Here is a 72,089-nt window from a genome sequence, read left to right as displayed (position 1 = left end):
AGTCCGGTTCCTTGTAGTCGGCGGGAACCTCTATCTTCTCGAATGGTGCAACTTTGTCGAACCTCGAGAGTTCATAACCCCGACTCGCCAGGCATTCTTCGATTTTCGCCAGCCTTTTGACCTCCTCTTCTATTTTGAGGACCTGTTTCTCCTTCTTTTCCAAATCTATCACGACAGGAGGATCCTTAGGCGGTCTCTCCGCATTCAAAGTGGGATTAGTGGCGGGTGCCGAGTTAGCGTTCACTCCATCGGATGAGCCCGCAGGGGCCTGAGAATTAGGATCGACGGGGTATTTCCCCTGACTTGCGATCATCATTGCTTTCATCTCCGCCACCATTGTGGCGATCACATTCATTTGGTTCTCCGGATTACCCACACGAGGTGCGAGTTCTTCTTGTTCCATTCTCAATTTGCGCGTTTTGCTACGAGTCCTCGTATTTGTCACTCACCTGTTTTCAGAATATCAAATCGGTATGGGAAATATTAAGGATTGGAGACATTGATCCATGGTAATTGACTTTTCTATATGTATGCATGAAATGCTCATAAAAGAAATAGTACGTATTTATTACAAACCAAATTGTTCAAAAGTATCTAAAAGATAACAAATATGTAAAATCTAAATGGGGGAATGGATCTATCCAAGTCGGGGACGCTTCCACTCTTCTTGCTCTTCTGATCCCTCGGAATCCCACAAGTATGGGTCTTCTCCTTCTTCTGACATCCACTGCTCTGGATCTTCGGGAATGTACGGCTCTACTCCCGGTGCGTAGGGTACTATATACTCTGGCTCATATGACTCTACTTCTTCAATCCGAGGAGATGCGCACTCGGGTACATATGGCTCTACCATTGATTGGCGATACTCCTTAAACTTCTTGATATACTCCTTGGAGGCTCTATGAATGTTCATCTCATCATCCAAATAATCCGGCCACTCAACTTGTTGCAGCGGAGAGTTCTTCAAAGCATGAAGAATAAGCTTGATCCGGGCCCGATGCAACTCCTTTGTTTCCTTAGTGAGCTTTCCTCGTGTCATATCAAATGAGAAGATCCCGGGACAAACATCCGGTGGTATCTCTTGTAGAACTCCAAATTGCCTCATCACTCGAATGGGGTAATACGCCACAGCGCCGGTACATCCCAATAAGGGAATAGGGTTATCTTCAATACCCGAAATGCGAGCCTCCACAATCTTGGGCCAAGTCAGACGCCACCTAATATGTTCGGGTTTCAAATTGTCTAATAGCTCAACCCACTTTTTAAATGAATATTTAGGTACAAGGGATTGACACTTAAGGAAGGATCTAAGAGGGTGAACGTGCTCATTGATTTCATAGCACCCCACTCGGAGTTGAAAAGTCTTTATATGAGAGGTGAATCACATGTGAAGTAGCCCACTAGACGCTTGAAAAACAGCCTTCCTTGAGGTTTTGGAACGATTTAGGGAAAGGAAGGTCTCGGCTAAGATCATGTACGAATAATCCCAGCGACAACATGCTTGTCTGGCTATATGGGTTATGGAAGGATCAAAAGTAGTTCTAGAAGTTGGGAATAGGACAAATGCAAAGAAAGCCAAGATGAACACCTTTCCCGATTTATGACCGGTTTCGGTGGGTAGAGAGGAATAATTGTCGAAAAGGAACGAGAAGGTGAATTTGTTGGAATTGGATTTGTAAACTTTTTCAATCTCGGAAGTTTTAAGACGGAGAAAACTTGATAACGAACGAGTGGAGTCCATGTCCAAAGGGGGTTGAGCTATACGTTCTTCAAATTTGGCCCCGATAATAGCGGTATACTCCTCAAGCGTAGGGGTTAATTCCAATCCTCGAAAGTTGAATGTCATTGTACGCGCGTCCCATGCCTTGGCTAGTGCTTGAATGAGCGCCGGATGGTATTCCACTTTGATCAAATCTACAAGTCGTCCCAAACGTCCTTCCACATAGGCTTTATTGACGATGTCGAGGCGATCCCACCATATAGCGAGTTCCTTGCGCGGTATTGGGATGACTTTGATGTCTCCATTCCCCATGATCTAAAAATGCAAAAAAAAAAAAAATGATGATCCTAAAGTCAATTACCACAGTTTAATATGCATATGCATGTAATGTGATGCAAATGTGCTAACCAAATTCCATGTCATCTTTTGGTAACATGAGGGTCAACTACTCCCACTTGACCCAAATAAGCCAAATAGGGTAATTATGGACCTAATCTCACCCAAAGATGGCATGTAATTTGATTAGAATCATTTAAGCGTAATCGGGGTAGAAAGTCGCTCACAAATTGACAACTCAAGAAATTTACAAGTCTAACACAATAAAGTCGAAAGAAATAGGACATGATAGCATCTAAAGATGTTCGGACAATAAATGTCGATGAAAGTACATAATCGACTCAAAATATAATGAAACCTAGAAAATGCCCCAAAGTCGTACTAATCTAGACAATCGGAACGGTGTCCTCATCCGATGAAATCTCTACTATCTCGGGAAGCTTGATATCTTCTTCATCATCGGAGGATATGGTGATGACTTCCCCCTTCTTGATCGGGGAGTGTTTTGGGGCCGTCTTGGTAGCACGAGGCTTCCTCGCCAATTTCATGTACAACTCCCAAATTCTTTCTTTCTCGCGCTCGAGCTCCAAATATCGTCCACATCGGGTATAATCGCAACTCTCGCTACGAATGCGGTTCCATCCATTGAGCTCTCGTCCGTAAACAAATCCGAAAACTCGGAATGTAGCGGGTACTCGGTCCTCGCGTCGAATGGTCCTCCGCTCCCATGTGAATACGTCGGGTATATCAACACGACCTCGGGGCACCATCTATCTAAAAAAGAAAATTTGACCTTCAACCCCGATCACTTAAACGATCTTACAAATTGTAATGATATGTCGTGAAAATGCATGACATGCAAAATCTAAATTTACAAGTTCAAAATAATAAGGGTAGAAAGCCTTACCAACCGATGTTACTCTTTTTTTTGGTTTTTGGTTTTAGGTATACCAACCATCCATTTCACATGCGCATGAGACAAGTGAGGTTCAACTCTAAAGAAATCAAAAGGGCTCGGGTATGGACCTAAAAAGGCTCCCGCTATACAAATCGATGGGCCGCCCACAAGCGCAATCAAACAACAAGTGGGTAGGACCATCAATCTTGCATAGCGAGCGGGATCAAATATGGTCAACCCAAGTGCAATCAAACACAAGAGTTTCGCATACCGATCCCTATCTATGGCGACCTATAAGGGTGATTCGCGGCTCGGGTTTAGGCGCTTGTGTGTGCAGTGTCATGATCCTCAAAATATGCAAGACATGCAAAACAATTTATATTCAAAACACCGCCTCAAAATTTGCATAAATAAACAAACAATCCAAAACTCCATATCTGCATAAAAAATGGTTAGCACAGACGCCACCCCTTATAACTCCCATCTACATCAACATTTAACACCTTTTGTTAGTGAACGTACCTCATCTTCAAGAGCATCTGCGGAAAACGAGGTTAGAAAGCAATCAACATTTTTATCGGCTTAAATCCTCGAAACAATTCCCCGGTGGAGTCGCCGGTCTATCGCGACCCTCCGTCGGTCGGTCCCGGCGGGGGCGAGGGTTAACGAGCCGATCCCCTTTTTATATATATATTTTTTTTTATGGGATCGCGGGTCTCTCCCAAGACCCATTACTCGAATCGCGATGTCGGGTAAAATTTTTCAAATATCGAAATTGACCTTGTGTGGTCGGGTGGCATGTGCGATGTGTACATGCAATTTTGGAGTCGCCACCGATCGATTTATTGGAAGGTACGATCGGAAAACCTTACCGAGCGGTCGGGAGAAACCGTTCGGTTCCGCGAAAACCGTAGATTTTGGGTCCGGGGACTTGGTTACGCCAAATTTCATATTTGACGCCCTTTCGGTTACCGATGTTGATTGTTTTTCTAACCTAAGAATTCATACAGATGTAATATCGGATGAGGTAGGCCCTAACAATTCTAAGTTTTCATGCGGATGGGAATTTTCTATCCTAATCAATCACAATCGGAAAAATTAATGCGCAATCAAAATCATTACAATCGATCAAATCAATCAATCAAGGTTCGATATGTCTAAAATGGCCATATCGGCCCATACAAAAATCAAATTTGGGTGTCGGGGTGATTTGGTAAAAATTTGGGGGAAGGCCCGAAAGGGTAGAATGGTCATTTTTTTGGGTTTTGGGACCCGAAAATCACAAAATTTCGATTTGGCCAGTTGAATGTGACCATTTCTCATTTTTTGTGATTTTCTTGAATTTTTCTAATTTTTTTTCTATTTTTTGGAATTTTTATTTATTTTTCAAAAATATTGGAAATTTTCCGGATCGAAATTAACCGACCCTCGAAGTCTCAAAAATTTTCGATCCAGACTTTATGAGTCCCGAATCGATCTAGGAATTTTTAGAAATTTTTTATGAAAATCTGGGAATTTTTATGAATTTTCTAAGTATTTTTACAATTTTTTGGATTTTTTAGAAATTTCTTTTTATTTTTTTTATTATTTTTTTTATTAACAAACCGGACCGGGTCAACCCGGTCAACGGCCGGTCAACCCGGTCCGACCGCCCTCAGAACACTTACGACGCAAAAACGACGTCACATGCTATTTATTACCTATTTATTTTCGATTTTCTTAACTATTTTCCTAATATCTAAGAATAAAAGAAAATAATGGACGGCCGAGATCAATCTCAGATTTGATCTCGACCGTCGACTCACACTCGAGCAAAACGACGACACTTCAGCCTCTTACACAAAAACAACGTCGCTTATCACTAAACAAATGAACGGTCAAGATCTATCCTAGATCTAATCTAAGCCGTTCGTCCTATTTCTGCTAAAACGACACCGGATCAACTATGAGCACGGACGGCCGGGATCTAAACTGGACTTAATCTCGGCCATCCATTCCATATGAAGGACAAAACGACGATGCATTTGGGCCTTTACTCCGAACGACGTCGCCTTCTTAATGACCTAAACGATGGCGTTTCTTCATTTTTTATTTTCTAAATCTAATATATCTAATATCTAAAAAAAAAAACAAAATATCAGATCCGACGGCCTACAATTAAAAGACTCGATTTACTATGGTCGTCCGATCTGCCGAGTCGCCTAAACCGATCTAACGGCCAGGTGACTCGGCGTCAAAGTGGACCAATGATCGCCCGACACCTGGACCTTTGACCGTTTGACCGCGCCACGTCTGCGTCATCTTCTTCGTTGCGACGGTACAGAACGGACGGCCGAGGCTTCCCGGCGAGATCCGACGGTGAAACCTCGGCCGATCGACCCCAAATCAAAACCAATCGACTCGACTAAAACTCCAGATCAACATATCTTAAGATCAAACAATTCCAACGGCTAAATCGCGCGAATCAAGATATGCACAATCACGGCATCTCATACTTCAACCAAGCATTATCGAGCATAACTATCTAATTAAAGCTTCAGGCACACTCAGAGTGAGTTCGGAAGACTTACCTCGGGTTCGGATTGAACCCGCAGTCATTGGATTCGTCTGGTCAAAGTCCGACCCGGTCGCGGAATGTTGAAGGCTCGACTCGGGGTTTTCACGTGTAATCAATGCGAAATGAAGGTGCGATCGTGATTAGTGATGCTCAAGCATGAAAACGCCCACAATAATTGAAAGAATCATGCTCGGGAAGTCGAGATGCCATAGTCGCACAGTGAGAGGAATCGAGAGCTCACCTTGCAGTTTTTGGACGTTATAGACCGAGTGAGCTGGTCCGATCGTCTTCTCCAAGCTCGGGCGAACTTCCGGTGGCAATCCGGTGGTTCGATTTGGCCTGAATCGCTTGGGCCGAAGTTGCACGATCTCGGTTAAAGCTCCGGCGAAGGTATCGCTCAGAGTCTCTCTCTCTACTTCTCTCTCTTTCTCTCTCTATTACGGTAGTCGAGCGAACAGGATGAGCCTCCCTCCTATTCTCGAATCATCCCAGCCTTTTATATTCGTTTTCAAAATTTGCGTGCGCCTTGGAGGTTGAGTCGGCGACGTCCTCACGTGTTGATCACGTGGCTTTTAGTCACCGGACGGTGACGGAATCGATTATGATTCCGTCAACGTCCGTTTGACACTCGGGCGAGCGCAGATGAGCAAGAATTTAACTCTAATCCGAAGATGTTGACTTCTCGGACTGTCGCGCCTTTGACCGGCGATTTCGCCGTACTCCGGCGACGACTCATCACGCCGAAGGTGGTGATCGACGGAACTCGACCTGAACATCAAAAACCCCAAGTCAATTGGTTTAATTAGTATCGAATTGGACGTCAATTTGATCGTTGAAGTTCGCCGCTCAAATCTGCATATTCGCGCGATTACGTGAGGAAGACGACCCTGTGCTGGACCGGTTCGACCGGTCCAACCCGGCTCAGACAGTGAAATTCCCCAATTTTCAAAATTAAGCAAAATCAGTGGGGAATTTTCGAAATTAAACTTCAAAATTGGACTTAGGGGCCTGGATATTATCTAAAAATGTAATTTTGCCCAAAAGTTCTTATTAATTTGCACAAAAGCCCCAAAATTTTCAATTTGTCCAAATTAGGGAAATGTTCAATTAGATGTCAATTTGACCAAATTGGACCATGATACCTATGCCAATTGATTCAGAATGTATGAAAACATAAGGTGACATTCCAATTTTACCATGATAGTCCCTCAATTAAAAGTAATTTCAAAAATTGGCAAATTGAGGGACTAAATTGCAAATAATTTGGGGATTTTTGTCTAATTCGCGCAATTCGTGCAATTGAGGGTGCAATTAATCAAATTGAAGCTCAAAGGGACTGCAATTGAATATCTAGACTTAAAATGTGCAAAAATTGCAAATAAAAAGACTCAATTGGTATTTTTTGTGAAAATTCAACCTTAAGCGTTATAAAGGAACACCTAAAATTGAACTTAATTTTTGATTTTTCTTGAGGTCAATATTAAAAGTGAATTAAAAGAAAAATATTGAACATTTTTCTGTATTTTTGTGACCTCGAAAAGCATTTTTTATGATTTTTTCAAAGATTTTTCTATATTTCGAAAATATGAAAAATATGAAAAATTATTTTTTTGTTCCAAATTGGTTCCTTATGCTTGGCCAAGGCTTCCAATGTTGATTTTTTAATTTTTTGATTTTTTGTGAATTTTTAATGAATTTTGGAAAATAAAACTAAAGGAAAACCGACTAAAAATTCAGGTGTCGACAAATATTTGAAGAAGACAGGTTTGAGATTCTCCTCCTTTACAAAGGATTTTCATACACCGTCGTGCTTGAAATTAAGAAAAATTTGGATTTGCAAAGCAACAGAGCTTTTTCAAAGAAACATTCCTTTCAAATTTCAGAAACGTCTTTTGAATATCCTTTCAATGAAGATTTTTGCGAATGATGAATTTTTGATGAAATACCCCGAGTTTCTATAAAAGGGCATGCTTTGAAAGCTTTTCAAAAGAATGATCCTTCAAATGAGAAGAGGCAAGCATTGTCCTCAAACACGTCCCCGATACACTTGAGTGATGAGTGAGAGTGATGGAGCGAAAGAGCTTAATTTTGGGACGTAGGGATCATTCGCGGTGATTACATGGATTGAAATGATGAAAGGCATTTCCATTTCAAAATTATCCATACACATTTATATCCCTTGATAACCAATCGGAGCGAAAAGGGGGAATTTTATGAATATAACCCTGTCAAGAACCACCCCACACCGGGGCATGTTTGGGGGTTCATTGGATGATTCCTTGGAGAAAAGATCGGGTAAGACTTTATTGTGCTAACCTTGCATCAATCTTTTTGTGATAGCTTCAGGGGATTTCTAGCAAAGACTCGGGACACCTCAAAGTGAAGAAAAGTACTGCATTTCTATATCCCCAAACACTTACCCTTTGAAGAGCCAATTTGAACCTTTGAATATTCGCTTCTAAACCCTTATTGGTGATCACCCTCCCCACACCTGGGGCAAGCAAAGGAATTACCGGCAATAAGTCAAAATGCATAATTTGGAAAAATTCTTGATACTTGGTCTCAAAAGAGCCGATCGGTGCAAAAATGATGAAGAATGAAAGGGCTAGAAAAAGCAAAGTGCCTGGTAAAAGCAAGGCCAAAGCCCATGAAAAGAGCATCCCGAAAAGGGGCAAATTCTAAAAAAATCATCAAGATGAAAAGAGGAAAATCCTCAAAATCATTGAAGAAAGAACGATTATGAATCTATTGCAAAAGCAAATACATGCTGGAAGAATGTTAAGGTGATCACCAAAGTTCACCCCTCTTTTGAAAATATGGCCATTCTTAAAGAGCCCACCTTAAGCCAAGATACAACCTGTTACCAAGACTTTTCCGATCTAAGAGGTGTTTCAAGGGTTGATGCGAGAGATCACACAGGAAGCTACCGCTTAAAGAGGTAAGTACAATCCTGTCTTATCGGGTCTTCGGGGTTCTTGACTTGTAGACCCGAAGAAGCTATTTCGATCAAAATTCATTTCTAAACCTCAAAATGAATATCCATTGATAAGCCTTTGACCTGGCCTGAATTACGGTCCCTTTTAAAATGCCTTCTCGATTAGTCGGATTGTAAGCATCTCGAATGATCCCGAAACCTCAAGGTTAGGTTTTACGTGAGCAGATTCGAATTTTAAGAAAAGCCTTTCCAAAATGGTGAGAAGCCCTCTTGGATGAAGGAAAACCCTTTTGGAAAAATTTTAAGACAACCTTTTTGTAGAACACTCGGGATGTGTCATTCGGAATCCATCCTCGGTAAAAATTTGAAATTGTGATTGGATACATTTCTTTCGCAAATACACTTTGAAAACTTGTCTGGAATTCTTAAGTTTCTCCCCAGAATTTAAAATTGTCATTCTAATGATATTTGACTCAACTTTCTGCGGGTTCCCCGGTGAACCCAAATTCTCGGAAAAGTTGCATTTTAAAATTTGATTAACTTGGATTCTCTGCGGGTCTTTTGGCATCCCCGTGTCCTCGAATTCTCAACTTTGAAAATTTGAAATAGGGTTTGAGCTCGTAGGTACACTAGTCAACCTAGGTCCTCGGATGGCACCCTCTCGGACGGTTAGTAGCTGGAGAGACGAAAACCGATCTGCTTATTTGAAAATTTGAAATAGGGTTTGAGCTCCGTAGGTACACTAGTCAACCTAGGTCCTCATATGGCACCCTCTCGGACGGTTAGTAGCTGAAGAGACGAAAACCGATCTGTTTATTTGAAAATTTGAAATAGGGTTTGAGCTCCGTAGGTACACTAGTCAACCTAGGTCCTCGAGATGGCACCCTCTCGGACGGTTAGTAGCTGGAGAGACGAAAACCGATCTGCTTATTTGAAAATTTGAAATAGGGTTTGAGCTCAGTAGGTACACTAGTCAACCTAGGTCCTCGGATGGCACCCTCTCGGACGGTTAGTAGGCTGGAGAGACGAAAACCGATCCGCTTTTTCGATGGTGAGTCCCCGCATGGAGGATAGCCAATCGCTTTTAAATAGGTGAAACCCCTTTGTTACAAGGGTGAACCTCCCCCTCGACGGTTAGTAGGCTGGAGAGACGAAAGCCGATCTCGCTTTTTAGATGGTGAGTCCCCGCATGGAGGATAGCCAATCTCTTTTAAATAGGTGAAACCCCTTTGTTACAAGGGTGAACCTCCCCCCTCGAACGGTTAGTAGGCTGGAGAGACGAAAGCCGATCCGCTTTTTCGATGGTGAGTCCCCGCATGGAGGATAGCCAATCGCTTTTAAATAGGTGAAACCCCTTTGTTACAAGGGTGAACCTCCCCCTCGGACGGTTAGTAGCTGGAGAGACGAAAGCCGATCCGCTTTTTCGATGGTGAGTCCCCGCATGGAGGATAGCCAATCGCTTTTAAATAGGTGAAACCCCTTTGTTACAAGGGTGAACCTCCCCCTCGAACGGTTAGTAGGCTGGAGAGACGAAAGCCGATCCGCTTTTTCGATGGTGAGTCCCCGCATGGAGGATAGCCAATCGCTTTTAAATAGGTGAAACCCCTTTGTTACAAGGGTGAACCTCCCCCTCAGACGGTTAGTAGCTGGAGAGACGAAAACCGATCTGCTTTTTAGATGGTGAGTCCCCGCATGGAGGATAGCCAATCTCTTTTAAATAGGTGAAACCCCTTTGTTACAAGGGTGAACCTCCCTTTCGAACGGTGAGTAGCTTGGAGAGACGAAAGCCGATCTGCCCCCCTTTTTAAAATGATGAATCCCTAGTGGATAGTCAAACCCATTTTAAATAGGTGAAACCCCTTTGTTACAAGGGTGAACCTTCCCCACAAATCTTCAAACCACCACTCGACATCATACGGATGCTGACCATTGCAAATCTCGTCGCGCCATTCACGGGTAATTCCATGCACTGAATTTTTCAACCTCGGATCAACAAATCTCAAACCATAGACAGGTGAGCTACGGGTAAGTCTCTCTCTCTTCTCATCTCTCTTTCACATGAAATGAGCATAAATTGGAAATAATTCCCCACGGAGTTAGAGCTTAAACTACAAAGGTAAAGCAATTTGATGTCAAGACTTATTTTCTTTAGATTTTTCCCCAGCAGAGTCGACAAAAGATCCAGGTGTCACCTTGTCTTTGAAAGCAACCTCTAACCGAGATTACTTTCAAAGAGGGGCAACTGCTGACACCCGAATTTTTAGTCAGTTTTCTTTAGTTTTATTTTCCAAAATTCATTAAAAATTCACAAAAAAATAAAAATTGAAAAATCAACATTGGAAGCCTTGGCCAAGCATAAGGAACCAATTTGGAACAAAAAAATAATTTTTCATATTTTTCACATTTTTTTAATATTTTCGAAAATAGGAAAAATCTTTGAAAAATCATAAAAAATACTTTTCGAAGTCACCAAAAATACACAAAAATATCCAATATTTTTCTTTTAATTCCATTTTCATATTGACCTCAAGAAAAATTGAAAATTAAGTTCAATTTTAGGTGTTTCTTCACAATGCCTAAGGTTGGATTTGCATAAAAAAATACCAATTGAGTCTTTTTATTTGCAATTTTTGCACATTTGGAGTCTAGACATTCAATTGTGGTCCCTTTGAACTTCAATTTGATCAATTGCACCCTAAATTGCGCGAATTGCACAGATTGCACAAAATTTCCAAATTATTTGCAATTTAGTCCCTCAATTGGCCAATTTTTGAAATTACTTTCAATTGAGGAACTTTCTATACACAATTGGGCTACCCATAAGGTTTTTGAACATTCTGAATCGATTGGGATAGGTCTCATGATCCAATTTGGTCAAATTGACATCCAATTGAACTATTCCCCAATTAGGGCGAAATCAAAAATTTGGGGTTTTCATAGAAATTGATGAGAAATTTTGGGCAAAAACACATTTCTAGATAATATCTAGGCCCCTAAGTCCAATTTTGAGGTTTAATTGCAAAAATTCCCACTCAATTTTGATTAATTTTGAAAATTCTATGAATTTTCTTGTGCGAACCCGGTTCGGACCGGTCGACAGCCGGTCGGACCGGGCCGAACCGGTCCCGAATGATGTCGTCTCCTTCACGGGTTTGCGCGAATTGCAGGTCCGAACGATGAGATTCAACAGCCAAATTGGGGATTAATTCGTGCTTAATTAATTTAATTGACGTGGGGTTTTTATTTTGCAGGTCAAGCTGTATCTTTTGCCTCCCGCGGCGCGATCAATCGTCGCCGGAGCACGGCGGGACGGCCGGTCAAATGTCCAAAGCCCAAAAAGTCAAACTTTCACAAAATTGGTTGAATACTTGTTCATTTGCGATCGCCGGAGCACCAAACGGAGTCCAACGGAATGGCATTCCGTTCTCGACGCCGTTTGGACCTTTTGGCACGCCCGGACACGTGCGAAAGAAGTTCAACCAAGCTCGTCCGACGCGCCATTTTTTCAAAAACTTAGTATAAATAGTGGGGAACATTCGCGAAGCGGGGAGAGGCTCATTCGGTTCATCACACACTAGAATAGAGAGAGAAAGTGAGAGAGGAAGAGAGAGAATCTCCCGTGCGAAGTCCGAGCTCAAGTTGCGGACCGAGTTTCTGCTACTTCGGTCCGGCCAGTCTAGGCCAAATCGGCGCGGCGGATCGTCACCGGAACTTCCTCCAAGCTCGGACGAGTTGATCGGCACGGCTCAATCGAAGTACAATCACCAGAAGCGGTAAGTCGAGCTTTCAATTTCTTCACTGTGCAATCATGGCATGTCAAGCTCACGAGCATAATCCTTTCGATTATTGTGTGCCTTTTCATCCTTAAACCTTACCGACCATCGTCGCATCATTTCCTTGCATCGATTTTGTACAAATACCTCGAATCGAGTCCGCAAACCTCAACCTCCATTGCCGATTCTTGTCGAAGCTCGTCTAGGTAATCCTAGACCAAACCAGGTCAATCCGACCTGCGGGTAAGGTTTCTGAACCTCGTTAGAATGTATTCTGTGAACGAATTGAACTGTCATGCTCTATATTACGTGATTGAGTTCCGCAACTTTGGTTCCGTGCAAGCTAGAATAGTGTTGATTCAATGGATGAAACCGCCTGATTTTCATATATGTTAATCTGGATGTCGAGTCGAGTCGATCGGCGGTGGTTTCACGCCGATCCGGCGAGATCCGACCGTTGGATCTCGCCGGAGGTTTCTCGGCCGTCCGTTCGGCGTTGTCGCAACGAAGAAGATGAAGGCGACGTGGCGAGTCGGCGGGTCAAACGAGTTGAGTTGTCGACGTGCGATAGGGCCAGCTCGGATCCGAGTCGGCTCGGCCGTTGGTGCGAGCGGGCTGACTCAGATCTGATCCAACGGCTGAGAAAATTAGGTAGGTTTGATTCTCAGCCGTTGGATCTTCGTTTAGTATTTTCGAAAATTTGATATATTAGATAGAAAATAAGAAATGGTGAAACGGCGCCGTTTTAGTTAGTATTAGGCGACGTCGTTTAGGGCATGTAGGGATTGAACGGCTCAGATTGAGCTTAGGTTAGATCGTGACCGTCCAAGATCTTGATGGATGCGGCGTCGTTTTGTCCACGGAACCTAGTGCGTCGTCGTTTAGGTGTGTATAGGTTGAACGGCCCGGATTAGATCCAAGTTCAAATCGCAGCCATCCGTTTGAGTAATAGATGCGACGCCGTTTTTGAGCACGTAGGCCAGAACGTCGCCGTTTCGTCTAGAGAGGAGTCGACGGCTGAGATTGATCCAAGAGTTGATCTCGGCCGTCCATTTCTTTTATATATTTTTGAATAATAGGAAATTAGTTTAGAAAATCAAAAAGAAAATCAAATAAATAGGATACGGCACCGTTTTAGTTGAGTGAGTATTCTCAGAGCGGTCGGACCGGGTTGACCGGTCGTTGACCGGGTTGACCCGGTCCGGTTTATTAATAAAAAAAATAATAAAAAAATAAAAAATTTTCAAAAATTCAAAAAAATTGTAAAAATACTTAGAAAATTCATAAAAATTCCCAGATTTTCATAAAAAATTTCTAAAAATTCCTAGATCGATTCGGGACTCATAAAGTCTGGATCGAAAATTTTTGAGACTTCAAGGGTCGATTAATTTCGATCCGGAAAATTCCCAATATTTTTGAAAAATAAATAAAAATTCCAAAAAATAGAAAAATTAGAAAAAATTCAAGAAAATCACAAAAAATGAGAAATGGCCACATTCAACTGGCCAAATCGAAATTTTGTGATTTTCGGGTCCCAAACCCCAAAAATGACCATTCTACCCTTACGGGCCATTCGCCCCAAATTTTTACCCAAATCACCTCGCACATGCCACCCGACCACACAAGGTCAATTTCGATATTTGAAAAATTTTACCCGACATCGCGATTCGAGTAATGGGTCTTGGGAGAGACCTGCGATCCCATATAAAATATATATAAAAGGGGGGATCGGCTCGTTAACCCTACTCGCCCCCGCCGGAACCTAAACGATCCGGACCGACGGAGAGGGTCGCGACAGCCGCCCACAAGCGCAATCAAACAACAAGTGGGTAGGACCATCAATCTTGCATAGCGAGCGGGATCAAATATGGTCAACCCAAGTGCAATCAAACACAAGAGCTTCGCATACCGATCCCTATCTATGGCGACCTAAAAGGTGATTTCGCGGCTCGGGTTTAGGCGCTTGTGTGTGCAGTGTCGTGATCCTCAAAATATGCAAGACATGCACCACAATTTATATTCAAAACACCGCTTCAAAATTTGCATAAATAAACAAACAATCCAAAACTCCATATCTGCATAAAAAATGGTTAGCACAGACGCCACCCCTTATAACTCCCATCTGCATCAACATTTAACACTTTTTGTTATTAGACATACCTCACCTTCAAGAGCATCCGCAAAAAAACGGGGTTAGAAAACACTCAACATTTTTATCGGCTTAAGTCCTCTGATTTTTCCCCAGTGGAGTCGCCGGTCTGTCGCGACCCTCCGTCGGTCGGTCCCGGCGAGGGCGAGGGTTAACGAGTCGATCCCCCTTTTATATATATTTTTTATGAGATCGCGGGTCTCTCCCAAGACCCATTACTCGAATCGCGATGTCGGGTAAAATTTTTCAAATATCGAAATTGACCTTGTGTGGTCGGGTGGCATGTGCGATGTGTACATGCAATTTTGGAGTCGCCACCAATCGATGTATCGGAAGGTACGATCGGAAAACCTTACCGAGCGGTGCGGAGAAACCGTTCGGTTCCGCGAAAACCAGAGATTTTGGGTCCGGGGACTTGGTTACGCCAAATTTCATATTTGACGCCCTTTCGGTTACCGATGTTGATTGTTTTTCTAACCTAGGAATTCATGCAGATGCAATATCGGGTGAGGTAGGTCCTAACAATTCTAAGTTTTCATGCAGATGGAAATTTTCTATCCTAATCAATCACAATCAGAAAAATTAATGCGCAATCAAAATCATTACAATCGATCAAATCAATCAATCAAGGTTCGGTATGTCTAAAATGGCCCTATCGGCCCATACAAACATCAATTTTGGGTGTCGGGGTGATTCGGTAAAAATTTGGGGCGGAAGGCCCGGAAGGGTAGAATGGTCATTTTTGGGAGTTCGGGACCTGAAAATCGCAAAATTGGGGTCGGGCTAGTTGAATGTGGCCGTTTCCCATTTTTTGTAATTTTATGGAATTTTTCTAATTTTTCCTATTTTTTTTGGAATTTTTATTTATTTTTCAAAAGTATTGGGAATTTTCCGGATCGATGTGAATCAACCCTCGAAGTCTCAAAAATTTTCTATCCAGACTTTATGAGTCCCGAATCGATCTACAAATTTTTAGAAATTTTTTGCGAAAATCAGGGAATTTTTGTGAATTTTCTAAGTATTTTTGCAATTTTTTTGGATTTTTTGGAAATTTCTTTTATTTTTTATTATTTTTTATTAAAGAACCGGACCGAGTCAACCCGGTCAACGACCTGTCAACCCGGTCTGACCGCCTATGACCCGCTCGGACCCTAAAAAAAAACGACACCGTACTCTATTTTCTATTTATTTTTTATTTTCTTGAATTTTCTAAATCTAATTCCTAATATCCGAATATGTCAAAAAGGATGGACGGGCGAGATCAATCTGCGAATCAATCTCAACCGTCGGCCCTCTACTAAACAAAACGACGTCGCATCTATCTAAAACACGAACGGCCCGGATTAAAACTATTGACACGATCCGAGCCGTCGACTCCTTACTAAGCTAAACGACGACGTATTAGACTTATTGAATGAGCGGCCGAGATCTAACCTAGATTCAATCTGGACCGTCCGTCCCTAATCTACCAAAAACAGCGACGTATGCTTCCTAACTAAACGGCACCGTTTTACATTTTCTGTATTATTAACTAATAAACGAAAAATTTAAGAATATAAAAAAAAGATCCGACGGCCGAGAATCAAACTTCTTGATTTATCTCAGCTGTCCGATCGAGTCCGAGTCGGCTCGCTCGCGCCAACGGCCGAGCCGACTCGGGCGTGAGCTGGCCCAATCAGGCTTCGACACATCGGACCTTTGACCACGCTGACCGGCCACGTCATCATCTTCTTCCTCTCGACGACGCCTATATGAACGGGCGACATTTCTCCGGCGAGATCCAACGGTGAGATCTCACCGGAATGACATGAAACCTACGGCGTTCGACTACTTTGAACCTCTAGATCAACATATCTAAGAATCAGATAATTTCATCCACAAAATCAACAATAATCGAACTTGCACAGAGCTTAACTATGAACGATCAATCAAGCAACAGAGAGCATATCAATCCAATTCCACTACACAGAAGCATCCTGAAGTGTTGAGAAGACTTACCTCCAGCTCAAATCGAGCTCGCAGAGGCTGGCGAGGTCTGGCGAGTGTTCGGCCGGACCGAGTTGTGATGGAGGTTCGACTCGAGCGATTAGGGAGGAATCGATGCAAAAACGTAGTGCGATCGTGATTAGTGAAGTTCGGGGAGTAAAAGGCACATGGCAATTTCAAGAATCACGCATGAGGAAGTAGTATGCCATGATCGCGCCGAGAGATAATCGAAGAAGTGACTCACCGATCTAGGAGGTTTCGGGTCAATCCGGGTGGCGCGGTCGCTTCTCCTCAGCTCGGGCAAACTTCCCGCGGTGGTCCGACGCTCCGGTTTGATCTGGATTCGCCGATCGAGCAACTTGCAGTCCAAGTTTGAAACTACGGCGAGGGCGTTGCGTCAGAGCTCGTCTCTCTCTCTAACTCTCTCTCTCTCTAATCTGTTGGTGGACGAGCAACAATGAGCCTTTTGCGTCGAGAACCTTCCTCGCTATTTATATCCAATTTTCGAATTTGCGCGCGTCGGGTGCGAAATGGCTGAGCTCCCTCACGTGCTAATCACATGCGTTTTGGTCGCCGGACGGTGACGGAGTTGGTTGAAACTCCGTCCACGTCCGTTGGGCTTGCCGTCGAACCAAAACGCGCACGAATTGAGTTCTGGTTCGCACATGTTGACTTTTGGGCATGCCGTGCCTTTGACCTTCGATTCCGCCGTGCGCCGGCGGCCATTGGCCGTGCCGCCGATGGCAATCGACGGACATTGACTTGACGAACAAAAGCCCCACCTCTATTGATCCAATTAAGCACGAATTGAACTCCAATTTGATCGTCAAAGTCCATCGTTGAACCTGCAAATGGCACGGGTGAATTTGGGGAAGATGATACTTGTCTTTGGACCGGTTCGGCCGGTCCGACCGTGGTCCGACCGGTCCGAACCAGGTTCGGAACAGTAATTCTTGCATAATTTTCAAAATTAATCCAAATTTACTGGGAATTTTTGCAATTAAACCTCAAAATTGGATTCTAGGGCCTAGATATTATCTAGAAATGTGTTTTTGCCGAAAATTTCCTATCAATTTATATGAAAACCCCAAATTTTTCAATTTGCCCAAATTGGGGAAAAGTTCAATTGAGTGTCAATTCGACCAAATTGGACTACGAGACCTATGCCAATTGATTTAGAATGTGTCAAAACCTTAGGGGTAGCCCAATTTTGCAAAGAAAGTCTCCCAATTGAAAGTAATTTCAAAAATTGGCAAGTTGAGGGACTTAATTGCAAATAATTTGGGGATTTTGCCTAATTAGTGCAATTCATGCAATTGAGGGTGCAATTGATCAAATTGAAGTTCAAAGGGGTTGCAATTGAATGTCTAGACCTAAAATGCGCAAAAAATTGCAAATAAAAAGACTCAATTGGTATTTTTTATAAAAATTCAACCTTAGGCGTTGTGAAGGAACACCCAAAATTGAATTCAATTTTCAATTTTCCTTGAGGTCAATATTAAAAGGGAATTAAAAGAAAAATATTGGATATTTTTGTGTATTTTTGTGACCTCGAAAGGTATTTTTTATGCATTTTCTAATATTTTCCGAAAATATTAAAAAAATGTGAAAAATATGAAAAATTATTTTTTTGTTCCAAATTGGTTCCTTATGCTTGGCCAAGGCTTCCAATGTTGATTTTTCAATTTTTATTTTTTTGTGAATTTTTGGGAATTTTGGAAAATAAGACTAAAGGAAAACCGATTAAAAATTCGGGTGTCAACGGCTATCCACCGAGAGAGGCGGATTACGAAAAGAAAGTCCCGACTGCAGAAGAGGTCGAGAAGTTGCAATCGGTCGTGAGGACCGGTGAATATGAGGTCGTTGACCAACTGCGGAAAATGCCGGCACTGATTTCCTTATTAGATCTCTTCAAGAATTCAGAAAAGCACAAGAATGCCCTCTTGAAAGTGTTGGATGAGGTGCATGTTCCGGAAACAATTAATGAAGTTCAACTTGGGGACTTCGTAGGTGCTATTTTTTTGAAAGATCGGATATCCTTCTCGGATGAGGATTTCCCAAAAGAGGGGCGTGTACATAATAGAGCTCTCTACATCGCCATGAGGTGCCATGGAAAGGAGGTTCCTCACATTCTGATTGATAATGGCTCTACTTTTAACCTATGTCCTCTGAGCACTTTGAGAAGCTTGGGGATCAATGAAGATTTCGTGAAGACATCTAAGGCCACCATCCGGTCGTTTGACGGAGTCTCTAAAAATGTTGTAGGAGAGATTGAGCTGGACATTGACATTGGACCGGTGACTTTCTCTTTACCGTTCCAAATCTTGGACATTCCTAGCGCCTTCACCTTGCTCCCGGGAAGACCATGGATTCATGTGTCCGGAGCGGTACCTTCCTCCCTGTATCAAAAGTTAAAATTTGTGGTTAAGGGTCAGTTGATCACCGTCCATGGCGAGACGGGACATCGAGCCGCTTTAAAAGGGATGGTCCCATACATTAAACCCGCAAAGGAGGAAGAGCTGAGTTATCATACTTTTGACATCGTGTCTGTCATGCACATGTCGCGAGATGCAAAAATAGCTACACCGAAGCTTTCGAAGCCTGCGACCATGGCGGGAAAAGTGCTACTTTCGAACGGTTTTATACCGGGCGACGGATTAGGGAAGTACGGTCGGGGAATCCGTAACCCTTTGAATTTGAGCTCAAATGACTACAAGGTTGGTCTAGGTTATAATGGAATAATGAAGAATGACACAGGTCGAGGCCGAGGTCGAAACAAGTGTTATGGAGACCGTGGACGTCATGGACACCAAGGTGGCCGTTTTATAGGCACCCGTGCATGGAAGGCTAGAGGGAAGATGTTCTTAAATCACCTATCCGAGGTATTTTCTAGAGGTGGCAAATGGCTGGAAGATGAGGACATCTCCGAGGATGCAGAGCCGGACTTATTCAACCCGTTCCTGGATAATCGGGTGAACGTGATAATTGAGTGGCTGGACGATGATTTCCCCACCCCCGAGCATGTCATCCCACCCATACATAACAGGTTAATATGTAACTCAGATTAGCTCGATGACTATGCATGCGAAGTTGATATAGAAGAGGTTGATATGAGCGATATCAAGAAAGAATGGGATTGTTTTGAAGAATCTAAGCCTCCTATCTCTGAAGAACCTATTACTATTAATTTGGGAGATTCTGACTGCGTCAAGGAAGTGAAAATAGGAGGACACTTGTCTGTGGTGGATGTTTTAAGAATGACGGCATTGCTCAAAGAATATCAAGATATTTTCGCCTGGTCATATGTTGACATGCTGGGTTTAGATCGTGAAATTGTGGAGCATGCTCTGCCCACAAATCCTTCTTGCACACCAGTAAATCAATCACCCGGAAGAATGAATCTCGAACTAGCAGATAAGATCAAGGAAGAGGTGATAAAGCTCCTTAAAGTTGGATTTATCGAGGCTGTCCCATATGTTGATTGGGTCACCAACATTGTACCGATTAAGAAGAAGGATGGGAGAATTAGAATATGCGTGGATTATCGGGACTTAAACAAAGCCGATCCGAAAGACGATTTTCCTCTACCGCACATTGATGTACTCGTTGACGATACCGCGGGCTTTGAATTGTTCTCCTTTATGGACGGATTCTCGGGATATAATCAGATCATGTTGAAGGAAGAAGATAAGATCAAGACCTCATTCACTACACAATGGGGAACTTTCTGTTACAAGGTAATGCCATTTGGATTGAAAAATGCAGGGGCAACATATCAGAGGGCTATGGTGACCCTTTTTCATGACATGATACATAAGGAGATTGAGGTCTATGTGAACGATATGATTGCCAAGTCCAAGCCTGGAGAAGACCATGTTAGAGTGCTGAAGAAGTTATTTGATCGATTGAGAAAGTATAAGCTCAAGTTGAACCCTGCGAAATGCGTATTCGGCGCAAGATGCGGAAAGCTGCTAGGATTTGTGGTGAGCAGCCGTTCTATTGAGATTGACCCTTCTAAGATCAAGGCTATATGGGAAATAGGGACTCCTTCTACTGTTAAGGAAGTAAGAGGTCTACTTGGAAGATTGAATTATATATCCAGATTCATATCCCAACCGTCAGGAACGGCAAAACCCTTCTTCAAGCTGCTAAAGAAAGGCGCGAAAGTGAAATGAGATTCAAAATGCCAACAAGCATTTGAGAAGATCAAGGAATATTTGGTACAACCCCCAAGACGGGTACCTCCTATCCCTAACGTTCCTTTAACTCTATATCTGACGGTTAATGATGAATCATTGGGAGCTTTACTTGCCCAAACTAACCCCAAGGATCGTAAAGAGCGGGCCATATATTATTTGAGAAAAAATTTCACAACATCTGAAGCCAAATACCCAACAGTAGAAAGGACTTGCGTAGCCTTGGTTTGGGTCCTCTACTGATTGAGGCAGTATACGTTGCATTATCATATAGAACTGGTCATTGAAAATGACCCTATCAAGTACCTTTTGGAGAAGCCAACATTGATAGGAAAGATGGCTAAATGGCAAATACTGCTTTCAGAGTTCGATATCAAAACCTCTCCCCAAAAGTCTGTCAAGGGAAGAGCAATTGCTGACATGCTAGCTGAGAATCCTCTTAAAGACGTTTCAGAGCAAAACAAAGGAGGTCAAATCCAGAACATATCCGAAGACGGATGGACAATGTACTTTGACGGCGCAGTGAACCTCACTAGATCGAGTCATGGGGCGCTTCTGATATCCCCCGAAGATCAACATTATCTAGTTTCAGCCAAGTTGGTATTCCCCTGCACCAATAATATTTCTGAATATGAAGCCTGCATATTAGGATTACAATTGGCCATCTCATTAAAGGTGAAGAAGCTACTGGTATATGGAGATTCCATGTTGATTATTTTGCAAACTCAAGGAGAGTGGAAGACAAAGGATCCCAAGCTCATCCCTTATCATAAGTATCTTGAAGAGCTGATCCAACATTTTGAGGAGATCACTTTTGAATATCCGCCAAGAACTCAAAATCATTTTGCTGATGCTCTGGCCACACTATCAGCCATGTTACAAGTGCAAGATGGCCTTGAGATAGAGCTGTTAAGGATTGACATCCTGGAGCAACCTGCATATTGTATGGTCATTGAAGAAGAACTCGATGAAGAACCGTGGTATCATGACATCAAGAATTACCTACTGAAGGGCGAATTCCCATAGGACGATCAACCGGAAGATAAGAAATACATAAGTAAGATGGCATCTAAATTTTTCCTCGGCGGACGGATCCTATACAAGAGATCCTTTGACTCAATCTTATTGAGGTGCGTAAACTCGAAAGAAGCCAACCTCATTATGAAAGAGATTCATGAAGGGGAATGCGGGCCGCATATGAATGGTCACCTCCTCGCCAAGAAGATCATGAGACTCGGGTATTCTTGGATGACTATCGAGTCGGATTGCAACCAGCATGTTAGATCCCGTCATCAATGTCGGGTATACGGCAACAGGATAAATGCGCCGCCAACCGAGCTACATCAAATGTCAGAACCCTGGCCATTCTACATGTAGGGGATTGATATGATTGGCCCTATCAACCCAAAGGCCTCAAACGGGCATCGTTTCATTCTGGTGGCTATTGATTATTTCACCAAATGGATTGAAGCCAGCTCATATGCCAATGTCACTGCGAACAACGTGGCTAAATTCATCAAGAGAGATATTATTTCAAGATACGGAGTGCCAAGAGCCATCATTACAAACAATGGCTCTAATCTGAACAATAAGGTTGTCGATCAACTATTGGAACAATTTAGGGTACGACACCTTAATTCTTCACCTTACCGCCCGCAAATGAATGGAGCTGTGGAAGCGGCAAACAAGAACATCAAGAACATATTGGCTAAAACTGCTGAGAAATATAAATATTGGCATGAGAGATTGCCCTATGCTCTCATGGCCTACCGAACTTCGATTCGTACTTCAACCGGGGCAACTCCCTACTCCTTGGTATACGGTGTGGAAGCAGTCCTACCAGTAGAGGTGGAAATCCCCTCTTTAAGGATCCTGTCTCAAGTTGAACTCTCGGGAGATGAGTGGAACCGGCAGAGACATGAACAATTGAATTTGATTGATGAAAAGCGATTGAAGGCTATCTGCCATGGTCAAAGCTACCAGAAGAAGATAGCCAGAGCTTTTAACAAGAAGGTTAAGCCTTGAAATTTTGAAGCGGGGATGCTGATTGTGAAGAAAATGCTCCCAAATGCTCAACACCCGGGAGGCAAATTCATGCCAAATTATGAAGGCCCCTACGTGACTCGGAAAGTCTTATCCGGGGGAGCTCTTATACTTGTAAACATGGATGGAGAAGAGTTGGCGAGTCCAAGAAATGCAGACGCCGTGAAGAGATATTATCCTTGAAATAAAATTGAACTTCGGAGCGATTGATGAGCAGATCCGAGTCACATAAAGATTTTGCATTCGCATGACATTTGCATACATGCATTCGCATACATTTGTATTTTGTAGGTGGACTGGGAGTCATGAGGAATCCTACTGAGCCATGGATCAAACAGGAAACGGGAGTCAACACATCCGAAGAAGACAGGAGGAATTCGCTTCGGGATTTAAAACTTTGAACATCTTTGAACTGATTGATTCCTTTTGTTTTTACGGGAAACGGGAGTCAACACATCCGAAGAAGACAGGAGGAAGTCGCTTCGGGATTTGAAATTTTGAACATTTTTAACCGATCGTTTCCTTTTGTTTTTACAGGAGACGGGAGTCAACGTCCGAAGGAGACGAGAAGAAATCGCTTCGAAATTTAAAATTTTGAATATTTTGAACTGATTGATTCCTTTTGTTTTTTACGGGAGACGGGAGTCAACGTCCGAAGGAGACGAGAAGAAATCGCTTCGGAATTTAAAATTTTGAATATTTTGAACTGATCGTTTCCTTTTGTTTTTACGGGAGACGGGAGTCAAAGTCCGAAGGAGACGAGAAGAAATCGCTTTGGAATTTAAAATTTTGAATATTTTGAACTGATTGTTTCCTTTTGAATATTTTGAACCGATTGTTTCCTTTTGTTTTTTACAGGGGACAGAAGTCGGTATTTGAAGAAGACAGGTTTGAGGTTCTCCTCCTTTACAAAGTATTTTCATACACCGTCGTGCTTGAAATTAAAAAAACTTGGATTTATAGAGCCACAAGGCCCTTTCAAAGAAACGTTCCTTTCAAATTACAGAAACATCTTTTGAATAAACCTTTTGATGAAAATTTTTGCAAATGATGAATTTTGATGAAAACGCCCTGGCTTTCTATAAAAGGGCAAGTTTTGAAAGCTTTTCAAAAGAATGATCCTTCAGATGAAAAGAGGCAAACTTTGTCTTTAAACACGTCCCCGATACACCCGAGTGATGAGTGAGAGTGGCAGAGAGATAAAAGCTTAATTTTGGGACGTAGGGGTCATTCGCGGTGATTACATGGATTGAAATGATGAAAGGCATTTCCATTTCAAAATTATCCATACACATTTGTATCCCTTGATAACCAATCCGAGCCAAAAAGGGAGAATTTTATGAATATAACCCTGTCAAGAACCACCCCACACTGGGGCATATTTGGAGGTTTATTGGATGATTCCTTGGAGAAAAGATCGGGTAAGACTTTGTTGTACTAACTTGCATCAATCTTTTTGTGATAGCTTCAGGTGATTTCCGGTAGAGACTTGGAACACCTTAAAGTGAAGAAAAGCATTTCACTTCTATATCCCCAAACACTTACCATTTGAAAAGCCAATTTGAGCCTTTGAATATTAATTTCTAAACCCTTGTTGGTGATCACCTCCCTACACTGGGGCAAACAAAGGAATAACCAGCAATGAGTCAAAAAGCATGATTGGAAGAATTTCGATCTTAGGTCTCGAAAAGAGTCAGTCAATGCAAAAAATGATAAAGATTGAAAGGGCTGAAAAAAGCAAAGTGCCTGGTAAAAGCAAGGCCAAAGCCCATGAAGAGCACCCCGAAAAGGGGCAAATTCTGAAGAAAAATCATCAAGATGAAAAGAGGAAAATCCTCAAAGTCGATTGAAGAAAGAATGATCATGAATCTATTGCAAAAGCAAATGAATGCTGGAAAAATGTCAAGGGGATCACCCAAGTTCACCCCTCCTTTGGAAAATATGGCCTGTTCTTAAAGAGCCCACCTTAAGCCAAAATACAACCTGTCACCAAAACTTTTCCGATCTAAAAGGTGTTTCGAGTTGATGCAAGAAATCATACGGGAAGCTACCGCTAAAAGAGGTAAGTACAATCCTGTTTTATCATGTCTTTAGGGTTCTTGACTTGTAAACCCGAAGAAGCTATTGTTGAATAAGGTTCATTTCTAAACCTCAAAATGAATATCCTTTGATAAGCCTTTGACCTGGCTCGAATTGCGGTCTCTTTTAAAATGCCTTCTACGATTAGTCGGATTGTATACATTTCGAATGATCCCAAAACCTCGAGGTTAGGCTTTACGTGAGCAGATTTGAATTTCAAGAAAAGCCTTCCCAAATGGTGAGAAGCCCTCTTGGATGAAGGAAAACCCTTTTGAGAAACTTTTAAAACAACCTTTTTGTAGAACACTCGGGATGTGTCATTTAAAATCCATCCCCGGTGAAAATTTGAACTTCTGATTGGACACATTTCCTTAGCAAGTACACTTTGAAAATTTGTTTGGAATTCTTGAGTTTCCCTTCAGGACTTGAGATTGTCATTTTAATGATGTTTGATTGAACTTTCTGCGGGTTCCTTGGTGACCCCAAATCCTCGGAAAAGTTACATTGTAAAGACTTGATTAACTTGGATTTTCTGCGGGTCTTACGGCGTCCCCGGGTCCTTAGATCCTCAACTTTGAAAATTTGAAATAGGGTTTGAGCTTACGTAGGAACACTAGTCAACCTAGGTCCTCAGATGGCACCCTCTCGGACGGTGAGTAGCTTCCTAGATGAAAGCCGATCTGCTTTTTAGAAAATTTGAAATATGGTTTGAGCTTCTGTAGGTACACTAGTCAACCTAGGTCCTCGGATGGCACCCTTTCGGACGGTGAGTAGCTTCCTAGATGAAAGCCAATCTGCTTTTTAGAAAATTTGAAATAGGGTTTGAGCTTATGTAGGTACACTAGTCAACCTAGGTCCTCAGATGGCACCCTCTCGGACGGTGAGTAGCTTCCTAGATGAAAGCCGATCTGCATTTTAGAAAATTTGAAATAGGGTTTGAGTTTCTGTAGGTACACTAGTCAACCTAGGTCCTCGGATGGCACCCTCTCGGACGGTGAGTAGCTTCCTAGATGAAAGCCAATCTGCTTTTTAGAAAATTTGAAATATGGTTTGAGCTTCTGTAGGTACACTAGTCAACCTAGGTCCTCAGATGGCACCCTCTCGGACGGTGAGTAGCTTCCTAGATGAAAGTCGATCCGCTTTTTTAGAAAATTTGAAATAGGGTTTGAGCTTACGTAGGTACACTAGTCAACCTAGATCCTCAGATGGCACCCTTCCAGACGGTGAGTACCTGCATAGAGGAAAACCGATCTGCTTTTTAGATGGTGAGTCCCTGCATAGAGGATAGCCAATCTCTTTTAAATAGGTGAAACCCCTTTGTTACAAGGGTGAACCTCCCTTCCGGACGGTGAGTACCTGCATAGAGGAAAACCAATCTGCTTTTTAGATGGTGAGTCCCTGCATAGAGGATAACCAATCTCTTTTAAATAGGTGAAACCCCTTTGTTACAAGGGTGAACCTCCCTTCAAGACGGTGAGTACCTGCATAGAGGAAAACCGATCTGCTTTTTAGATGGTGAGTCCCCGCATAGAGGATAGCCAATCTCTTTTAAATAGGTGAAACCCCTTTGTTACAAGGGTGAACCTCTCTTCCAGACGGTGAGTACTCGCATAGAGGAAAACCGATCTGCTTTTTAGATGGTGAGTCCCCGCATAGAGGATAGCTAATCTCTTTTAAAATAGGTGAAACCCCTTTGTTACAAGGGTGAACCTCCCTTTCAGACGGTGAGTAGCTTCCTAAATGAAAGCCGATCTGCGTTTTAGATGGTGAGTCCCCGCATAGAGGATAGCCAATCTCTTTTAAATAGGTGAAACCCCTTTGTTACAAGGGTGAACCTCCCTTCCAGACGGTGAGTAGCTTCCTAGATGAAAGCCGATCTGCGTTTTAGATGGTGAGTCCCCGCATAGAGGATAGCCAATCTCTTTTAAATAGGTGAAACCCCTTTATTACAAGGGTGAACCTCCCTTCCAGACGGTGAGTAGCTTCCTAGATGAATGCCGATCTGCCCCTTTTTAAATGATGAATCCCCGGTGGATAGTCAAACCCATTTTAAATAGGTGAAACCCCTTTGTTACAAGGGTGAACCTTCCTTCCAAATCTTCAAACCACCGCTCGACACCGGACGGACGCCGACCATTGCAAATCTCGTCACACCATTCATTCGAAGGTAATTCCATACACTGAATCTTTCAACCTCGGATCGACAAATCTCAAACCATAGACAGGTGAGCTACGGGTAAGTCTCTCTCTCTCTTCTTATCTCTCTTTCATATAAATGAGCATGAACTGAAACAATTCCCCACGGAGTTAGAACTTTAACAACAAAGGTAAAGCAAACGAATGTCAAGACTTATTTTCTTTAGATTTTCCCCAGCAGAGTCGATTAAGAATCCAGGTGTCACATTGTCTTTGAAAGCAACCTCTAACCGAGATTACTTTCAAAGAGGGGCAAATTTTGACACACGAATTTTTAGTCGATTTTCCTTTAGTTTTATTTTCCAAAATTCACCAAAAATTCACAAAAAATCAAAAATTAAAAAATCAACATTGGAAGCCCTGGCCAAGCATAAGGAACCAATTTGGAACAAAAAAATAATTTTTCATATTTTTCACATTTTTTTAATATTTTCGGTAAATAGGAAAATACTTCAAAATTCATGAAAAATACCTTTGGAGGTCACAAAAATACACAAAAATGTCCAATGTTTTTCTTTTAATCCCCTTTTAATATTGACCTCAAGAAAAATTGAAAATTGAGTTCAATTTTAAGAGTTCCTTCACAACACCTAGGGTTGAGTTTCCATAAAAAAATACCAATTGAGTCTTTTTATTTGCAATTCTTGCACATTTTAGGTCTTGACATTCAATTACAGTCCCTTTGACTGTCAATTTGATCAATTGCACCCTTAATTGCACGAATTGCGCGAATTAGACAAAAATCCCCAAAATGTTTGCAATTTAGTCTCTAAGATTTCAAATTCTTAAAATTACTTTTAACCTAGGGACTATAATTGCAAAATTGGATTGTCCCCCTATGTTTTCATACATTTCAAATCAATTGGCATAGGTCTCATAGTCCAATTTGGTCGAATTGACATCCAATTGAGGTTTTCCCCAAATTGGCAATTTTGAAAGATTTGGGGCTTTTGTGCAAATTGATGAGAACTTTTGGGCAAAACCACTTTTTTAGATAATATTCAAGGCCCCTGAGTTCAATTTTGAAGTTTAATTACAAAAATTCCCAGCCAATTTTGTTTAATTTTGAAAATGGTGAGGAATTTATTGTTTGAACCGGTCCAAACAGTATCGTCTTCTTCCTCAAGGTATTTGCGCGCATGAACAGTGTTTGGCCGAGATTCAAAGATCAAATTGACAAGCCAATTGATGGTAATCGGAGCAATTAACTTAGGCGTTTTGTTCCCCAGGTTAATATGCATCGATTGAGCACGATATCAAGATCAATGGCCACCGGAGAAGCTTCGGCGAGCCGGTCAAAGTCGCGGCTGCGTGGGAAAGTCAACGTATGCAAGCCAGAACTCAATTCGCGCGTATTTTGGTTCGACGGAAGGCCAAACGGACGTGGACGGAGTTCTAACCAACTCCGTCACCGTCCGGTGACCAAAAGGCACGTGCTAACGCACGTGAACAGGCCCGGCGAAGCTCGCCCGCTCGCGCGAAATTTCAAAAATGTGGGTATAAAAGGAGGAGAACATTCTGGATCAAAAAGGGGTTCATTCGTGCTCGCCAAGTACCAGAATAGAGAGAGAAAGAGAGAAAGCCAGAGAGAGACGCTCTCGGGCGACGCCCTCGCCGGAGTTCAGACTAGAACTGCGCGACTTCGGCCCGGCCAACTCAGGCCAAATCAACGCGGCGGATCGTCACCGGAACTTCCCCCGAGCTAAGACGAAGCGATCTGCATAGCTCAATCGGCTTCAAACGTCCAAATCGGGTGAGTCGACTTCTCACACCTCGCATTGTTCGATCATGGCACCTCATTATCCCGAGCATGATTATTGAAATTGATGTGTGTCTTTTGCCTGCGGAACCTCACTAATCACCATCGCAACCTATTCTTGCATTGATTCTGTCCAAATCTCCCGAGTCGAGCCTCCAACATTATGCGGTGCGGCCGAGCACCGGCCGGGCCATTCTAACCCTCGCGAGCTCGATCCGAGCTCGAGGTAAGTTTCCTTACCTCCTCTTCTAGCTTCTCCGTGATAGAATTGAATTATTGTGCTCTGTGCTTTGTGATTGAACTCTACAACTACGAGACTGTGTGTGTTTGATTAGTTGTGATTTCGTGGATAGAATTGTCTGATTTTCAATTATGTTGATCTGAGGGGTGAGAGGAGTTGATCGGCGGTGATTTCGCGGCGATCCGGCGAGATCTAGCCGTTAGATCTCGCCGGAAGAGTCTCGGCCGTCCGTTTAGGTGTCGTCGCAGTGAAGAAGACGAAGATGACGTGGCGATCAACATGGTCGGCGAGCTTAGGTGTCGTGCGGGGATAGGTCCAGGTGGTGCCGAGTCGGCATGGCCGTTAGTGCGAGCGAGGCGACTCGGCCATCGATCCAACGGCTGAGAAAATTTGACAGATTTGATTCTCAGCCGTTGGATTGCTTTTTATATATTCATTATTAGGTAGAAAATAATAAAATTCAGAAACGTTGCCGTTTTACTTGCATAATGCGGCGTCGTTTTTGTCTAGAGAGAGAATCAACGGTCTAGATCGATCCGAGAGTCAATCGCAGCCGTCCGGGGTACTAAAGCATACGGTGTCGTTTTGTTCAGAGAAGAGTCTACCGCTAGGATTAAGTCGAGGCATAATCGTGGCCGTTCAAGGTATTAACCGAAGCGGCGTCGTTTTGTTCATAAGTGAATGGACGGTTTAGATCGGATTTTAGGTTTAATCGTGGCCGTCAGCTTAATTCAAGTGACACGGTGTCGTTTTGAGAGTATAAACCGAAGCGACGCCGTTTTGTTTGTAGGCGTTCGGACGGCTGAGATCGATTCGAAGATTAATCTCGGCCGTCCATCTTTTTTGTATAATTTCGAATATTAGGAAAATAGATTAGAAAATAGAAAATAAATACAAAAAAATACGAGCGACGTCGTTTTTGTGTCTGGCGGTTCGTGAGTGGGTGCGTGGGCGGTCGGATCGGGTTGACCGGCTGTTGACCGGTTTGACCCGGTCCGGTTTATTAATAAAAAATTAATAAAAAATAGATAAAAATTCCAAAAATTCCAAAAAAAATTGTAAAAATACTTAGAAAATTCATAAAAATTCCCAGATTTTCACAAAAAATTTCTAAAAATTTCTAGATCGATTCTCGACTCATAAAGTCTGGATCGAAAATTTTCGAGGCTTTGAGGGTCGAACCGTGTCGATCCGGAAAATTCCTAATATTTTTAGAAAAATAAATAAAAATTCCAAAAAAATAGAAAAAATTAGAAAAATTCTGAAAAATCACAAAAAAATAGGAAATGGCCACATTCAACTGGCCAATCCGAAATTTTGTGATTTTCGGGTCCCGAACCCCTAAAATTGACCATTCTACCCCTCCGGGCCTTCCGCCCCAAACTTTCCCGAATCATCCCCGAAACCCAAATTTGACTTTTACGTGGGCCGATAGGGCCATTTTAGGTATGTCTATATGATTAGTTGATTTGATTGATTTTGACTGTCTTGATTGCATTTTTAATTTTTTCTGATTGTGATTGTTAGGATAGAAAATTCCCATCTGCATGAATACCCTAGAATTGTTAGAGCTTACCTCACCCGATATCGCATCTGCATGAATTCCTAGGTTAGAAAAACACTCGACATCGGTAACCGAAAGGGCGTCAATATGAAATTTGGCGTAACCAAGTCCCCGAACCCAAAAATCTCTGGTTTTCGCGGAACCGAATGGTTTCTCCCGACCGCTCGGTAAGGTTTTTCGATCGTACCTTCCAATAAATCGATCGGTGGCGACTCCAAATTGCATGTACACCTCGCAAATGCCACCCGACCACACAAGGTCAATTTCGATATCTGATAAATTTTACCCAACATCGCGATTCGAGTAATGGGTCTTGGGAGAGACCCGCGATTCCTAAAAAATTACCCCGCCGACAACCGGGGTTATAAAAAGGGATCTGCTCGTTAACCCTCTCACCACCGGAAACCTTATGACGATGTTTTCCGGAGGGTCGCGACACATACGGCTTGACCAATGATCTGCGGTATTCCTTAAACTTATGAATGTACTCCTTGGAAGCCCAGTGGATATTCATCTCATCATCCAAATGATCAGGCCATTCAACTTGTTGCATCGGGGAATTCTTCAAAGCATGTAGGATAAGCTTGATTCGGGCCCGATAAAGCTTCTTCGCTTCTTTTGTGAGCTTTCCATGTGATATATTAAATGAGAAGATCCCAGGACAAACATCTGGTGCCACTTGTTGTAAAATGCCAAACTGTCTCACCACGCGATTAAGATAGTAGGCCACTGCACTGGTACATCCAAATAAAGGAATAGGGCTATCATCAACGCCCGTAATGCGAGCCTCCGGGATCTTAGGCCAAGTCGGACGCCATCGGATATGCTCGGGCTCCAAATCTCTCAAAAGCTCGACCCATTTCTTGAAAGAAAGCTTAGGCACGAGGGATTAGCACTTGAGGAAGGATTTAAGAGGATGTACATGCTCATTGATCTCATAACATCCTACCCAGAGTTGGAAATTCTTTATGTGAGAAACGAACCACATATGAAGTAGTCCATTGGATGCTTGGAAAGTGGCTTTTTTGGAGGTTTTAAAATGGTTTAGAGAAATGAAGGTTTCAGCCAGGATCATGTAAGAGTAGTTCCATCGGCAACAAGCTTATCGAGCTATGTGAACTATGGAGGGGTAGAAAGTAGTCCTAGAAGTAGGAAATATGACGAATGCAAAGAAAGCTAGAATGAACACCTTTCCCGATTTATGACCGGTGTCGATGGGTAGGGAAGAGTAATTGTTGAAGAGAAATGAGAAAGTAAATCTGCCAGAGTTGGATTTATAGACCTTTTCTATCTCGGAGGTCTTGAGGCGATGGAAACTCGATAGAGAAAGGGTATGGTCCATATCTAGAGGAGGTTGAGCTATATGGTCATCAAAGATGGCCCTAATGATAGCAAAATATTCTTCAAGTGTAGGGGTCATCTCGAGGCCTCGGAAGTTGAAAGTTATTATGTGCGCATCCCATGTCCTGGCCAAAGCTTGAATAAGGGCCGGTTGATATTCCACTCTACGATCGGATCCACTAATCGGGGTAGTCATGAACCAAATTCCACCTAAAGATGGCATGTAATTGATTAGGATTGTTTAAGCGCGATTGGAGGAGAAAGTCATCATTACGGCTTCGAGTTTGACAGCTCATAAAAACTCACAATTCTAATACGATCGAATCCAAAGAAACAGGATATAAAGATACCCAAAGATGTTCGACTAATACATGTTAAAAGGAGATACGAAAACAACCCGGAAAAAATGGAATAAACCCTAGAAACGCCCCAAAGTCCGATTAAAATTAACTAGTCGAATCGATGTCTTCATCCAACGATATTTCTACCAACTCGGGAGGAACAACGTCTTCTTCGTCATTGGAGCATATGACGACAACCTCCATATTTTTGATTGGAGAGTGATCCAGGGCCGTCTTAATTGCGCGAGGTCACCTCATCAATTTCCTGTATAGCTCTCGGATCCTTTCTTTTCCCCGTTTGAGTTGCAAATGGCGTGCGCAACTTGTATAGTAATAGTCTTCGCCATGGATGCGGTTGCGTCTGTTGAGTTCCCTCCCGTGAACAAATCCAAAGACTTGGAATGGATCGGGCTCTTAATCCTTGCGTCGAATGATCTTTCGCTCCCATGTGAACACATTAGGGATGTTGGTCTGACCTTGAGGCGCCATTTAATCCTAAAAAGAGTAACCTTCAACCCAAATCACTTAAACGACTTTACAATTTTCCATGATATGTTCGTGATGATGCATGCTATGCATAATTTAAATTTACAAGTTCAAATTAAAAGGAAAAAGCCTTACCAACCGATGTTGCTCTCTTTTTTTGGTTTTTGATTTTAGGTATACCAACCTTTTATTCACATACGCATGAGACAAGTGAGGTTTAACTCTAAAGAAATCAAAAAGACTTGGGTAATGGACCTAAAAAGGCTCCCCCTATACGAATTGATGAGCCGTCCACAAGCGCAATCAAAAAATAAGTGGGTAGGATCATCAACCTCGCATAGCGAGCGAGATTAAATATAGTCAACCCTAGTGCAATCGAACATAGGAGCTTTACATACCAATCCCTATATAAGGCGACCTATAAGAGTGATTCGCGGCTCGGGTTTAGGCGCTTGTATGTGCAGTGTCGTGATCTTCAGAATATGTAAAGCATGCACAGCAGTTTATATCAAACACCGCTTCAATGTGTGCATAAATAAACACACAAAATCTGAAACACCATATCTGCACAAAACGGGTTAACATAGACGCCACCCCTTATAACTCCCAACTACATCAACATTTAACACATTTCATTAGTATGCATACCTTATCTTCAAGAGCATATGCAGAAAATGAGGTTAGAGAAAGAAAAAAAAAACACTCAACTTTTTCATCGGCTTAAGTCCTCTTAATGATTTTGCAACCATCGTCCCCGGCAGAGTCGCCGATCAGTAGCGCGAGGACCCTTTCCTTCACCTCGTCGGGGATCGGCATGTTGGGGAATGGCAAGCGGGTCTAACAATCCGCACTTCGACCCGGTTGGCGGTGGATCTCGTGCACGGGTCCCTCCCAAGACCCATTACTCGAATCACGATGGGAAGAAAATATAGAAATCGAGATCGACCTTAGTGTAGTCGGGTGGCATGTGCACAATGTACATATACATAGAGTTGCCACCGATCAATTTTTGGAGGGTATGATCGGGAACCCTATCGAGTGGTCGGGAAAAACCGTTCGATTCCACGAAAACCAGAGAAGTGGGTTCGGGGACTTGGCTATGCCGAGATTCATATCGATGCCCTTTCGGTTACCGAAGTTGAGTGATTTTCTAACCTAGGAATTCATGCATATGAAATTCAAGGCAAGGTAGGCTCTAGTGATCTAGGGTTGTCATGCAAATGGGAATTTTTAACCTATCAATCACAATCAAGAAATGAAATACGCAATCAAAATAATCACAATCAAATCAAGCAATTAGTCAAACATGGCATGTCTAATATGGCTCTATTGGCCTAGAGAAAGATCCACTCGAGTTCCGGGATGGTTCAGGAAATCTTTGGAGGCAAAGGCCCAAAAGGGTAAAATGGTCATTTTTTAGGGTTCGGGACCCAAAAACCACAAAATAGGGTCGGGCCAGCTGAATGTGGCCATTTCCCTTTTTTGTGATTTTTATAATTTTTTTTAAATTTTCTAATCTTTTTGGAATTTTTCATTGATTTTCTAAAATTTATTAATTTTTCGAATCGATGCAAACCGGCCCTCAGAACTTCAAAATTTTTCGATCCAGAATTGACCTAAACATTTTTGAAAAGTTTTTGGAAAAATCCGGGATTTTTTTTTTATGAATTTTATTAAATTTTTTGGATTTTTAGAAAAAATTTTATGAATTTTTTATTAATTTTCCAGGCCGAGTCGACCCGGTCAACGCCCGGTCAACCCAACCCCGACTCGGACTCGGACCCGCTCGACCAAAATGACACCGTTTCTATTTTTTGGGTATTTTTTTATTTTTAAAACTATATTTTTTTTATTTATCCTAAATTCGAAAATACAAAAAAGGAACGGACGGTCACGATTAATCCTAGCTTTGATCTCTACTGTCCATCCACTTAAACCGCAAAACGACGCTACATTAGCCCTACCCGGAACGACGTCGCACACTCAATTACCCAAACGACACCGTTTACGCATTTTTTTATTTTCCATCAATTAAACTAAATTCAGAAAACACTAAAAATCTAATCTAACGGCCTACAATCAAACCTCTGGAATTATCACGACCGTCGGATCTAATCTGACTCGGCTATTTCGCGGGGTCGAGCCAGCTGACTCACACTCGAGCCGGACCAACCAGGATATGACACCTCGGACTTTGACTCGTTGACCCCGCCACCTCGGCGTCGTCTTCAACCTCTCGACGAACCTAAACGAACGGTCGACATCTCTCCGGCGAGATCCAACGGTGAAACCTTCATGAAATCCCGTGAAACTAACTCCGATCAACTCGACTCGACGTGCAAATCAACATATTTCAGAATCGAGCAATTTCATCGACGAAATCACTAGCTACACACTACGTGCGATCGGCTATTGCCGAGTTCGAACATATAGATTCAAGCCAAATCAGAGCAATTCCTTCATACACAAGTATCATAAGAAGTTAAGAACACTTACCTCGAGCTCTGATTGAGCTCGCAATGGCTAGAAATACCCGGCCGGTGTTCGACCAGGCCGAGACCAGTAGGAGGTTCAACTCGAGGTATTCGAGCAAAATCGATGCAAAAGTGAGATGCGATCATGGTCAATGATGTTCAAGGATCAAAACGCACACACTAATTCTCAAAATAATGATCATCCGAGCAAGTCACCATCGATGCATAGTGAGGTGGTTCAGAGCTCAACTTACCGATTTACGGCACGAGGAGCTACGAGACCTATCGAGATCGCTTCCTCTCGGCTCGGGCGAGCTTTCGGTGATGATCTATGTCGCGACACTCCTCCGTCCGGGTCGGATAAAAGATATCCCGGCGGGGCGAGTAGGGTTAACGAGCCGATCCCCTTCTTTAAATTTCATGTATTCAGAAATGTATGGGATCGCGGATCTCTCCCAAGACCCATTACTCGAATCGCGATGTCGTGTAGAATTTATAAAATATCGAAATTGACCTTGTGTGGTCGGGTGGCATGTGCGAGGTGTACATGCAATTTGGAGTCGCCACCGATCGATTTATTGGAAGGTACGATCGGAAAACCTTACCGAGCGGTCGGGAGAAACCGTTCGGTTCCGCGAAAACCAGATTATTGGGTCCGGGGACTTGGTTACGCCAAATTTCATATTGACGCCCTTTCGGTTACCGATGTCGAATGTTTTCTAACCTAAGAATTCATGCAGATGTAATATCGGGTGAGGTAGGCCCTAACAATTCTAAGTTTTCATGCGGATGGGGATTTTCTATCATAATCAATCACAATCAAAAAATTTAATGCGCAATCAAAATCATTACAAGCAATCAAATCAATCAATCAAGGTTTGATATGTCTAAAATGGCCCTATCGGCCCACACAAAAATCAAATTTGGGTGTCGGGGTGATTTGGTAAAAAATTGGGGCGGAAGGCCTAGAAAGGTAGAATGGTCATTTTTGGGAGTTCGGGACCCGAAAATCCCAAAATTGGGGTCGGGCCAGTTGAATGTGGCCATTTCCCATTTTTTGTGATTTTATGGAATTTTTCTAATTTTTTCTATTTTTTGAATTTTTATTTATTTTCTAAAAAATATTGGAAATTTTCCGGATCGAAATTAATCGACCCTCGAAGTCCCAAAATTTTCGATCCAGACTTTATGAGTCCCGAATCGATCTATGAAATTTTAGAAATTTTTTTGTGAAAATCTGGGAATTTTTATGAATTTTCTAAGTATTTTTACAATTTTTTTGGATTTTTGGAAATTTCTTTTTATTATTTTATTATTTTTTTTATTAATGAACCGGACCGGGTCAACCCGGTCAACGACCGGTCAACCCGGTCCGACCGCTCGCAGACCCACTCACGAACCACCGGACACAAAAACGACGTCGCATGCTATTTAATACCTATTTAATTTTGATTTTCTTCACTATTTTCCTAATATCTAAGAATAAAAGAAAATAATGGACGGTCGAGATCAATCTCAGATTTGATCTCGGCCGTCGACTCACGCTCCGGCAAAACGACGACACTTCGGCCTCTATTCCCTAAACGACGCCGCATAGCTAAACTAACGGACGGTCACGATCTAACCCGGACTCGATCTCACCCGTTTATTCCATCTAATACGAAAACGGCGCCGCATCAAATATATACATGGACGGTCACGATCTAACCTGAGACTCGATCCAATCCGTCTATTCTCCCTTGAGACCAAACGACGACGTTCCCACGTTACTAATCTAAACGATGTCGCTCTATCAAACCAAGGAACGGTTATGATTGAATCCTAAATCTAATCCAGACCGTTCATCCTTCTCGACTTCAAAACGGCGACATATTTCCTTCAGTCATAAAAACGACGCCGCTCAACCACTACCCTAAACGACACGGTTTTGCATTTTCTATATTTTCTATCTAATATACACGAATTTTCAAAAATACAAAATAAAGATCCGACGGTCCAGAATCAAATCTACCTATTTTCCTGGACCGTTGGATCGATGCCGAGTCAGCTCACTCGCGCCAACGGCCGAGCCGACTCGGCATGACCTGGACCAATCACGGACTGCCACCTAAGGCGCCGACTCGTTGACCGCGCCACGTCACCTTCTTCTTTTTCCTCGCGACAACACTAAACGGACGGCCGAGAGCCTCCGGCGACGATCCGACGGCGAAACCTCGACCAAAACCCATGAAACCAACTCATATCGACTCGCCTCAACCTCTACTTTAACATATCTAAAGATCTAAGTATTTTATCCACTAAATCGCGAGAATCGGACCAATCACGGTCGCGACATCCGGAACTTCAAACACACAGCATATAGCATAACAATCAAATCATATCACACGAAGCCGAAAATAAGAGGTAAGTGAACTTACCTCGAGCTCGAATCGAGCTCGCAAGGTCCAAAACAGCTTGGCCGGTGTTCGGCCAAACCGAGCAAGGTTGGGGGTTCGACTCGCGTGATTCGAGGGAAATCGATGCAAAAACGAAGTACGATTGTGGTCAGAGGTGTATGAGGATCAAAAGACACAAAACAATTTCAAAAATCGAACACGAGAACACGAGATGCCATGATCGTACAGCAATGAAGTTCGAAGTTGGACTTACCGATTCAGGCAGTTTCGGGCGGCGATATTGGCGGCGATCGCTTCCTTGAACTTCGGACGAGCTTCTGGAAGTGATTTCGAGGCTTGTGGTGGTCTGGATTGGCCGGCCGGACGATGCACAGTTCAGACTCTGACGAGCGACGATGACGATCTCTGGACCTTCTCGCTCTACTCTCTCTCTTTTTCTCTCTCTATTCTCGTGCGTGATGAACTGAATGAGCCTCTCTTTTACTCTCGAATCTTCCTCGCTTTTTATACTCCATTTTCAAAAAATGCGCGCGTCGGGTATGAGCTGGCCGGGGGTGATTCACGTGCCACCCACGTGATTTATGGTCGCCGGACGGTGACGGAGTTGGTTAGAATCCCGTCCAAGACCGTCCGGCGTCTTGTCGAGCTAAAACGAGCACAAATTTACACGTTTTGATAAAATGTTGACTTTCGGACGCCGAGAGCCTTGACCGTTGATTCCGCCGTGTTCCGGCAGCCATTGGCCGTGCCGCCGGTGGCGATCGACACCTCTTGGCCTGCACAACAAAACCCCCACCATAATTAGTCTAATTGGTGTCGAATTGGACATCAATTTGATCGTTGAAGTTCGCTGCTCAAATCTGCAAATGGCGCGGGTAAATTGGGGAAGATGACACTGTTTGGACCGGTTCGACCGGTCCGACCGGCGGTCAGACCGGTCCGAATCGGTTCGGACAGTGAACTTCGTGGAATTTTCAAAATTAATTGAAATTGAGTGGGAATTTTTGCAATTAAACCTCAAAATTGAACTCGGGGGCCTGGATATTGTCTAGAAATACAATTTTGTCCAAAATTTCCCATCAATTTATATGAAATCCCCAAAATTTTCTAAATCGGCAAATTGGGGAAAAACTCAATTGGACGTCTAATTGATAAAATCGGACTATGAGACCTATGCCAATCGATTCAAAATGTGTCAAAACCTTAGGGGTAGTCCAATTGTGTATAGAAAGTTCCTCAATTGAAAGTAATTTCAAAAATTGCAAATTGAGGGACTAAATCGCAAATATTTTGGGGATTTTGTGCAATCTGTGCAATTCGCGTAATTTAGGGTGCAATTGATCAAATTGAAGTTCAAAGGGGCTGCAATTGAATGTCTAAACCTTAAATGTGCAAAAATTGCAAATAAAAAGACTCAATTGGTATTTTTTGTGCAAATTCAACTCTAGGTATTGTGAAGAAACACCTAAAATTGAACTCAATTTTCAATTTTTCTTGAGGTCAATATTAAAAGGGAATTAAAAGAGAAATATTGGACATTTTTCTGTATTTTTGTGACCTCGAAAAATATTTTTTATGAATTTTCAAGTATTTTCCTATTTTCCTAAAATATTAAAAAAAATGCGAAAAACATGAAAAATTATTTTTTGTGCCAAATTGGTTCCTTAAGCTTGGCCAAGGCTTCCAATGTTGATTTTTTTTAATTTTTTAATTTTTTGTGAAATTTTAGTGAATTTTGGAAAATAAAACTAAAAGAAAATTGATTAAAAATCAGGTGTCAACAGGTGCCCCTCTTTGAAAGTAATCTCGGTTAGAGGTTGCTTTCAAAGACAAGGTGACACCTGGATCCTTAATCGACTCTATTGGGGAAAAATCTAAAGAAAACTAATCTTGACATCCAATTGCCTTACCTTTCTTGTTAAAGCTCTGACTCCGTGGGGAATTATTTCAATTCATGCTCATTTATATGAAAGGGAGATGAAAAGAGAGAGAGACTTACCCGTAGCTCACCCGTCTATGGTTTGAGATTTGTCGATCCGAGGTTGAAAGATTCAGTGTATGGAATTACCTGTGAATGGCGCGACGAGATTTGCAATGGTCATCGTCCGTATGATGTCGAGTGGTGGTTTGAAGATTTGGAAGGAAGGTTCACCCTTGTAACAAAGGGGTTTCACCTTATTTAAAATGGGTTTGACTATCTACTAGGGATTCATCATTTAAAAAGGGGGGCAGATCGGTTTTCGTCTCTCCGGCTACTCACCGTCGGAGGGAGAGGTTCACCCTTGTAACAAAGGGGTTTCACCTATTTAAAAGAGATTGGCTATCCTCCATGCGGGGACTCACCATCTAAAAAGCGGATCGGCTTTCGTCTCTCCAGCTACTCACCGTTCGAGGGGGAGGTTCACCCTTGTAACAAAGGGGTTTCACCTATTTAAAAGAGATTGGCTATCCTCCATGCGGGGACTCACCATCTAAAAAGCGGATCGGCTTTCGTCTCTCCAGCTACTCACCGTCTGAGGGGGAGGTTCACCCTTGTAACAAACGGGTTTCACCTATTTAAAAGAGATTGGCTATCCTCCATGCGAGGACTCACCATCTAAAAAGCAGATCGGCTTTCGTCTCTCCAGCTACTCACCGTCCGAGAAGGGTGCCATCCGAGGACCTAGGTTGACTAGTGTACCTACGAGCTCAAACCCTATTTCAAATTTTCTAAAAAGCGGATCGGTTTTCGTCTCTCCAGCTACTAACCGTCCGAGAAGGGTGCCATCCGAGGACCTAGGTTGACTAGTGTACCTATAGAGCTCAAACCCTATTTCAAATTTTCAAATAAGCGGATCGGTTTTCGTCTCTCCAGCTACTAACCGTCCGAGAGGGTGCCATCCGAGGACCTAGGTTGACTAGTGTACCTACGAGCTCAAACCCTATTTCAAATTTTCAAATAAGCAGATTGGTTTTCGTCTCTCCAGCACTACTAACCGTCCGAGAGGGTGCCATCCGAGGACCTAGGTTGACTAGTGTACCTACAGAGCTCAAACCCTATTTCAAAATTTCAGATAAGCAGATCGGTTTTCGTCTCTCCAGCTACTAACCGTCCGAGAGGGTGCCATCCGAGGACCTAGGTTGACTAGTGTACCTACTGAGCTCAAACCCTATTTCAAAATTTCAAATAAGCAGATCGGTTTTCGTCTCTCCAGCTACTAACCGTCCGAGAGGGCGCCATCCGAGGACCTAGGTTGACTAGCGTACCTACAGAGCTCAAACCCTATTTCAAATTTTCAAAAAGTGGGGGATCCGAGGACCCGGGGACTCCAGAAGACCCGCAGAGAATCCAAGTTAATCAAATTTTTAAAATGCAACTTTTCCGAGGATTTGGGATCACCAGGGAACCCGCAGAAAGTCCAAGTTAATCAAAATTTTAAAATGCAACTTTTCCGAGGATTTGGGATCACCAGGGAACCCGCAGAAAGTCCAAGTTAAACAAAATTTTAAAATGCAACTTTTCCGAGGATTTGGGATCACCAGGGAACCCGCAGAAAGTTCAATCAAACATTATTAGAATGACAATTCTAAGTCCCGGGAAGAAACTTAAGAATTCTTAGACAAATTTTCAAAGTGTATTTGCGAAGGAAATGTATCCAATCACAAGCTCGAATTTCCACTGGGGATGGATTTTGAATGACACATCCCGAGTGTTCTACAGAAAGGGTTGTCTTAAAAGTTTTTCAAAAGGGTTTTCCTTCATCCAAGAGGGCTTCTCACCATTTTGGAAAGGCTTTTCTTGAAATTCAAATTTGCTCACAGGAAACCTAAACTTGAGGTTTCGGGATCATTCGAGATGCATACAATCTGACTAATCGGAGAAGGCATTTAAAGGGGACCGTAATTCGGGCCAGGTCAAATGCTCATCAAAGGATATTCATTTTGAGGCTTAACAATGAACCTCGATCAGAAATAGCTTTTTCGGGTCTACAAGTCAAGAATCCCGAAGTCATGATAAGACAGGATTGTACTTACCTCTTTAAGCGGTAGCTTCCCGTATGATTTCTTGCATCAACCTGAAACACCTCTTAGGTCAGAAAAGTTTTGGTGACAGGTTGTATCTTGGTTTAAGGTGGGCTCTTTAAGAATGGCCATATTTTCAAAAGAGGGGGAACTTTGGTGATCACCTTGACATTTTTTTCCAGCATTCATTTGCTTTTGCAATAGATTCATGATCATTCTTTCTTCAATGACTTTGAGGATTTTCCTCTTTTCATCTTGATGATTTTTCTTGAGGATTTATCTCTTTTCGGGGTGCTCTTTTCATGGGCTTTGGCCTTGCTTTTACCAGGCACTTTGCTTTTTCTAGCCCTTTCATTCTTCATCATTTTCGCATTGACTGGCTCTTTTGAGACCAGTATCAAAATTCTTCCGATCATGCTTTTTGACTCATTGCTGGTAATTCCTTTGTTTGCCCCAGTGTAGGGAGGTGATCACCAACAAAGGTTTAGAAATGAACATTCAATGGCTCAAATTGGCTCTTCAAAGGGTAAGTGTTTGGGGATATAGAAATGAAACGCTTTTCTTCACTTTGAGGTGTTCCAAATCTCTGCCAGGAATCACCCGAAGCTATCACAAAAAGATTGATGCGAGTCGGTACAATAAAGTCTTACCCGACCTTTTCTCCAAGGAATCATCCAATGAACCTCCAAATATGCCCCAGTGTGGGGTGGTTCTTGACAGGGTTATATTCAGAAAATTCTCCCTTTTGGCTCAGATTGGTTGTCAAGGGATATAAATGTGTATGGATAATTTTGAAATGGAAATGCCTTTCATCATTTCAATCCATGTAATCACCGCGAATGACCCCTACGTCCCGAGGTTAAGTTCTTTCGCTCTGTCACTCTCACTTATCACTCAAGTGTATCAAGGACGTGTTTGAGGATAATGTTTGCCTCTTTTCATCCGAAGGGTCATTCTCTTGAAAAACTTTCAAAGCATGCCCTTTTTATAGAAACTCAGGGCGTTTTCATCAAAACTCATCATTCGCAAAATGTTCTCATCAAAAGATATATTCAAAAGATGTTTTTGTAATTTGTAAGGAATATTTCTTTGAAAGGGCTTTGTAGCTTCACGAATCCAAAAAATTTTAAATTTTTAAGCATGACAGTGTAATGAAAATACTTTGTAAAGAAGATAACCTCAAACCTGTCTTCTTCAAATATTGACTTCTGTCCCCTGTAAAAAACAAAAGGAAACAATCGATTCAGGACATTTAAAATTTTAAGTTCCGAAGCGATTTCTTCTTGTCTCCTTCGGACGTTGACTCCCGTTTCTGTAAAAACAAAAGGAATCGATCGACCAAAGATATTCAAAATTTCAAATCCCGGCGACTTCTTTCTACCTCCTTCGGATGTTGACTCCCGTTTCCCGTAAAAACAAAAGGAATCAATTAGTTAAAGATATTCAAAATTTCAAATCCCGAAGCGACTTCGTTCTACCTCCTTCGGATGTTGACTCCCGTTTCCTGTAAAAACAAAAGGAAACCATCAGTTCTAGATGTTCAAAATTTGTAATCCAAAATAAAAGATAACCTCCCTGTTTTGATCAATTGCTCTGCAAAGCTCTTCATGATTCCCAATTCACCTGCAAAAATACAAACATATGCAAATGCATGTATGCAAATGTCATGCGAATGCAAAATTCTATGTGACTCAGATCTGCTCATCAATCGCTCCGAAGCTCAATTTATTTCAAGGATAATATCTCTTCACGGCGTCTGCATTTACTGGACTTGCCAACTCTTCTCCATCCATGTTTACAAGTATAAGAGCCCCCCCGGATAAGACCTTCTGAATCACGTAGGGGCCTTCATAATTTGGCGTAAATTTGCCTCCCGGGTGTTGTGCATTTGGGAGCATTTTCTTCACAACTAGCATCCTTGTTTCAAAATTTATGGGCTTGACCTTCTCGTTAAAAGCTCTGGCTACTTTCTTCTGATAACTTTGACCATGGCAGATAGCCTTCAACCGTTTTTCGTCAATCAAATTTAACTGTTCATGTCTCTGCCGGTTCCACTCTTCTTCTGTGAGCTCAACTTGAGACAAGATCCTTAAATAGGGGATTTCCAACTCCACTGGTAGGACCGCTTCCATACCGTATACCAAAGAGTAGGGAGTTGCCCCGGTTGAAGTACGTATTGAAGTTCGATAAGCCATAAGAGCATATGGCAATCTTTCGTGCCAATCTCTATACTTCTCGGCAGTCTTGGCCAATATCTTCTTGATATTCTTGTTTGCCGCTTCCACAGCTCCATTCATTTGCGGGCGGTAAGGTGAAGAATTAAGGTGTCGTACCTTAAATTGTTCCAATAGTTGAACGACTACCTTGTTGTTCAGATTAGAGCCATTGTCTGTAATGATGGCTCTTGGCACTCCATATCTTGAGATGATATCTCGCTTGATGAATTTAGCCACACTGTTCGCAGTGACATTGGCATATGAGCTGGCTTCAATCCATTTGGTGAAGTAGTCAATAGCCACCAAAATAAAGCGATGTCCGTTTGAGGCCTTTGGGTTGATAGGGCCAATCATATCAATTCCCTACATGCGGAATGGCTATGGCTCTGACATTTGATGTAGCTTGGTTGGCGACATATTTATTTTGTCGCCGTATACCCGACATTGATGACGGGATCTAACATGCTGGTTGCAATCCGACTCGATAGTCATCCAAGAATATCCGAGTCTCATGATCTTCTTGGCGAGAAATTGACCATTCATATGCGGTCCGCATTCCCCTTCATGAATCTCTTTCATAATAAGATTTGCTTCTTTCGAGTTTAAGCACCTCAACGGGACCGAGTCAAAGGATCTTTTGTATAGGATCCGTCCGCTGAGGAAAAATTTAGATGCCATCTTGCTTATGTACTTTTTATCTTCCGGTTGGTGTCCCGCGGGAATTCGCCCTTCGATAGGTAATTCTTGATGTCATGATACCACGGTTCTTCATCGGGCTCTTCTTCAATGACCATGCGGTATGCGAGTTGCTCCAAGATGTCAATCCTTAATGGCTCTATCTCAAGACCATTTTGCACTTGTAACATGGCCGACAGTGTGGCCAGAGCATCGGCAAAATAGTTACGAGTTCTCGGCGAGATATTCAAAAGTGATCTCCTCAAAATGTTGGATCGGCTCCTCGAGGTACTTATGATAAGGAATAAGCTTGGGATCCTTTGTCTTCCACTCCCCTTGAGTTTGTAAAATGATTAGCATGGAATCTCCATATACCAAGTAGCTTCTTCACCTTTAATGAGATGGCCAATTGTAATCCTAGTATGCGGCTTCATATTCGAAATGTTGTTGGTGCGAGGGAATACCAACTTGGCTGAAACTGGATAATGTTGATCTTCGGGGATATCGAATCGCCCGATGCTCGATCCGGTGAGGTTCACCGCACCATCAAAGTACATTGTCCATTTGTCTTCGAGATATATTCAGGATTTGACCTCCCTTGTTTTGCTCTGAAACGTCCTTAGGAGGGTTCTCGGCTAGCATATCAGCAATTGCTCTTCCTTTGACAGACTTTTGGGGAGAGGTTTTGATATCAAACTCTGAAAGCAATATTTGCCATTTAGCCATCTTTCCTAGCAATGTTGGCTTCTCCAAAAGGTATTTGATAGGATCATTCTCGGTGACCAATTCTATATGATAATGCAGCGTATACCGCCTCAATCCGTGGAGGACCCAAACCAATGCTACGCAAGTCCTTTCCACCTGCCGGGTACTTGGCTTCCGGATGTTGTAAACTTTTTGCTCAAATAATATATGGCTCGCTCTTTACGATCCTTGGGGTTAGTTTGGGCAAGTAAAGCTCCCAAGGACTCATCATTAACCGTCAGATATAGAGTTAAAGGAATATTAGGGATAGGAGGTACCAACACCGGAGGTTGTACCAAATATTCCTTGATCTTCTCAAATGCTTGTTGACATTCTGCATCCCATTTGACCTTCGCACCTTTCTTTAACAACTTGAAGAAGGGTTTTGCCGTTCCTGACGGTTGGGATATGAATCTGGATATATAATTCAACCTTCCGAGTAGGCCCCTTATTTCCTTAACAGTGGAAGGAGTCCCTATTTTCCATATAGCTTTGATCTTGGAAGGGTCAATTTCAATACCACGATTGCTCACCACAAATCCTAGCAGCTTTCCCGATCTTGCACCAAATACGCATTTCGCAGGATTCAACTTGAGCTTATACTTTCTCAATCGATCAAATAACTTCTTCAGCACTTTAACATGGTCTTCTCCAGTCCGGACTTGGCAATCATATCATCCACATAGACCTCAATCTCCTTATGTATCATGTCATGAAAAAAGGTTACCATAGCCCTCTGATATATTGCCCCTGCATTTTTCAATCCAAATGGCATTACCTTGTAACAGAAAGTTCCCCATTGCGTAGTGAATGAGGTCTTGATCTTATCTTCTTCCTTGACATGATCCGATTATATCCCGAGAATCCATCCATAAAGGAGAATAATTCAAAGCCCGCAAGATGCGTCGATGAGCACATCAATGTGCGGTAAGGGAAAATCATCCTTCGGACTAGCTTTGTTTAAGTCCCGATAATCCACGCATATTCTAATTCTTCTGTCCTTCTTCTTAACTGGTACGATGTTGGCGACCCAATCAGCATATGGGACAGCCTCGATAAATCCAACTTTAAGGAGCTTAATCACCTCTTCCTTGATTTTATCCGCCGATTCGGGATTCATTCTTCCGGGCGATTGATTTACTGGTGTGCAAGAAGGATTTGTGGGCAAAGCATGCTCCACAATCTCACGATCTAGACCCGGCATGTCAGCATATGACCAGGCGAAGATATCTTGATATTCCTTGAGTAACACCGTCATTCTTAAAATATCTGCTGCAGACAGGTGTCCTCCTATTTTCACTTCCTTGACATAGTCAGAATCCCCCAAATTAATAGTGATAGGTTCTTCAGAAATAGGAGGCTTAGATTCTTCAAAACAATCCCATTCTCTCTTGATATCGCTCACATCAACCTCGTCTATATCAACTTCGCATGCATAGTCATCGAGCTGATCCGAGTCACATATTAACCTGTTATGTATGGGTGGGATGACATGCCCGAAATGCACCATGAAAGGTTAGTATTTAAAGATGATAAAATTGAAGGATGCATGCTTTCTATCATGAAAACATTTTTCAAATTTCAATTTTCTTAGACAAAGAAAGGAGAACTAGTCCACGATCTTCCGAACATCCCGGTTCTCAAAAGCTATTTAAAACTCTAGATCATATGGCGGATCGGGCCTCAAGTTTCATGGTAGAATCAATTGTCATCATCGGACCAATCCGTTGCTCCATATGTCCCGTAATCAAATTTGAAATGTTTTTCATTAATAGATGCAACTAAGAGTAATACAAGATCGCACTTCTTGGATCGCAGCATGCGACCCAAAGGGTGCTAAAAAGCGAAAAGTTTCAAAAAACAAATGCAGTAATCAAAATGCATTAAAAGATAAAGTTCAGAAAGAGCCTTTTACTCGGGGGTAGGGAAATCATCGTCCAGCCCACTCAATTATCACGTTCACCCAATTATCCGAGGAACGGGTTGAATAAGTCCGGCTCTGCATCCTCGTAAATGTCCTCATCTTCCAGCCGTTTGCCTCCCTTAGAGAATACCTCGAATAAAGGGTTTAGGAGCATTTTTCCTCTAGCTTTCCATACATCGGTGCCTATGAAACAGCCACCTTGGCGTCCACGGCGTCCACGGTCTCCATAACGATTGTTTCGACCTCGGCCTCGACCTATGTTATTTTTCGCTATTCCATTATAACCCAGACCAACCTTGTGGTCATTTGAGCCCAAATTCAAAGGGTTACGGATTCCCCGACCATATTTCCCTAATCCAAAGACCCGGAATAAATCCATTCGAGAGTAGCACTTTTCCCGCCATAGTTGCGGGTCTCGAAAGCTCGGTATAGCCACCTTTGCATCCGGTGACACATGCATGATGATACAATGTCAAAGGTGTGATAACTCAGCTCCTCCTCTTTTGAGGGTTCAATGTATGGGACCATCCCTTTTAAAGTCGCTCGATGTCCCGTCTCGCCATGGACGGTGATCAACTCGACCCTTGACCACAAATTTTAACTTTTGATGCGAGAGAGGAAGGTACCGCTCCAAACACATGAATCCACGGTCTTCCCGGGAGCGGGGTGAAGGCGCTTGGAATATCCAACACTTGGAACGGTATAGAGAAAGTTACCGGTCCAATGTCAATGTCCAGCTCAATCTCTCCTACAACATTCTTGGAGACTCCATCAAATGATCGGATGGTGGCCTTGGATGTCTTCACAAAATCTTCATTGATCCCCAAGCTTCTCAAAGTGCTTAGTGGACACAAAGGTTAAAAGCGAGAACCGTTATCAATCGGGACGCGAGGAACCTCCTTCCCGTGACACCTCACGGCTATGTAAAGGGCTTTGTTGTGGACCCGCCCTTCTTTCGGGAAGTCTTCGTCCGAGAAGGATATCTCGGTCCTTCGGAAGGATAGCACCCACAAAGTTTCCTAGTTGCACTTCGTTAATTGTTTCCGGAACATGCACCTCATCCAGCACTTTCAAAAGGGCATCCTTGTGCTTTTCAATTTTTGAAGAGATCCAAGAAGGAAATCATGCGGGCATTTTCCGCAGTTGGTCAACGACCTCGTATTCACCGGTCCTCACGACCGATTGCAACTTCTCAACCTCTTCCGCAGTTGGGACTCTCTTTTCAGAATCCGCTTCTCTCGGGGGATAACATCTTCCGGATCTCATTATGGCGTCGATCTCGCCTTGTTCCATAATCCCAGTGAACCGCCCTTGAGTTGTACTCTTCCACAAAGCGGTAATTTAATCCTCACCGGTATGATCTTTTCTGGTAGTGATTCAGATGTTGATGGTTTTTCCGAACTAGAAGCTTCCAACTCCCAGCTATCTACTTTGTTTAAATCAATCACGAAACGAATTGGGGTATCTACCATCCCGATCATTTCATCCTCATGAACATCCTCGGGGTTATATTCTGGACCTGGTCTTACCGGCGTGGCATTTTCTTCATCTAGATCCCTCCGCCTTTCCCTTCTGACTCTTAGGATAATCCCCTCAATTCTCATACCAATCTCCACCATATGTTGGAACGACGAGTAAGTGTATGCATACATGCGGTCAAAGTATTCCGCCGGAAGTGACTTCAGTACGAACTCCAGCATTTCTCTCTCCGACAACGGCGGTTGCACCATCACGAAGTGCTTCTTCCATCTTCTTGCAAAGAGTTCAAAACTCTCATCTTCACATTTCCCGATATTCAACAGATTAGCCTTAGTGAAATAACCTCTGACTCCAGCTTCAAAGTGTCGTATGAAGTGTTCTGATAAATCCTCCCGGCTAGGGACCCGGTCTAGGTCAATTAACTGAAACCATGCTAGTGCGGGGCCCGTTAAACTATGTCCGAAATTCCGGATCAATGTTTCATCATCTTCATGGTGGCCAATCATTTGGCGGAGATAATATGAGATATGCGCCAGAGGACACCCAGCGCCATTATACTTCGTGCGGAAGACCACTCTCGGGTTCGCACCTTGAGGCGGAACATTTCTTGCTTGAGTGAGTGGTGTAATCAGCTCTTTCAACTCATCTATTTTCCTTGACACATCATCCCCTTGCTCTTGCAGTAGGGCGATCTTTCGATTTTGTGTGTCTATAGCCCGCCGCATTTCCAGAATCTGCATGCTCTCTTCTAATCTCGTGGCGTCATTCTTAGCCATCAATTGCGATAATTCCGCTACCATGGTTGTTAAATGTCGCATATGGGTCTCCAAATTAGAAAGTCGCACGTTGGACTCCCGATTCACCTGCTCATTCCGAGGAGTCGCTTGGTCTTTAACTTCATCGACCGTTCCCACAAATTCTTCACTTGCGGAGTCATCCATTCCACCCCACCCATCGGGGACTACATCTCCAGAATCGACAAAGAAACTCGGGGGCGCCGAGTACAGCACTTTAAAGTTATAGCCACCACTATCTTCTCCTAAATTGTCCACTACTTCACCTCTCTCAAGAGCTTTCTGCATGAATCTTCTATCACCTCTGCGTGCTTTATCCAGGCGGACTTCATATTCATCTATCTCTTCGATTTCTTGGCCATCTTTAATGCTCATCAAATATCCCGAGGGTATTTTCAAAACAGCTCCCCTCGTAGGTTTCATCGCAAACTCCTCAGACAACATGTCCACTGCCACGTAGGTCCCTTTAAAGGCAGCATTTTCCATTCTTCCCATAACGCCCGGATTGATTAACTTTTCTAAGCAAGCTTCCTTTTGCTCCCGGGAAATACTCTCTCCTTCGGGGTATTACGAGGCCAACGTCAAGACATCCCGCATTTTACTCATGTCCACTATGAATTCCAGAACCTCATCCTCTTCACCTCCAAAAATCGCGTTCACCTCGCGATGCTCGGGTAGCGGGTTACGCTGCACATTCGGTTCGACTTTATCAAACTCTAGAACTTTTCCGTCGATCAATGCTTGCACCTTGAACTTCGGAGCGAGACAGTTGTCCGCGTTATGCCCCCTTTCTCCCATATGGTATACGCACGTCTAGGTCTCATCATACCCGGGAAATCTTGGCGGGTGAGCTCTAGGTGGCTCTTTTGCAACTAAGCGATTCTCCAACAGCATGGGTAACAATTTGGATAAGGGTCGGGGTAGTAGAGTGAAAACAACTGGGTTCTTTTTTCCGAATTCCGGTGGTTTGGAAGTGGTCCAGGAGGACGTTCCTTGGGTAGGGATTGAAGGCGAGAAATTTCCGGGCTTTGGCGGATTAGGGACAAAGGCTACTTCTCCGGTTTGCTCCCTATTATCCCTTCTCAAAGGGTATTAGCGTTTGAAAGGCGCCTCGGGTATCTTATTTTCTCTTAATGCCCACTCGTGGCGCTCTGCCACCTTGATCGGGTGCGTAAATGTCTGACACCCCGAGGTGTTCGGCTTGTCGAAAAATTCAAATGGAAGGGCCTTGAGAAAAAGGTCTATTAGTTCTTCTTCCGGGACGGGCGGCTTTACCCGCACAGCCAACGCTCTCCATCTTTGGGTGTAGCCGCGAACGGCCTCATTCTTTCCTTTCACTGTTTTCGGAAGGTCCTCTCTAGTGAGGGCGGTCAAAGCTTTAAACTTGTATTGCTGAAGGAACTCGTCGCCGGTTTATCCCAATCGGCGAGCCTCTCTGGCTCCAATTCAATGAACCACGCCAGGGCTGCCCCGAATAGGCTCTCCGGGAAAGTGTTAACCCGAAACGGAATGTTGTCGGAGAACCGAGACATTCGGCGCAAGTAATACTTCAAGTGCGCCTTGGGACACCCGGTCCCGTTATATCTCCTCACAAAGTCTGGTTCCTTGTAATCAGCAGGAACCTCTATCTTTTCGAACGGTGCAACCTTGTCGAACCTCGAGAGTTCATAACCCCGACTCGCCAAACACTCTTCGATCTTAGCGAGCCTCTTAATTTCCTCTTCCATTTTGAGGACTTGCTTCTCCTTTTTCTCGAGGTCAATCACAATGGGAGGATCCTTAGGCGGTCTCTCCGGATTCAAAATTGGATTAGCGGCGGGCGCCGGATTAGCGTTCGCTCCATCGGATGGCCCCGCAGGAGCTTGAGAATTAGGGTCAACGGGGTATCTCCCCTGGCTTGCAATCATCATTGCCTTCATCTCCGCCACCACCGTGGCGATCACATTCATTTGGTTTTCCGGATTACCCACACGAGGTGCGAGCTCTTCTTGTTCCATCCTTAACTTGCGCGTTTTGCTACGAGTCCTCGTATTTATCACTCACCTGTTTTCAGAACATCAAATTAGTATGGGAAATATTAAAGGATTGGAGACATTGATCCATGGTAATTGACTTTTCTATATGTATGCATGAAATGCTTCATAAAAGGAATAATATGTATTTATTACAAACCAAATTGTTCAAAAGTATCTAAAAGATAACAAATATGTAAAGTCTAAATGGGGGGAATAGATCTATCCAAGTCGGGGACGCTTCCACTCTCCTTGCTCTTCTGATCCATCGGAATCCCACAAATATGGGTCTTCTACTTCTTCCGACATCCACTGCTCCGGATCCTCGGGAATGTACGGCTCTACTCCCGGTACGTAGGGTACTATGTACTCTGGCTCGTAGGACTCCACTTCTTCAATCCGAGGAGATACGCACTCGGGTACATATGACTCGACCGTTGATTGGCGATACTCCTTGTACTTCCGGATATACTCCTTGGAGGCTCTGTGAATGTTCATCTCGTCGTCCAAATAGTCCGGCCATTCAACTTGTTGCGGTGGGGAATTCTTCAAGGCGTGAAGAATAAGCTTGATCCGAGCCCGATACAACTCCTTTGTTTCCTTAGTGAGCTTTCCTCGTGTCATATCAAATGAGAAGATCCCGGGACAAACATCCGCTGGTATCTCTTGTAGAACTCCAAATTGCCTCACCACTCGAATGGGGTAGTACGCCACAGCGCTAGTACATCCCAATAAGGGGATATGACTATCTTCAACCCCCCTAATGCGAGCCTCTACAATCTTAGGCCAAGTCAAACGCCATCTAATATGCTCGGGTTTCAAATTGTCCAATAGCTCAACCCACTTTTTGAATGAGTATTTGGGTACAAGGGATTGACACTTAAGGAAGGATCTAAGAGGGTGAACGTGCTCATTGATCTCATAGCACCCCACTCGGAGTTGGAAAGTTTTTATATGAGAGGTGAACCACAAGTGAAGTAATCCGCTAGACGCTTGGAAAACAGCCTTTCTTGAAGTTTTGGAACGATTTAAGGAAAGAAAGGTCTCAGCTAAGATCATGTATGAATAATCCCAGCGACAACATGCTTGTCTGGCTATATGGGTTATGGAGGGGTCAAAAGTAGTTCTAGAAGTCGGGAATAGAACGAATGCAAAGAAAGCCAAGATGAACACCTTTCCCGATTTATGACCGGTTTCGGTGGGTAGAGAGGAATAATTATCGAAAAGGAACGATAAGGTGAATTTGTTGGAATTTGATTTGTAAACTTTTTCAATCTCAGAAGTTTTAAGGCGAAGGAAACTTGATAACGAACGAGTGGAGTCCATGTCCAAAGGGGGTTGAGCTATACGTTCTTCAAATTCGGCCCCGATAATAGCGGTATACTCCTCAAGCGTAGGGGTCAATTCCAATCCTCGAAAGTTGAATGTCATTGTTCGCGCGTCCCATGCCTTGGCTAGTGCTTGAATAAGCGCCGGTTGGTATTCCACTTTGATCAAATCTACAAGTCGTCCCAAACGTCCTTCCACATAGGCTTTGTTGACGATGTCGAGGCGATCCCACCATATAGCGAGTTCCTTGCGCGGTATTGGGATGACTTTGATGTCTCCATTCCCCATGATCTAAAAATACAAAAATGATGATCCTAAAGTCAATTACCACAGTTTAATATGCATATGTGTTGACACCCGAATTTTTAGTCGGTTTTCCTTTAGTTTTATTTTCCAAAATTCATTAAAAATTCATAAAAAATTAAAAAATTATAAAATCAACATTGGAAGCCTTGGCCAAGCTTAAGGAACCAATTTGGAACAAAAAATATTTTTTCATATTTTTCGCATTTTTTTAATATTTTCGAAAATAGGAAAATACTTGAAAATCCATAAAAAATACTTTTCGAGGTCACAAAAATACACAAAAATATCCAATATTTTTATTTTAATTCCTTTTTCATATTGACCTCAAGAAAAATCAAAAATTGAGTTCAATCTTAGGTGTTTCTTCACAATGCCTAAGGTTGAATTTGCATAAAAAAATACCAATTGAGTCTTTTTATTTGCAAATTTTGCACATTTTAGGTCTAGACATTCAATTGCAGTCCCTTTAAACTTCAATTTGATCAATTGCACCCTCAATTGCGCCAATTGCACGAATTAGGCAAAATCCCCAAAATATTTTCAATTTAGTCCCTCAATCGGTCAATTTTTGAAATTACTTTTAATTGAGGGACTATCATTGCAAAATTGGACTACCCCTAGGGTTTTAATGCATTTCAAATCGATTGGAATAGGTTTCGGGGACCAATTTGATCAATTACACATCCAATTGAACTTTTCCCCAATTTGGGATTTTGGAAAAATTTGGGGTTTTTGTGTAAATTGACATGAACTTTCGGGGAAAATTGCATTTATAGATAATATTCAGGGCCCTAAGCCCAATTTTGAGGTTTAATTGCAAAAATTCCCATTAAATTCGGATTAATTTTGAAAATTGCATGTCCGAACCGGTTCGGACCGGTCGATCACGGTCGAACCGGTCGAACCGGTCCGGAACTGTGCTTCATCTTCCCCGTGAGCACGAGCCATTCTGCAGACTTGATGGGCGAACTTCAACGATCAAATTGAAGGCCAATTCGACCTTAATCAATGAAATTGATGTGGGGCTTTTGATCCTCGGGTGGTGGCGCGTCGTTTGCCACCGGCGGCATGGCCAATGGCCGCCGGAGACGATCGGAATGGCCGGTCAAAGATACGGCGGAGCAGAAAGTCAACATTCACGAAATTGGCCAAATTGAAGCTTAATTCGTGACTAACGGAGAACCAAACGGAGCGTGTCTTCATGCCCGTCGCCGTTCAACCTCCGGTGACCAAAAAACCCGTGTGATTTAGCACGTGAGAGCCTCGGCCAGCTCACGACCGACGCGCCAATTTTTCAAAAAATGAGTATAAAAGGGGCAAGAGAATTCTAGAACAAGGGGGGGCTCATTTGGTTCACGAGAGAAAACATAATAGAAAGAGAGAGAGTTAGAGAGAGGGAGAGAACTCTCAACGACCGCCATTGAAGAAAGCTCGAGCTCGAGCCGCACTTCGCTCGCCGAGCCGATCCAGAGCAAATCGAGACCAATCGCCACTTCCGGAAGTTTGCTCGCGCATCCAGGAAGCTATCGTACCAAGTTGATTAACCTGAGATCTCCAAAACTGGTGAGTTGAGCTCTGAACATTGCTACTGTGCGTTAATGGCATCACACTCACGCGAGCACAAATATTGAAATTATCCCGTGCGTTTTGGTTCTATGACATCTCTAATCATGATCGTGTCTTCATTTTGCATTAATCTCACGTGAAAACCCCGAGTCGGACCTCCAACCTCCCTCGCTCCGGGTCGGACCTCGGCCGACGATTCTAGCCGTCGCGAGCTCGATCCGAGCTCGAGGTAAGTCTTCTAAACCTCTCGTGATGCTCTCGTATGTGTTAATTGCTTTGGTTTGGCCCCGATCCGCTTGATTGAACTTCGAGTTGATACTCCGTGCGTAGCTCATAACTCGAGATTAGCTCGGTGAAATCGTTTGATTCTCGGATATGTTAATGTAGAGGTTGAGACGAATCGATAGGAGTTGATTTCATGAGTTTTGGTTGAGGTTTCGCCGTTAGATCGTCGCCGGAAGCTCTCGGCCTTTCGTCTGCGTCGTCGCGAGGTAGACGACGATGCTGACGTGTCTTGGTCAAGTGGTCAACGAGCTGAGTTGTCGCATTCCGATAGGGCCGGTGGAGTCCGGTCCGGCTCGCCCGTTGGCGCGAGCGAGGCGACTCGGACTCGATCGAACGGGCCGAGATAAATCGATAGGTTTGATTTTCAGCCGTTCGATCTTCTTTTTGTATTTTCGGATAATTAGTTTATTAGGTAGAAATTAGAATAATATAGAAACGGCACCGTTTAGATCAATAGGTATGCGTCGTCGTTTAGAGTAGATACGGAATGGACGGCTGGGATTAAGTCGAGGAGTGATCGTGGCCGTTCGGTGTAATAGTTGATACGATGTCGTTTTATAGCTATGCGAGTCGACGGCTTGGATTAGATCTCAAGTCGATCGTGACCGTCCGTTCATTACTAAGTGACACGGCGTCGTTTTGTTTCAGAGATGTCAACGGCTCGGATCGAGTCTTAGCGTTTAATCGTAGCCGTTCGCCCATTTTTGACAGATGCGGCGTCGTTTTAGGGATATAGCCAAATGCGTCGCCGTTTTGATCTTAGGCGTGCAAACGGCTGAGATCAAATCTAGGATTGATCTCGGCCGTCCATTTTATTTTCTTTTATAATTCAAATATTAGAAAATAGTATTAGAAAACCAAAAATAAATAGTATATGTACATATACGGTACCGTATAGGGTTTTGGTCGGATCTGTGGGCGGTCGGACTGGGTTGACCGGTCATTGACCGGGTTGACCCGGTCCGGTTTATTAATAATAAATAATAAAATAATAAAAAGAAATTTCCAAAAATTCAAAAAATTTGTAAAAATACTTAGAAAATTCATAAAAATTCCCAGATTTTCATAAAAAATTTCTAAAAATTTCTAGATCGATTCGGGACTCATAAAGTCTGGATCGAAAATTTTTGAGACTTCGAGGGTCGATTAATTTCGATCCGAAAAATTTCCAATATTTTTGAAAAATAAATAAAAATTCCAAAAAATAGAAAAAATTAGAAAAATTCAAGAAAATCACAAAAAATGAGAGATGGCCACATTCAACTGGCCAAATCGAAATTTTGTGATTTTCGGGTCCCAAACCCCAAAAATGACCATTCTACCCTTCCTGGCCTTCCGCCCCAAATTTTTACCAAATCACCCCGACACCCAATTTTTGATTTTTGTATGGGCCGATAGGGCCATTTTAGACATATCGAACCTTGATTGATTGATTTGATCGATTGTAATGATTTTGATTGCGCATTAATTTTTCCGATTGTGATTGATTAGGATAGAAAATTCCCATCCGCATGAAAACTTAGAATTGTTAGGGCCTACCTCACCCGATATTACATCTGTATGAATTCTTAGGTTAGAAAAACAATCAATATCGGTAACCGAAAGGGCGTCAAATATGAAATTTGGCGTAACCAAGTCCCCGGACCCAAAATCTCCGGTTTTCGCGGAACCGAACGGTTTCTCCCGACCGCTCGGTAAGGTTTTCCGATCGTACCTTCCAATAAATCGATCGGTGGCGACTCCAAAATTGCATGTACACATCGCACATGCCACCCGACCACACAAGGTCAATTTCGATATTTGAAAAATTTTACCCGACATCGCGATTCGAGTAATGGGTCTTGGGAGAGACCCGCGATCCCCAAAAAAAAGTAAATATATATAAAAGGGGGATCGGCTCGTTAACCCTACTCGCCCCGCCGGGGACATGATCCGACGGAGAGGGTCGCGACAGGGCGGTCAAAGTGTTAAACTTGTATTGCCGAAGGAACTCGTCTGCTAGTTTGTCCCAATCGGCGAGCCTCTCTGGCTCCAATTCAATGAACCATGCCGGGGCTGCCCCAGATAAGCTTTCCTGGAAGGTGTTAACCAATAATGTGATGTTGTCGGACAATTGCGACATTCGGCGCAAATAATACTTCAAGTGCGCCTTGGGACACCCGGTCCCATTATATTTCCTCACAAAATCCGGTTCCTTATAATCAGCGGGAACCTCTATCTTCTCGAACGGTGCAACCTTGTCGAACCTCGAAAGTTCATAACCCCGACTTGCCAAGCATTCTTCGATCTTAGCCAGCCTTTTAATTTCCTCTTCCATTTTGAGGACTTGCTTCTCCTTTTCCTCCGAGTCAATCACAACGGGAGGATCCTTAGGCGGTCTCTCCGGATTCGGGGTGGGATTAGCGGTAGGCGCCGGATTAGCGTTCACTCCATCGGATGGACCCGCAGGGGCTTGAGAATTAGGGTCGACGGGGTATCTCCCCTGACTAGCGATTAGCATCGCTTTCATCTCTGCCACCATTATGGCGATCATATTCATTTGGTTCTCCGGATTACCCACACGAGGTGTGAGCTCTTCTTGTTCCATCCTTAATTTGCGCGTTTTGCTACGAATCCTCGTATTTATCACTCACCCTTTTTTTGAACATCAAATCGGTATGGAAAATATTAAAGGATTTTGAGACATTGATCCGTGGTAATTGACTTTTCTATATGTATGCATGAAATGCTCATAAAAGAAATAATATGTATTTATTACAAACCAAATTGTTCAAAAGTATCTAAAAGATAACAAATATGCGAAAATCTAAATGGGGGAGTGAATCTATCCAAGTCTAGGACGCTTCCACTCTTCTTGTTCTTCTGATCCATCGGAGTCCCATAGGTATGGGTCTTCTCCTTCTTCTGACATCCACTGCTCCGGATCTTCGGGAATGTATGACTCTACTCCCAATACGTAAGGTACTATGTACTCTGGCTCATAGGACTCCACTTCCTCGATGCGAGGAGATACATACTCGGGTACATATGGCTCCACCATTGATTGGCGATACTCCTTAAACTTCTGGATATACTCCTTGGAGGCTCTATGAATGTTCATCTCGTCGTCCAAATAATCCGGCCATTCAACTTGTTGTAACGGGGAGTTCTTCAAAGCGTGAAGTATAAGTTTGATTCGGGCCCGATACAACTTCTTTGCTTCCTTCGTGTCATATCAAACGAGAAAATCTCGGGACAAACATCCGGTGGTATTTCTTGTAGGACTCCAAATTGCCTCACCACTCGGATGGGGTAATACGCCACAACACCAGTACATCCCAATAAGGGAATAGGGCTATCTTCAACGCCAATAATGCGAGCCTCTACAATCTTGGGCCAAGTCAAACGCCATCCGATGTGTTCGGGCTTCAAATTTTCCAATAGCTCAACCCACTTCTTAAACGAGTATTTGGGTATAAGGGATTGGCACTTGAGGAAGGATCTAAGAGGGTGAACGTGCTCATTGATCTCATAACACCCCACTCGGAGTTGGAAATTTTTTATATGAGAAGTGAACCACATGTGGAGTAGCTCACTAGATGCTTGGAAAACGGCCTTTTTGGAAGTTTTGGAACGGTTTAAGGAGAGAAAGGTCTCAGCTAAAATCATGTATGAGTAATCCCAGCGACAACATGTTTGTCCGGCTATATGGACTATAGAAGGGTCAAAAGTGGTCCAAGAGGTTGGGAATAGGACGAATGCAAAGAAGGTCAAGATGAACACCTTTCCCGATTTATGACCGGCTTCGGTGGGTAAAGAGGAATAATTGTCGAAAAGGAATGAGAAGGTGAACTTGTTAGAATTGGATTTATAAACCTTTTCAATCTCGGAAGTTTTAAGACGGAGAAAACTCGATAACGAATGAGTAGAGTCCATGTCTAAAGGGGGTTGAGCTATACGTTCTTCAAACTTGGCCCCGATAATAGTGGTGTATTCCTCAAGCGTAGGGGTCAATTCTAACCCTCGGAAGTTAAATGTCATTGTGCGCGCGTCCCATGCCTTGGCTAGTGCTTGAATGAGAGCCGGTTGATATTCCACCTTGATCAAATCTACTAGTTGTCCCAAACGTCCTTCAACGTAGGCCTTATTGATGATGTCGAGGCGATCCCACCATATGGAAAGCTCCTTGCGCGGTATTGGGATGACTTTGATGTCTCCATTCCCCATGATCTAAAAATGCAAAAAATGATGATCCTAAAGTCAATTACCACGGTTTTAATATGCATATGCATGAAATGTGATGCAAATGTGCTAACCAAATTCCATGTCATCTTTTGGTAACATGAGGGTCAACTACTCCCACTTGACCCAAATAAGCCAAATAGGGTAGTTATGGACCTAATCTCACCCAAAGATGGCATGTAATTTGATTAGGATCGTTTAAGCGTAATCGGGGTAAAAAGTCGCTTTACAACTCCAAATTTGTCCACTCATAAAATTCACAAGCCTAGTACAATAAAGTCAAAAGAAATGATAGCATCTAAAGATGTTCGGACAACAAATGTAAACGAAAGTACATAATTGACTCAACATGTAATGAAACCTAGGAAATGCCCCAAAGTCGTACTAAACTAGATAGTCGAAATGGTATCCTCATTAGACGAAATCTCCACTATCTCGGGAAGCTTGATATCTTCTTCATCATCGGAGGATATGGTGATGATTTCCTTCTTCTTAATCGGGAAGTGCTTTGGGGCCGTCTTGGTCGCACGAGGCTTCTTTGCCAATTTCATGTACAACTCCCAAATTCTCTCTTTTTCGCGCTTGATTTCCAAATGGCGTCCACAACGAGCATAATCGCAACTCTCGGCGCGAATATGGTTCCGTCCGTTAAGCTCCCGTCCATGGACAAATCCAAAAACTCGAAATGTAAAGGGTACTCGGTCCTCGCGTCGAACGGTCCTCCGCTCCCATGTGAATACGTCGGGTACATCAACATGACTTTGGGGCGCTATCTATCCTAAAAAGGAAAATTGACTTTCAACCCCGACCACTTAAACGATCTTACAAATTGTGATGATATGTCGTGAAAATGCATGATATGCAAAATTTAAATTTACAAGTTCAAAATAAAGAGGATAGAAAGCCTTACCAACCGATGTTACTCTTTTTTTTGTGGTTTTTGGTTTTAGGTATACCAACCGTCCATTTCACATGTGCATGAGACAAGTGAGGTTCAACTCTAAAGAAATCAAAAAAGGCTCGAGTATGGACCTAAAAAGGATCCCGCTATATAAATCGATGGGCCGCCCACAAGCGCAATCAAACAACAAGTGGGTAGGACCATCAATCTTGCATAGCGAGCGGGATCAAATATGGTCAACCCAAGTGCAATCAAACACAAGAGCTTCGCATACCGATCCCTATCTATGGTGACCTATAAGGGTGATTCGCGGCTTGGGTTTAGGCGCTTGTGTGTGCGATGTCGTGATCCTCAAAATATGCAAGACATGCACAACAATTTATATTCAAAACACCGCTTCAATATGTGCATAAATAAACACACAACCCAAAACACCAAATCTGTATCAAAAAGGGTTAACATAGACATCACCCCTTATAACTCCCATCTGCATCAACATTTAACACTTTTGTTAGTGGACGTACCTCACCTTCAAGAGGATCTGCAGAAAACGGGATTAGAAAACACTCAACATTTTTATTGGCTTAAGTCCTCTTAAGAAATCAATTCCCCAGTGGAGTCGCCGATCTGTCGTGACCCTCTCGGAAATTTTCGTCCATAGTAAATTTCCCGGTGGTGAGAGGGTTAACGAGCCGATCCTCCTTTTTTATAAGTAAGACCCCGGTTGTCCGCGGGATCTTTCAGGATCGCGGGTCTCTCCCAAGACCCATTACTCGAATCGCGATGTCGGGTAAAATTTATCAAATATCGATATCGACCTTAGTGTGGTCGGGTGGCATGTGCAATGTGTACATGCAATTTGGAGTCGCCACCGATCAATTTTATTAAAGGGCATGATCGGAAAACCCTACCGAGCGGTCGGGAGAAACCGTTCGGTTCTACGAAAACCAGAAATTTTTGGGTCCGGGGACTTGGTTACGTCGAGATTTTAATTGACGCCCTTTCGGTTACCGATGTTGAGTGATTTCTAACCTACGAGTTCATGCAGATGAATTTTCGGGTGAGGTAGGCCCTAACGATTTAAAGTAATCATGCAGATGGGAATTTTACTATTCTTATCAATCACAGTCATGAAAATTAAATGCGCAATCAATATAATCGCAAACAATCCAATCAATCGGGATCACGGGTCTCTCCCAAGACCCATTACTCGAATCGCGATGTCGGGTAAAATTTATCAATATCGATATCGACCTTAGTGTGGTCGGGTGGCATGTGCAATGTGTACATGCAATTTGGAGTCACCACCGATCAATTTTATTGGAGGGCATGATCGGAAAACCCTACCGAGCGGTCGGGAGAAACCGTTCGATTTTACGAAAACCAGAGATTTTTGGGTCCGGGGACTTGGTTACGTCGAGATTTTAATTGACGCCCTTTCGGTTACCGATGTTGAGTGATTTCTAACCTACGAGTTCATGCAGATGAATTTTCGGGTGAGGTAGGCCCTAATGATTTAAGGTAATCATGCAGATGGGAATTTTACTATTCCGATCAATCACGATCATGAAAATTAAATGCGCAATCAATATAATCGCAAACAATCCAATCAATCAATCGTACAGACATAACTAAAATGGCCCTATCGACCCAAAGAAATATCAAGTTTGGGTTCCGGGGATGATTCGGGAAAATTTGGGGCGAAGGCCCGGGAAGGGTATGTTGACACACGATTTTTAATCGGTTTTCCTTTAGTTTTATTTTCCAAAATTTACCAAAAATTCACAAAAAAAAATCAAAAAATTAAAAATCAGCATTGGAAGCCTAGGCCAAGCATAAGGAACCAATTTGGAACAAAAAATAATTTTTCATATTTTTCACTTTTTTTTAATATTTTCGGAAAATAGGAAAATACTTCAAAATTCATAAAAAATACTTTTCGAGGTCACAAAAATACACAAAAATGTTCAATATTTTTCTTTTAATTCCCTTTTAATATTGACCTCAAGAAAAATCAAAAATTGAGTTCAATCTTAGGTGTTTCTTCACAATGCCTAAGGTTGAATTTGCATAAAAAATACAAATTGAGTCATTTTATTTGCAATTTTTGCACATTTGGAGTCTAAACATTCAATTGCAGTCCCTTTGAACTTCAATTTGACCAATTGCACCTTCAATTGCGCGGATTGCACGAATTGCACAAAATTTCCAAAGAATCTTGCAATTTAGTCCCTCAACTTGCCAATTTTTGAAATTACTTTTAATTGAGGGACTATCATGGTAAAATTGGACCGTACCCCTAGGTTTTCATACATTCTAAATCGATTGGAATGGGTCTCATGGTCCCATTTGGTCAAATTGACACTCAATTGAACTTTTCCCCAATTTGGGCAAATTGAAAAATTTGGGGTTTTTGTGCAAATTGATAGAAAATTTTGGACAAAATTGCATTTCTAGATAATATCCAGGCCCCTAAGTGCAATTTTGAAATTTAATTGCAAAAATTCCCATTAAATTTCGACTAATTTTGAAAATTGCACGTCCGAACCGGTTCGGACCGGTCTGACCGCCGGTCGGACCGGTCGAACCGGTCCGGAATAGTGCTTCTTCTTCCTCACGCGAGCACTTCATTCTGCAGGTTCAACAGCGGACTTTGACAATCAAATTGGATACCCATTCGTGCCTAATCGAGCCAATTTTCCTAGGGGTTTTGATCTTCAGACTAAGGTGCGTCGATGGCCGTTGATGGCACGGCCGATCGTCGCCGGAGCAGCTCCAGCGAGCCGGTCAAAATCTCGGTGGCGCAAAAAGTCAACGTTTCCAATTCAGTATGCAAATTGTGCTCGTTTAAGGCTCAACGGAGACTTGACGGCTTTGGACGGATTGTCAACCAACTCTGTCGCCGTCCGGTAACCTAAAATCACGTGAATGGCACGTGAATCACCTCGCCGACTTAAGCTCCCGCGTGCGCGCATTTTTTGAAACCGAGTATAAAAGCTTGGAGGAAGATTCGCGAAGGGAGAGGTTCATTTCGTGCTCGCTCACGAACAGAATAGAGAGAGAAAGAGAGAGAAGTAGAGAGAGAGACTCCCGCGTGAAGCTTTCGCCGGAGCTCCAAGCTTGGACTGCAAGTTGCTCGGCCGGCCACCACGGACCAAATCGAGGCACCGGACCACCGCTGGAAGTTTCCTTGGACTTCTAGAAAGCGATCGCCACCAATCTCGCCGCGCGGAGACCGCCTGAAACGGCAAGGTGAGCTCTCGATCTCTTCATCGCTCGATCATGGCACCTCATTATCCCGAGCATGATTATTGAAATTGATGTGTGCCTTTTACCTTGAGAACCTCACTAACCACGATCGCACCTTCTTTCTGCATCGATTTCGCCCGAGTAACCTGAATCGAGCTTCCAACATATCGCGGTCCGGCCGAACTTCGGCCGGACAAATCTGGCAACTCCGGGCTCAATCGGAGCCCGAGGTGAGTATTTCTACTTTGATTTGTACATGCTTGAAGCTTAGATTTGATTGTTATGATCTGGTTTGTGTGTTTGAACTTGGCGATGCCGTGATTGTGCGAGTTCGATTTGTGATGATTCTGTCCATGAAATCATGTGATTTTGAGATATGTTAGTCTAGAGGTTGTTTGGAATCGATCGCCGTTGTTTTGAAACTTTTCCGGCGAGATCTCACCGTTGGATCTCGCCGGAGAGTTTCTGGCCGTCCATTGAGTGTCGTCGCTGCGAGGAAGACGAAGCTGACCTGGCGCGGTCAACAGGTCGGCGACCTACGTGTCATCGTTTGATAGGTGCAGGGCGTCGGCGACTCGGCTCGGCCGTTGGCGCGAGCGAGCCGAGTCGGCTCCGATCCGACGGTCCAGATTAATAGATAGGTTTGATTATGGACCGTCGGATCTACATTTTCGTATTTTAGGATATTAGGTTATTAGATATAAAATAGAAAATGGTCGAAACGGTGCCGTTTAAGCCATAGAGGGGGCGACGTCGTTTAGAAGCCGAAGTAAATGCGTCGTCGTTTTTGGGTTTTGAAGGAATGAACGGTGCGGATCGAGTCTTAGATTAAATCGTAGCCGTTCGTCAGTATAGTTGCACGACGCCGTTTAGAATAAAAGCCAAAAGTGTCGTCGTTTTATGAGAAGAATGAGTGAACGGCTCAGATTGAGCCATGGATTAGATCTCGGCCGTCTGTTTGAAGAGTGATACGGCGTCGTTTAGTTTAGTAGGCTTCGACGGTTGAGATGAACTCTTGAGACTTAATCTTGACCGTTCATTTGAAATAGAGATACGGTGTCGTTTCTTTGTAGAGGGCCGAGACGTCGCCGTTTTGCTTGGTCGAGGATCGACGGTTGAGATCAATTCCGGAGTTGATCTCGGCCGTCCATTCATTTTCTTTATATTCAGATATTAGAAAATAGTATTAGAAAATCAAAAATAATTAGATAAATACATATACGGTGTCGTTTGTACGTAGAGCAGGTCCGCGGGCGGTCGGACCGGGTTGACCGGCCTTTGACAGGTTTGACCCGGTCCGATTTATTAATAAAAAAAATAATAAAAAAATAAAAAGAAATTTCCAAAAATTCAAAAAAATTGCAAAAATACTTAGAAAATTCAGAAAAATTCCCGGATTTTCATAAAAAATTTCTAAAAATTTCTAGATCGATTCGGGACTCATAAAGTCTGGATCGAAAATTTTGAGACTTCGAGGGTCGATCTATGTCGATCCAGAAAATTCCCGACATTTTTTAAAAATAGATAAAAAATTCAAAAAATTAGAAAAATTAGAAAATTTCCATAAAATCACAAAAAATGGGAAATGGCCACATTCAACTGGCCCGACCCCAATTTTGTGATTTTTGGGTCCCGAACTCCCAAAAATGACCATTCTACCCTTCCGGGCCTTCCGCCCCAAATTTTCACAAAATCATCCCGAAACCCGAATTTGATTGTTGTGTGGGCCGATAGGGCCATTTTAGACATACCGAGCCTTGATTGATTGATTTGATTGATTGCGATTATATTGATTGCGCATTTAATTTTCATGATCGTGATTGTTAGGGATAGTAAAAATCTCATCTGCATGAATACTTAGAATTGTTAGAGCTTACCTCATCCGATATCGCATCTGCATGAAATCCTAGGTTAGAAAAACACTCGACATCGGTAATGTAAAGGATGTCAATTCGAATCTTGGCGTAACCAAGTCCCCGGACCCAAAAATATCTGGTTTTCGCGGAACCGAACGGTTTCTCCCGACCGCTCGGTAAGGTTTTCCTATCGTACCTTCCAATAAATCGATCGGTGGCGACTCCAAATTGCATGTACACCTCGCACATGCCACCCGACCACACAAGGTCAATTTCGATATTTGATAAATTTTACCCGACATCGCGATTCGAGTAACGGGTCTTGGGAGAGACCCGCGATCCCATATACAAATATAAAGAGGGGGATCGGCTCGTTAACCCTACGCCATCCCGGAAAAGGAAAAATTTCCGGAGAGGGTCGCGACAGACCGGCGACTCCGCTGGGGAAGAATGAGAGGACTTAAGCCGATAAAAATATTGATTGTTTTCTGACCTAGTTTCCTGCAGATGCTCTTGAAGATGAGGTACGTCCACTAACAAAAAGTGTTAAATGTTGATGCGGATGGGAGTTATATGGGGAGACGTCCGTGCTAACCCTTTTGATGCGATTATGGTGTTTTGGGGTTGTTTGTTTATTTATGCAAATTTTGAAGCGGTGTTTTGAATATAAATTGTGGTGCATGTCTTGTATATTTTGAAGATCACGACACTGCACACACAAGCGCCTAAACCCGAGCCGCGAAATCACCTTTTAGGTCGCCATAGATAGGGATCGGTATGCGAAGCTCTTGTGTTTGATTGCACTTGGGTTGACCATATTTGGTCCCGCTCGCTATGCAAGATTGATGGTCCTACCCACTTGTTGTTTGATTGCGCTTGTGGGCGGCCCATCGATTTGTATAGCGGGAGCCTTTTTAGGTCCATACCCGAGCCTTTTTGATTTCTTTAGAGTTAAACCTCACATGTCTCATGCGCATGTGAAATGGATGGTTGGTATACCTAAAACCAAAAACCAAAAAAAGAGTAACATTGGTTGGTAAGGCTTTCTACCCTCTTTATTTTGAACTTGTAAATTTAAATTTTGCATATCATGCATTTTCACGACATATCATCACAATTTGTAAGATCGTTTAAGTGATCGGGGTTGAAGGTCAAATTTTCCTTTTTAGATAGATGGCGCCCCGAGGTCGTGTTGATATACCCGACGTATGCACATGGGAGCGGAGGACCGTTCGACGCGAGGACCGAGTACCCGCTACATTCCGAGTTTTCGGATTTGTTCACGGACGAGAGCTCAACGGACGGAACCGCATCCGTAGCGAGAGTTGCGATTATACCCGATGTGGACGATATTTGGAGCTCGAGCGCGAGAAAGAAAGAATTTGGGAGTTGTATATGAAATTGGTGAAGAAGCCTCGTGCGACCAAAACGGCCCCAAAACACTCCCCGATTAAGAAGAAGGAAGTTATCACCATACCCTCCGATAATGAAGAAGATGTCAAGCTTCCCGAGATAGTGGAGATTTCATCCGATGAGGATACCGTCCCGATTGTCTAGATTAGTACGACTTTGGGGCATTTTCTGGATTTTATTATATTTTGAGTCGATTATGTACCTTTTATCGACATTTATTGTCCGAACATCTTTAGATACTATCATGTTCTATCTATTTTGACTTTATTGTATTAGACTTGTAAATTCCATGAGTCATCAATTTGTGAGCGACTTTCTACCCCGATTACGCTTAAACGATCCTAATTAAATTACATGCCATCTTTGGATGAGATTAGGTCCGTAACTACCCTATTTGGCTTATTTGGGTCAAGTGGGAGTAGTTGACCCTCATGTTACCAAAAGATGACATGGAATTTGGTTAGCATATTTGCATCACATTTCATGCATATGCATATTAAACCGTGGTAATTGACTTTAGGATCATCATTTTTGCATTTTTAGATCATGGGGAATGGAGACATCAAAGTCATCCTAATACCGCGCAAGGAACTCGCTATATGGTGGGATCGCCTCGACATCGTCAACAAAACCTATGTGGAAGGACGTTTGGGACGACTTGTAGATTTGATCAAAGTGGAATACCAACCGGCGCTCATTCAAGCACTAGCCAAGGCATGGGACGCGCGCACAATGACATTCAACTTTCGAGGATTGGAATTGACCCCTACGCTTGAGGAGTATACCGCTATTATCGGGGCCAAATTTGAAGAACGTATAGCTCAACCCCCTTTGGACATGGACTCTACTCGTTCGCTATCGAGTTTCCTTCGCCTTAAAACTTCTGAGATTGAAAAAGTTTACAAATCCAATTCTAACAAGTTCACCTTCTCGTTCTTTTTCGACAATTATTCCTCTTTACCCACCGAAACCGGTCATAAATCGGGAAATGTGTTCATTTTGGCTTTCTTTGCATTCGTTCTATTCCCGACTTCTAAAACTACCTTTGACCCCTCCATAACCCATATAGCCGGACAAGCATGTTGTCGCTGGGATTATTCGTACATGATATTAGCCGAGACCTTCCTCTCCCTAAATCGTTCCAAATCTTCAAAAAAGGCTGTTTTCCAAGCGTCTAGCGGATTACTTCACATGTGGTTCACCTCTCATATAAAGACTTTCCAACTCCGAGTGGGGTGCTATGAGATCAATGAGCACGTCCACCCTCTTAGATCCTTCCTTAAATGTCAATCCCTTGTACCCAAATATTCATTTAAAAAATGGGTTGAGCTATTGGACAATTTGAAACCCGAACATATTAGGTGGCGTCTGACTTGGCCCAAAATCGTGGAGGCTCGTATTTCGGGTGTTGAAGATAACCCTATCCCCCTATTAGGGTGTACCGGCGTTGTGGCGTATTACCCCATTCGAGTGGTGAGGCAATTTGGAGTTTTACGGGAGGTGCCACCGGATGTTTATCCCGGGATTTTCTCGTTCGACATGACACGTGGAAAGCTCACAAAAGAAGCAAAGAAGTTATATCAATCTCGGATTAAGCTCATTCTACATGCTTTGAAGAACTCCCCGCTACAACAAGTTGAGTGGCCGGATTATTTGGACGACGAGATGAACATTCACAGAGCCTCCAAGGAGTATATCCAGAAATTTAAGGAGTATCGCCAATCAATGGTTGAGGCATATGTACCCGAGTGCGTATCTCCTCGGATTGAAGAGGTGGAGTCATATGAGCCGGAGTACATAGTACCGTACGTACCGGGAGTAGAGCCGTACATTCCCGAAGATCCGGAGCAGTGGATGTCGGAAGAAGGAGAAGACCCATACTTGTGGGATTCCGAGGGATCGAAAGAACAAGAAGAGTGGAAGCGTCCTAGACTTGGATAGATTCATTCCCCCATTTAGATTTTGCATATTTGCTATCTTTTAGATACTTTTGAACAATTTGGTTTGTAATAAATACATACTATTTCTATTATGAGCATTTCATGCATACATATAGAAAAGTCAATTACCACGGATCAATGTCTCCAATCCTTTAATATTTCCCATACTGATTTGATATCCCGAAAACAGGTGAGTGACAAATACGATGACTCGTAGCAAAACGCGTAAATTAAGGATGGAACAAGAGGAGCTCGCACCTCGTGTGGGTAATCTGGAGAATCAAATGAATATGATCGCCACGATGGTGGCGGAGATGAAGGCAATGATGATTGCAAGCCGGGAGAGATACCCCGTCGATCCTAATTTTCAAGCCCCTGCGGGGTCATCCGATGGAGCGAACGCTAATCCGGCGCCCGCCGCTAATCCAACTACGAATCCGGAGAGACCGCCTAAGGATCCTCCTGTTGTGATAGATTTGGAAAAGAAAGAGAAATAGGTCCTCAAAATGGAAGAGGAGATAAGAAGGCTTGCTAAGATCGAAGAGTGCTTGGCGAGTCGGGGTTATGAACTCTCGAGGTTCGACAAGGTTGACCCGTTCGAAAAGATAGAGGTTCCCGCTGATTACAAGGAACCAGACTTTGTGAGGAGATATAATGGGACCGGGTGTCCCAAGGCGCACTTGAAATATTATTTGCGCTGAATGTCTCGGTTCTCCGACAACATCCCATTCTTGGTTAACACCTTCCAGGAGAGCCTATCTCGGGGTAGCCCGGCGTGGTTCATTGAATTAGAGCCAGAGAGGCTCGCCGATTGGGATAAAGCGCGAGACGAGTTCCTTCGGTAATACAAGTTTAACACTTTGACCGCCCTAACTAGGGAGGACCTTTTAAGGACCGTAAAGGGAAAGAGCGAGGCCGTTCGCGCCTACGCCCAAAGATGGATGGCACTGGCTGTGCAGGTAAAGCCACCCATCCCGGAAGAAGAACTAATAGACCTGTTTCTCAAGGCCCTTCCATTTGAGTTTTTCGACAAACCGAACACCTCTGGGTGTCGGACGTTTGCGCACTTGATAAAGGTGGCGTAACGCCATGAGTGGGCACTAAGGGAGAAGAAGATACCCGAGGCGCCTTTCAAACGCCAATACCCTTTGATAAGGGATAATAGGGAGTAAACTGGAGAAGTAGCTTTTGTCCCTAACCCACCAAAGCCCAAAAATTTATCGCCTTCAATCCCTACCCAAGGAACGTCCTCTCGGACCGCTTCCAAACCACTGGAATTCAGAAAAAAGAACCAGATTGTTTTCACCCCACTACCCCGACCCTTATCCAAATTGTTACCCATGCTGTTGGAGAATCGCTTAGTTGCAAAAGAGCCACCTAGAGCTCACCCGCCAAGATTTCCAGGGTATGATGAGACCCGGACATGCATATACCATATGGGAGAAAGGGGGCATAACGCGGACAACTGTCTTGCTTTGAAGTTCAAGGTGCAAGCATTGATCGACGGAAAAGTTCTGGAGTTTGATAAAACCGAACCGAATGTGCAGCGGAACCCGCTACCCGAGCATCGCGAGGTGAACGCGATTTTTGGAGATGAAGAGGAAGAGGTTCCGGAGTTCATAGTGGATATGGGTAAAATGCGGGATGTCTTGACATTGGCCTCACAATATCCGGAAGGAGAGAGTATTTCCCGGGAGCAAAAGGAGGCTTGCTTGGAAAAGTTGATCAACTTAGGCGTTATAGGAAAAATGGAAGATGTCGCTTTCAAGGGGACCTACATGGCGGTGGACATGCTGTCAGAAGAATTTGCGATGAAACCTACGAGGGGAGCTGTTTTGAAAATACCCTCGGGATATTTGATGAGTATCAAAGATGGCCAAGAAATTGAAGAGATAGACGAATATGAGATTCGTTTGGATAAAGCACGCCGAGGCGATAAAAGATTTATGCGAAAAGCCCTAGAGAGGGGCGAAATAGTTGACAACCTAGGGGAAGATAGTGGCGGTTACAACTTTAAAGTGCTATATTCGGCGCCCCAGAGTTTCTTTGTTGATTCCGGAGATATAGTCCTCGATGGTTGGGGTGGAATGGATGACCCCGAAAGTGAAGAATTTGTAGGAACGGTCGATGAAGTTAAAGACCAAGCGGCTCCTCGGAATGAGCAGGTGAATCGGGAGTCCAACGTGCGACTTTCTAATTTGGAGACCCATATGCGACATTTAACAACCATGGTAGCGGAATTATCGCAATTGATGGCTAAGAATGACGCCACGAGAGTAGAAGAGAGCATGCAGATTCTGGAAATGCGGCGGGCTATAGACACACAAAATCGAAAGATTGCTCTACTGGAAGAGCAAGGAGACAATGTGTCGAGGAAAATGGATGAGTTGAAAGAGCTGATTACGCCACTTACTCAAGCAAGAAATGTTCCGCCCCAAGGCGTGAACCCAAGAGTGGTCTTCCGCATGAAGTATAACGGCGCTGGGTGTCCTTTGGCGCATATATCATACTATCTTCGCCAAATGGTTGGCCACCATGAAGATGACGAAACGCTGATCCGGAATTTCGGACATAGTTTAACGGGCCCCGCACTAGCATGGTTTCGATTAATTGACCTAGACCGGGTCCCGAGTCGGGAAGATTTATCGGAGCACTTCTTACGCCACTTTAAAGCTGGAATTAGGGGTTATTTCACTAAGGCCAATTTGCTGAATATCGGGAAAGGTGAAGATGAGAGTTTTGAACTCTTTGCGAGGAGATGGAAGAAACATGCTATGATGGTGCAACCGCCGCTGTCGGAAAGGGAAATGCTGGAGTTCGATCTGAAATCACTTCCGGCTGAATATTTTGATCGCATGTATGCGTACACTTACTCGTCATTCCAACATATGATGGAGATTGGTATGAGAATTGAGGGGATTATCCTAAGAGTCAGAAGGGAAAGGCAGAGGGATCTAGATGAAGAAAATGCCACGCTGGTAAGGCCAGGTCCAGAATATAACCCCGAGGATGTTCATGAGGATGAAATGATCGGGATGGTAGATACCCCAATTCGTTTCGTGATTGATTTGAACAAAGTTGATAGCTGGGAGTTGGAAGCTTCTAGTTCGGAAAAACCATCAACATCCGAATCACTACCAGAAAAGATCATACCGGTGAGGATTAAATTACCGCCTGTGGAAGAGTACAACTCAAGGGCGGTTCACTAGGACTATGGAACGGGCGAGATTGACGCCATAATGAGATCCGGAAGGTGTTATCCCCCGAGAGAAGCGGATTACGAAAAGAGAGTCCCAACTGCGGAAGAGGTTGAGAAGTTGCAATCGGTCGTGAGGACCGGTGAATATGAGGTCGTTGACCAACTGAGGAAAATGCCCGCACATATTTCCTTCTTGGATGAGGTGCATGTTCCGGAAAATGCCCGCACATCTTCAAAAATTCTGAAAAGCACAAGGATGCCCTTTTGAAAGTGCTGGATGAGGTGCATGTTCCGGAAACAATTAACGAAGTGCAACTAGGAGACTTTGTGGGTGCTATCCTTCCGAAGGACCGGATATCCTTTTCGGACGAAGACTTCCCGAAAGAATGGCGGGTCCACAACAAAGCCCTTTATATAGCCGTGAGGTGTCACGGGAAGGAGGTTCCTCGCTTCCCGATCGATAACGGTTACGCTTTTAACCTGTGTCCTCTAAGCACTTTGAGAAGCT

Source organism: Rhodamnia argentea, chromosome 8 (genome assembly GCF_020921035.1).
Source record: "Rhodamnia argentea isolate NSW1041297 chromosome 8, ASM2092103v1, whole genome shotgun sequence".
Classification (NCBI taxonomy): domain Eukaryota; kingdom Viridiplantae; phylum Streptophyta; class Magnoliopsida; order Myrtales; family Myrtaceae; genus Rhodamnia; species Rhodamnia argentea.
This window is presented reverse-complemented; position numbering follows the sequence as displayed.